Raw genomic sequence first — 71,558 nt, 5'->3', positions numbered from 1 at the left:
GCGGAGAGCCTGCTTCCTCCTCTCTCTCTTTCTGCCTGCCTCTCTGCCTACTTGTGATCTCTGTCTGTCAAATAAATAAATAAAAATCTTAAAAAAAATTTCCAGCCTAGAATACTCTACCCAACAAAGTTAATCTTCAAATATGAAAGAGAAATAAAGACTTTCCCAGACAAACAAAAGCTGAAGAAGTTTATTACTACTGTTAGGGTCCGTGATCAAAGGAACGAGACTGATACAAAGCGAAGGTCAAGCAAAACTTTATTTCGTGCCAAGCATCAATAATCAAACTGACTGCTTTAGGTAGCATAGACATTTTCACAATATTTATTCTTCCAATCCAGGAGCATGGAACATTTTTCCATTTCTTTGTGTCTTCCTCAATTTCTTTCATGAGTACTTTATAGTTTTCTGAGTATAGATTCTTAGCCTCTTTGGTTAGGTTTATTCCTAGGTATCTTATGGTTTGGGGTGCAATTGTAAATGGGATTGACTCCTTAATTTCTCTTTCTTCTGTCTTGTTGTTGGTGTAGAGAAGTGCAACTGATTTCTGTGCATTGATCTTATATCCTGACACTTTACTGAATTCCTGTACAAGTTCTAGCAGTTTTGGAGTGGAGTCTTTTGGGTTTTCCACATAGAGTATCATATCATCCGCGAAGAGTGATAATTTGACTTCTTCTTTGCCGATTTGGATGCCTTTAATTTCCTTTTGTTGTCTGATTGCTGAGGCTAGGACTTCTAGTACTATGTTGAATAACAGTGGTGATAATGGACATCCCTGCCGTGTTCCTGACCTTAGTGGAAAAGCTTTCAGTTTTTCTCCATTGAGAATGATATTTGCAGTGGGTTTTTCATAGATGGCTTTGATGATATTGAGGTATGTGCCCTCTATCCCTACACTTTGAAGGGTTTTGATCAGGAAGGGATGCTGTACTTTGTCAAATGCTTTTTCAGCATCTATTGAGAGTATCATATGGTTCTTGTTCTTTCTTTTATTGATGTGTTGTATCACATTGACTGATTTGCGGATGTTGAACCAATCTGGCAGCCCTGGGATAAATCCCACTTGGTCGTGGTGAATAATCCTTTTAATGTACTGTTGAATCCTATTGGCTAGTATTTTGGTGAGAATTTTCGCATCTGTGTTCATCAAGGATATTGGTCTATAGCTCTCTTTTTTGATGGGATCCTTGTCTGGTTTTGGGATCAAGGTGATGCTGGCCTCATAAAATGAGTTTGGGAGTTTTCCTTCCATTTCTACTTTTTGGAACAGTTTCAGGAGAATAGGTATTAGTTCTTCTTTAAATGTTTGGTAGATTTCCCCCGGGAAGCCATCTGGCCCTGGGCTTTTGTTTGTTTGGAGATTTTTAATGACTGTTTCAATCTCCTTACTGGTTATGGGTCTGTTCAGGCTTTCTATTTCTTCCTGGTTCAGTTTTGGTAGTTTATATGTTTCTAGGAATGCATCCATTTCTTCCAGATTTTCAAATTTGTTGGCGTAGTGTTGCTCATAGTATGTTCTTATAATAGTTTGTATTTCTTTGGTGTTAGTTGTGATCTCTCCTCTTTCATTCATGATTTTATTTATTTGGGTCCTTTCTCTTTTCTTTTTGATAAGTCTGGCCAAGGGTTTATCAATTTTATTAATTCTTTCAAAGAACCAGCTCCTAGTTTGGTTGATTTGTTCTATTGTTTTTTTTGGTTTCTGTTTCATTGATTTCTGCTCTGATCTTTATGATTTCTCTTCTCCTGCTGGGCTTAGGGTTTCTTTCTTGTTCTTTCTCCAGCTCCTTTAGGTGTAGGGTTAGGTTGTGTACCTGAGACCTTTCTTGTTTCTTGAGAAAAGCTTGTACCGCTATATATTTTCCTCTCAGGACTGCCTTTGTTGTGTCCCACAGATTTTGAACCGTTGTATTTTCATTATCATTTGTTTCCATGATTTTTTTCAATTCTTCTTTAATTTCCCGGTTGACCCATTCATTCTTTAGAAGGATGCTCTTTAGTCTCCATGTATTTGTGTTCTTTCCAAACTTCCTCTTGTGGTTGAGTTCTAGCTTCAGAGCATTGTGGTCTGAAAATATGCAGGGAATGATCCCAATCTTTTGATACCGGTTGAGTCCTGATTTAGGACTGAGGATGTGATCTATTCTGGAGAATGTTCCATGTGCACTAGAGAAGAATGTGTATTCTGTTGCTTTGGGATGAAATGTTCTGAATATATCTGTGATGTCCATCTCATCCAGTGTATCATTTAAGGCCTTTATTTCCCTGTTGATCTTTTGCTTGGATGATCTGTCCATTTCAGTGAGGGGAGTGTTAAAGTCCCCTACTATTATTGTATTATTGTTGATGTGTTTCTTTGATTTTGTTATTAATTGGTTTATATAGTTTGCTGCACCCACGTTGGGGGCATAGATATTTAAAATTGTTAGATCTTCTTGTTGGACAGACCCTTTGAGTATGATATAGTGTCCTTCCTCATCTCTTATTATAGTCTTTGGCTTAAAATCTAATTGATCTGATATAAGGATTGCCACTCCTGCTTTTTTCTGATGTCCATTAGCATGGTAAATTCTTTTCCACCCCCTCACTTTAAGTCTGGAGGTGTCTTCGGGTTTAAAATGAGTTTCTTGGAGGCAACATATAGATGGGTTTTGTTTTTTTATCCATTCTGATACCCTGTGTCTTTTGATTGGGGCATTTAGCCCATTAACATTCAGGGTAACTATTCAGAGATATGATTTTAGTGCCATTGTATTGCCTGTAAGGTGACTGTTACTGTATATTGTCTCTGTTCCTTTCTGATCTACCACTTGTAGGCTCTCTGTTTACTTAGAGGACCCCTTTCAGTATTTCCTGTAGAGCTGGTTTGGTGTTTGCAAATTCTTTCTGTTTTTGTTTGTCCTGGAAGCTTTTAATCTCTCCTTCTATTTTCAATGATAGCCTAGCTGGATATAGTATTCTTGGCTGCATGTTTTTCTCGTTTAGTGCTCTGAAAATATCATGCCAGCTCTTTCTGGCCTGCCAGGTCTCTGTGGATAAGTCAGCTTCCAATCTAATACTTTTACCATTGTATGTTACAGACTTCTTTTCCCGGGCTGCTTTCAGGATTTTCTCTTTGTCACTAAGGCTTGTAAATTTTACTATTAGGTGACGGGGTGTGGGCCTATTCTTATTGATTTTGAGGGGCGTTCTCTGAACCTCCTGAATTTTGATGCTCGTTCCCTTTGCCATATTGGGGAAATTCTCCCCAATAATTCTCTTCAGTATACCTTCTGCTCCCCTCTCTCTTTCTTCTTCTTCTGGAATCCCAATTATTCTAATGTTGTTTCGTCTTATGGTGTCACTTATCTCTCGAATTCTCCCCTCATGGTTCAGTAGCTGTTTGTCCCTCTTTTGCTCAGCTTCTTTATTCTCCGTCATTTGGTCTTCTATATCGCTAATTCTTTCTTCTGCCTCATTTATCCTAGCAGCAAGAGCCTCCATTTTTGATTGAACTTCATTAATAGCTTTTTTTATTTCAACTTGGTTAGATTTTAGTTCTTTTATTTCTCCAGAAAGGGCTTTTATATCTCTGGAGAGGGTTTCTCTAATATCTTCCATGCCTTTTTCAAGCCCGGCTATAACCTTGAGAATTGTCATTTTGAACTCTAGATCTGACATATTACCAATGTCTGTATTGATTAGGTCCCTAGCCTTCGGTACTGCCTCTTGTTCTTTTTTTTGTTGTGAATTTTTCCGTCTTGTCATTTTGTCCAGCTAAGTGTATATGAAGGAGCAAGTAAAATACTAAAAGGGTGGCAACAATCCCAGGAAAATATGCTTTAACCAAATCAGAAGAGATCCCAAATCGTGAGGGGGGATTTCTCCCCTCTCACGATTGGGTGAGGGATCTCCTCTGATTGGGATCTCCTTTGATTGGGATCTCCCAATCTTTTGTGATTGGGATCTCCCAATCTCTTCTGCTTGGGATCTCTTCTGACTTGGGGATAAAAAGAGGTTCAAAAAGAAAGAAAGAAAAAAAAAGAAAAAAGGATTTAAAAAAAAGAGATTGAATTAAAAATTCAATCAAGAATTTAAAAAAGAATTAAGAAAAAAAAGATTGAAGAGATTAGGATCTCTTCTGATTTGGGTATAAAAAGAGGTTCAAAAATAAAGAAAGAAAAAAAAGAAAAAAAAAGAATTAAAAAAAAGAAAATGAATAAAGAAAGTATAAAAAAGAAAAAAATATATATATATTAGATAATCTAGTTTAAAAACGTTAAAAAAGAAAAGGGTAAAAGTTATAAAAAATTTTTGCAGAAGAAGAGAAAAAAAAATGAAAAAGAAAAAAATTAAATTAACAGCAAGACTAAAAAATCACAGGCAGAAAGCCATGAGTTCCGTGGTTTGTTTTTTCCTCCTCTGGAATTCTGCTGCTCTCCTTGGTATTGAAACTGCACTCCTTGGTAGGTGAACTTGGTCTTGCCTGGATTTCTTGTTGATCTTCTGGGGGAGGGGCCTGTTGTAGTGATTCTCAAGTGTCTTTGCCCAAGGCGGAATTACACTGCCCTTACCAGGGGCCGGGCTGAGTGACCTGCTCGGCTTTGCTTTCAGGAGCTTTTGTTCCCTGAGCGCTTTCCGTAGACTTCCGGAGGACAGGAATACAAATGGCGGCCTCCTGGTCTCCGGCCCGGAGGAGCCGAGAGCCCGGGGCCCCGCTCCCCAGTGCGCCCTCAGCGAACAGCTCCCAGTAACTCGCGTCTGCCTAACCTCCGGCCGCGCTCCGAGCTCACCGAGCTTGCGACCGGTTCAAGGCAACACCGAGCTGCGAGCTTACTGTCGGCTCTGTCTCTGCAGCCGGCGTTCCCGTTCTAATATCCGCAAGCTCTGCGACACTCAGACACCCCCGATCCTTCTGTGACCCCGCGGGACCTGAGGTCAAGCCGACCCCGCGTGGGCTTCGCGCCGGTTTAGCCTCTGGAGCGATGTCCCTCAGCGGAACAGACTTTTAAAAGTCCTGATTTTGTGCTCCGTTGCTCCTGCGCTTGCCGGGAGCCGGCCCCTCCCCCTGAGTCTATCTTCCCGTCGCTTTGGATTCACTTCTCCGCCAGTCCTACCTTTCAGAAAGTGGTTGTTTTTCTGTTTCTAGAATTGCTGTTCTTCTCTTCGATCTGCTGATGGATTTGCAGGTGTTTGCAATCTCTAGATAAGCTCTCTAGCTGATCTCCTGCTAGCTAGAAGTAGCCTGCTACTTCTCCGCCATCTTGAGTCCTCCCCGACACTACATCATTCTTAAAGGGACTATCCACCAAGATGATCTAACAATTGTAAATATCTATGCCCCCAATATGGGAGCAGCCAGTTACATAAGAATATTATTAAAAAAATAAAGAGTCATATTGAAATGAATACATTAATAGTAGGAGATCTTAACACACCTCTCTCAGAAATAGACAGATCATCGGAGCAGAAAATCAATAAAGAAACACGATCATTGAATGACACATTGGACCAGATGGACCTCATAGATATATACAGAAGATTCCACCCTAAAACAACAGAATACTCATTCTTCTCAGGTGCACATGGAACCTTCTCCAGAATAGACCACATACTGGGTCACAAATCAGGACTCAACCGATACCAAAAGACTGAGATTATTCCCTGCACATTCTCAGATCACAATGCTTTGAAATTGGAGCTCAATCATAAGGAAAAGTTCAGAAGGAACTCGAACACCTGGAAGCTAAAGGCTACCTTGCTTAAGAATGCTTGGATCAACCAGGAGATCAAAGAAGAACTGAAACAATTCATGGAAACCAATAAGAATGAAGACACTTTGGTCCAAAACCTCTGGGATACAGCAAAGGCGGTCCTAAGGGGGAAATACATAGCCATCCAAGCCTCCCACAAAACAATTGAAAAATCCAGAATACACCAGCTCTCTCTACACCTTAAAGAACTGGAGGATCAACAACAAATCAAACCAACTCCACACATAGGAAGGGAAATAATCAAGATTAGAGCAGAGATCCATGAAGTAGAAACCAGAGATACAGTAGAACGTATCAGTGAAACTAGAAACTGTTTTTTTTAAAAAAATCAGTAAGATCGATAAACCATTGGCCACACTAATCCAAAAGAAAAGAGAAAAAGCCCAAATTCATAAAATTATGAATGAAAAGAGAGATCACAATGAACACCAAGGAAGTAGAAACAATCATCAGGAGTTATTATCAATAGTTATACGCCAATAAGCTAAGAAACCTAGATGAAATGGATGCATTCCTGGAAAACTATAAACTCCCATAATTGAGCCAGGAAGAAATCGACAACCTGAATAAACCAATATATAGAAACGAGATTGAAGCAGTGATCAAAAACCTCCCAAAAGGGGCGCCTGAGTGGCTCAGTGGGTTAAGCCACTGACTTCGGCTCAGGTCATGATCCCAGGGTCCTGGGATCGAGTCCCACATCGGGCTCTCTGATAAGCAGGGACCCTGATTCCCCCGCTCTCTCTCTGCCTGCCTCTCTGCCTGCTTGAGATCTCTCTGTCAAATAAATAAATAAAAATATTTAAAAAAAACAAAACAAAACAAAAAAAACCTCCCAAGAAACAAGAGCCCAGGACCTGATGGATTCCCTGGGGATTCTACCAAACTTTCGAAGAAGAAATAACACCAATTCTCCCGAAGCTGTTTCAAAAAATTGAAGCAGAAGGAAAACTTCCAGACTCCTTTTATGAAGCCAGCATTACCCTGATCCCCAAACCAGGCAAAGACCCTACCAAAAAGGAGAATTTCAGACCAATATCACTGATGAATATGGATGCTAAGATTCTCAACAAGATCCTAGCCAACAGGATCCAACAGCACATTAAAAAGATTATCCACCATGATCAGGTGGGATTCATCCCTGGGCTACAAGGATGGTTCAACATTCGCAAATCAATCAATGTGATAGAACAGATCAATAAGAGAAGAGAGAAGTACGACATGGTCCTCTCAATTGATGCAGAAAAAGCATTTGACAAAATCCAACATCTGTTCCTGATTAAAACGCTTCAAAGTATAGGGATAATATGATCTCCCTGATATGAGGAAGTGGTGATGCAACATGGGGGCTTAAATGGGTAGGAGAAGAATCCATGAAACAAGATGGGATAGGGAGGGAGACAAACCATAAGTGACTCTTAATCTCACGAAACAAACTGTGGGTTGCTGGGGGAGGGGGGTTGGGAGAAGGGGAGTAGGGTTATGGACATTGGGGAGGGTATGTGCTTTTGGGTAAATTGGAAGGGGAGATGAACCATGAGAGACTATGGACTCTGAAAAACAATCTGAGGGGTTTGAAGTGGCGGGGGGGTGGGAGGTTGGGGTACCAGGTGGTGGGTATTATAGAGGGCATGGCTTGCATGGAGCACTGGGTGTGGTGAAAAAATAATGAATACTGTTTTTCTGAAAATAAATAAATTGGAAAAAAAAAGAAAAAATAATGAATACTGTTTTTCTGAAAATAAATAAATTGGAAAAAAAAAGTATAGGGATAGAGGGAACATTCCTGAACCTCATCAAATCTGTCTATGAAAGACCCACAGCAAATATAATCCTCAATGGGAAAAAGCTTGCAGCCTTCCCATGAGATCAGGAACAAGACAAGGATGCCCACTTTCACCACTCTTGTTCAACATAGTATTAGAAGTCCTAGCAACAGCAATCAGACAACAGAGAGAAATAAAAGGTATCCAAATTGGTAATGAAGAGGTCAAACTCTCTCTCTTCGCAGATGACATGATTCTTTATATGGAAAACCCAAAAGACTCCACCCCCAAACTACTAGAACTCATACAGCAATTCAGCAACATGGCAGGATACAAAGTCAATGTGCAGAAATCAGTGGCTTTCTTATACACTAACAATGAAAATACAGAAAGGGAAATTAGAGAATCGATTCCATTTACTATAGCACCAAGAACCATAAGATACCTGGGAATAAACCTAACCAAAGAGGTAAAGGATCTGTACTCAAGGAACTACAGAACACTCATGAAAGAAATTGAAGAAGACACAAAAAGATGGAAGACCATTCCATGCTCTTGGATCGGAAGAATAAACATTGTTAAAATGTCTATACTGCCTAGAGCAATCTATACTTTTAATGCCATTCGGATCAAAATTCCACCGGCATTCTTCAAAGAGCTGGAGCAAATAATCCTAAAATTTGTATGGAATCAGAAGAGACCCCGAATCGCTAAGGAAATGTGGCAAAACAAAAATAAAGCTGGCGGCATCACCTTACCTGATTTCAAGCTTTATTACAAAGCTGTGATCACCAAGACAGCATGGTACTGGCATAAAAACAGACACATAGACCAGTGGAACAGAGTAGAGAGCCCTGATATGGACCCTCAACTCTATGGTCAATTAATCTTCGACAAAACAGGAAAAAATATACAGTGGAAAAAAGACAGTCTCTTCAATAAATGGTGCTGGGAAAACTGGGCAGCTATATGTAGAAGAATGAAACTCCACCATTTTCTTACACCGTACACAAAGATAAACTCAAAATGGATAAAAGACCTCAATGTGAGACAGGAATCCATCAGAATCCTAGAGGAGAACATAGGCAGTAACCTCTTCGATATCAGTCACAGCAACTTCTTTCAAGATACGTCTCCAAAGGCAAAGGAAACAAAAGCGAAAATAAACTTCTGGGACTTCGTCAAAATCAAAAGCTTCTGCACAGCAAAGGAAACAGTCAAAAAAACAAAGAGGCAACCCACGGAATGGGAGAAGATATTTGCAAATGACAGTAGAGACAAAAGGTTGATATCCAGGATATATAAAGAACTCCTCAAACTGAACACACACGAAACAGGCAAACATATCAAAAAATGGGCAGAAGATATGAACAGACACTTCTCCAATGAAGACATACAAATGGCTATCAGACAAATGAAAAAATGTTCGTCATCACTAGCCCTCAGGGAGGTTCAAATTAAAACTACATTGATCTGAGGGGGGGACAAGATGGCGGGGTACTAGGAAGAGGCGTCTTTTCAGCTGGTACCCCAAAGTGAGCTGATTACATACCAAAGAACTCCGATCACCCACGAAATCAGCCTGAGATCAGAATTATACACGTCTGGATCTCTACAGGGGCAGAAGACGCCAGTGAGCAGGTAAAGCGGAATGGGAACGGCGGACTGATATCGGAAGATAAACAAAAGGGGGAGGGAGCCACCAGAGGCGACCGGTGCAAAAGTAATACCCCGATACGAGCGAGAGTGCCCTGCGTCTGGGGACCAGCAGTAACTCGGAGACTGGTTGAAAGCACTCCAAAAGAGCAAAAGATCGCAGGGGCAAATTGTGGGAATCGGGGCGGCTAGGGACAGGGGCTTAACTCCCCGGTCCCAGATGGCCTCCCCGGCGCGGAGGCAGAGAGAGTGCGGCGGAGAAACCGGCTCCTGGTCCCTAAGCCGCCAGCGCGCCCCAGAGCGCGGGGGTTCCGGCACCTGTGAGGGGATGGGAGCTACACAGGTCTGCAGAACGCGCGCTAGCCCTACCACAAAGCTTGAGATGCGCGCGCACGTCCCTCCAGCTCTCCTGGGTTTCTAAGGCCCAGGGGCGCTTCTAGACCCGCGCCATTGTTTCAAAGTCTAAGCCGCGCGCCAGCGAAACTCTTCCCCAGACAGAGGCGTGCAAAAGCCCAGCCTGCGGCTTCCGGACCAGCGCCCCGTTCTCAGTGCCCCAGACGCGCGCCCGACCCACAGCCGCCTCTGAAAAGAGGTGCGTGCAAGCCGGGCACTCCCAGCCCAGGCCGGCGGCAAAATCTCAGTGTGCGATCGCTGCTTGGAACCTCTCTGGCGGTCAGGAGCTCCCAGACAGCCGCCACTGCCTTGGCGTTGGGGACGAGCAAAAGATCCTGCGCCCCCAGGGTCTGCAACTTGGAACCTGCACTGCCAGCGTCCAAGGGGGAATTTATTCAGGTTCTGCACCCAGACTGAGGCTTCTCTCTGAGACGGAGATCAGGAAGTGTTCCAGGGTGCACCTTGACTGCACCAGAGTTGATACATCCAGCTACATCTGTTCAGTCTTCTCCCACCAAAATGACTAGGAGGAGGAATGCCCAACAGAAGAAAAATACAGAGGATGGACCTTCTGCAACAGAACTAACAGCTATCAACATAGACAATATGTCGGAAAGAGAATTCAGGCTAACAATTATCCAGGCAATAGCTAGGTTGGAGAAAGCCATGGATGACCAAACAGAATTGATTAGGGCCGAACTGAAAGCGACCAGACAGGATGTTCACAATGTTAGGGCGGAGCTTAAAGCTACCAGGGAGGAGGTCCACAATGCTCTCAATGAGTTCCAATCCAATCTAAACTCTCTCAAAGCTAGGGTAACTGAGACAGAAGATAGAATTAGTGATCTGGAAGACAAACAGATAGAGAGAAAGGATCAGGAGGAAGCCTGGAACAAACAGCTTAGATCCCACGAAAGCAGAATTAGGGAAATAAATGATGCCATGAAGCGTTCCAACATCAGAATTATTGGAATTCCTGAAGGGGAGGAGAAAGAAAGAAGTCTAGAAGATATTGTGGAACAAGTCCTTCATGAAAATTTTCCGAATCTCGCGAATGAAACCAGCGTTCATGTACTAGAGGCTGAACGGTCTCCACCCAAGATTATACACTCCAATAAAACATCACAACACCTGATAGTCAAATTGAGAAATTATAATTGTAGGTATAATCTCTTGAAAGCCGCCAGGGCAAAGAGGCTCCTTACTTACAGAGGGAAGCCCATCAGAATAACGTCAGACCTGTCCACAGAGACCTGGCAAGCCAGAAGAGGCTGGCAAGATATATTCAGGGCACTAAATGAGAAGAACATGCAGCCAAGAATACTTTATCCAGCAAGACTGACATTCAAAATGGATGGAGAGATAAAGAGTTTCCAAGACCGGCAAGGCTTAAAAGACTATGCAACCACCAAGCCGACACGGCAGGAATTATTAAGGGGGCTTCTTTAAAGGAGGATAAAGCCCAAGAATAGCATTGAACAGAAATATAGAGACAGTCTACAGAAAGAAAGACGTCAAAGGTAACTCGATGTCAATAAAAACGTATCTATCAATAATCACTCTCGATGTGAATGGCATAAATGCACCCATAAAACGGCACAGGGTTGCAGACTGGATAAAACGACAGGACCCATCCATATGCTGTCTACAAGAGACCCATTTTGAACCTAAAGTTACACGCAGACTGAAAGAGAAGGGGTAGAGAAGCATCTTTCATGCCAATGGGACTCAAAAGAAGGCTGGGGTAGCGATTCTCATATCAGATAAATTAGACTTCAAACTAAAGACTGTAGTCAGAGATACGGAAGGACACTACATAATCCTTAAAGGGACTATCCACCAAGATGATCTAACAATTGTAAATATCTATGCTCCCAATATGGGAGCAGCCAATTACTTAAGAAAACTGTTAATCAAGATAAAGAGTCATATTGATATGAATACACTAATCGTAGGAGATCTTAACACGCCTCTTTCAGAATTAGACAGATCATCGAAGCAGAAAATCAATAAAGAAACACGATCATTGAATGACACATTGGACCAGATGGACCTCATCGATATATACAGAACATTCCACCCTAAAACAGCAGTATACTCATTCTTCTGAAGTGCACACGGAACCTTCTCCAGAATAGACCACATACTGGGTCACAAATCAGGACTCAGCCGATACCAAAAGACTGAGATTATTCCCTGCATATTCTCAGATCACAATGCTTTGAAACTGGAGCTCAATCACAAGGAAAAGCTCGGAAGGAAATAAAACACCTGGAAGCTAAAGACCACCTTGCTTAAGAATGCTTGGATCAACCAGGAGATCAAAGAAGAACTGAAACAATTCATGGAAACCAATGAGAATGAAGACACTTCGGTCCAAAACCTATGGGCTACAGCAAAGGCGGTCCTAAGGGGAAAATATATAGCCATCCAAGCGTCGCTCAAAAAAATTGAAAAATCCAGAACACACCAGCTGTCTCTACACCTTAAAGAACTGGAGGATCAACAACAAATCAAACCAACTCCACACATAAGAAGGGAAATCATCAAGATTAGAGCTGAGATCAACGAGGGAGAAACCAGAGATACAGTACAACGTATCAATGAAACTAGAAGCTGGTTTTTTGAAAGAATCAATAAGATCGATAAGCCACTGGCTACACTAATCCGAAAGAAAAGAGAGAAATCCCAAATTCATAAAATTATGAATGAAAAGGGAGAGATCACAACTAACGCCAAGGAAGTAGAAACAATCATCAGAAGTTATTACGAACAGTTATATGCCATTAAGCTTAGCAACCTAGATGAAATGGATGCATTCTTGGAAAAATATAAACTACCAAAATTGAACCAGGAAGAAATTGACAACCTGAATAGACGAATATCTAATAACGAGTTTGAAGCAGTGATCAAAAACCTCCCAAAAAACAAGAGCCCAGGACCTGACGGATTCCCTGGGGAATTCTACCAAACCTTCCAAGAAGAAATAACACCTATTCTCCTGAAGCTGTTTCAAAAAATTGAAGCAGAAGGAAAACTTCCAGACTCTTTCTATGAAGCCAGCATTACCCTGATCCCCAAACCAGGCAAGGACCCTACCAAAAAGGAGAATTTCAGACCAATATCACTGATGAATATGGATGCTAAGATTCTCAACAAGATCCTAGCCAACAGGATCCAACAGCACATTAAAAAGATTATCCACCATGATCAGGTGGGATTCATCCCTGGGCTACAAGGATGGTTCAACATTCGCAAATCATCAATGTGATACAACAAATTAATATGAGAAGAGAGAAGAACCACATGGTCCTCTCAATTGATGCGGAAAAAGCATTTGACAAAATCCAGCATCCGTTCCTGATTAAAACGCTTCAAAGTATAGGGATAGAGGGAACATTCCTGAATCTCATCAAATCTATCTATGAAAGACCCACAGCAAATATCATCCTCAATGGGAAAAAGCTTGCAGCCTTCCCATTGAGATCAGGAACAAGACAAGGATGCCCACTTTCACCACTCTTGTTCAACATAGTATTAGAAGTCCTAGCAACAGCAATCAGACAACAGAGAGAAATAAAAAGTATCCAAATTGGTAATGAAGAGGTCAAACTCTCTCTCTTCACAGATGACATGATTCTTTATATGGAAAACCCAAAAGTCTCCACCCCCAAACTACTAGAACTCATACAGCAATTCAGCAGCGTGGCAGGATACAAAGTCAATGTGCAGAAATCAGTGGCTTTCTTATACACTAACAATGAAAATACAGAAAGGGAAATTAGAGAATCGATTCCATTTACTATAGCACCAAGAACCATAAGATACCTGGGAATAAACCTAACTAAAGAGGTAAAGGATCTATACTTGAGGAACTATAGAACACTCATGAAAGAAATTGAAGAAGACACAAAAAGATGGAAGACCATTCCATGTTCTTGGATCGGAAGAATAAACATTGTTAAAATGTCTATACTGCCTAGAGCAATCTATACTTTTAATGCCATTCGGATCAAAATTCCACCGGCATTCTTCAAAGAGCTGGAGCAAATAATCCTAAAATTTGTATGGAATCAGAAGAGACCCCGAATCGCTAAGGAAATGTTGCTCGCTTCGGCAGCACATATACTAAAATTGAAAAACAAAAATAAAGCTGGCGGCATCACCTTACCTGATTTCAAGCTTTATTACAAAGCTGTGATCACCAAGACAGCATGGTACTGGCATAAAAACAGACACATAGACCAGTGGAACAGAGTAGAGAGCCCTGATATGGACCCTCAACTCTATGGTCAATTAATCTTCGACAAAACAGGAAAAAATATACAGTGGAAAAAAGAGAGTCTCTTCAATAAATGGTGCTGGGTAAACTGGACAGCTATATGTAGAAGAATGAAACTCGACCATTCTCTTACACCGTACACAGAGATCAACTCAAAATGGATGAAAGACCTCAACGTGAGACAGGAATCTATCAGAATCTTAGAGGAGAACATAGGCAGTAATCTCTTTGATATCAGCCACAGCAACTTCTTTCAAGATACGTCTCCAAAGGCAAAGGAAACAAAAGCGAAAATAAACTTCTGGGACTTCGTCAAAATCAAAAGCTTCTGCACAGCAAAGGAAACAGTCAAAAAAACAAAGAGGCAACCCACGGAATGGGAGAAGATATTTGCAAATGACAGTAGAGACAAAAGGTTGATATCCAGGATCTATAATGAACTCCTCAAACTCAACCCACACAAAACAGACAAACACATCAAAAAATGGGCAGAAGATATGAACAGACACTTCTCCAATCAAGAAATACAAATGGCTATCAGACACATGAAAAAATGCTCATCATCATTAGCCCTCAGGGAGATTCAATTTAAAACCACATTGAGATATCACCTTACACCAGTTAGAATGGCCAAAATTAACAAAACAGGAAACAACAAGTGTTGGAGAGGATGTGGAGAAAGGGGAACCCTCTTCCACTGTTGGTGGGAATGCAAGTTGGTGCAGCCTCTTTGGAGAACAGTGTGGAGATTCCTCAAGAAATTAAAAATAGAGCTTCCCTACGACCCTGCAATTGCACTCCTGGGTATTTACCCCAAAGACACAGATGTCGTGAAAAGAAGGGCCATCTGTACCCCAATGTTTATAGCAGCAATGGCCATGGTCGCCAAACTATGGAAAGAACCAAGATGCCCTTCAACGGATGAATGGATAAGGAAGATGTGGTCCATATACACTATGGAGTATTATGCCTCCATCAGAAAGGATGAATACCCAACTTTTGTAGCAACTTGGACGGGACTCGAAGAGATTATGCTGAGTGAAAAAAGTTAGGTGAGAGAGTCAATTATCATATGGTTTCACTTATTTGTGGAGCATAACAAATAGCATGGAGGACAAGGGGCTTTAGAGAGGAGTAGGGAATTTAGGTAAATTGGAAGGGGAGGTGAACCATGAGAGACTATGGACTCTGAAAAACAATCTGAGGGGTTTGAAGTGGCGGGGGGGTGGGAGGTTGGGGTACCAGGTGGTGGGTATTATAGAGGGCACGGCTTGCAAGGAGCACTGGGTGTGGTGAAAAAATAATGAATAATGTTTTTATGAAAATAAACAAATTTAAAAAAAAAACTAAAAAAAAAAAAAAGAAGAGACCTTAGTCATACCTCAGGAATTTTCTGGCCCCAAAACACTTAATGCAGCCTTGAAAGGGACATGGCTGAACCTGGAGCTGGAGCCAGGTCAGGATTGTCTTAGAGGAGAGCTACCCAGACTTTAGTGGGAGAAAGACCAAGCCCCCTGGGTGAGCTCTCAGATTACCCACTTTGTGGGGTTCCAAATAGGCATGTCATTTCAGGTAACACATTTTGTATTTCATATCTACTCTGTAAAAAAGTTATCCCCAAACTTAAAAGCTTAGACAACAAAACTTATTTCTATTTACCTGAGTCAAGAGTCTAGGTATGTTTTGCTGGGTTCTCCGGGGAAAAGTCGCTCTGGGTGACTCAGGTAGCACAACCCTGGGCCTGTGTCCATGCATCATCTACAATGAGTATTTTATGTTTTTGCATGCTCATTTCTGAGAGGACCTAGACATGTAAGCACTGGAGTTTCACAGCCGGTTTTTAAAGTCTGGGTATTCAAATAACTCCTGAGTGGGCCACCCAAGTTAATCTGATCTGACCATACAGCTGGCGGGCTAGTGCCCCAGCCACAATCTGTCCAGTGGGGTCAGTGGGAGTGGGCTGAAGTGTGGTCTCCCTCTCCAGTGTCCCTGCTCAGTGTCTCCCTCCACCCACACCTTCCTGGGACACTAGAGCATCTTACTCCTGAAGTGTGCCTAGTGCTTGATACCTTATGTCTTTTAATGACAACAACCCTATCTTAAAGACCAGAGACTAGACTGTGGGCTGGAGCTGAGCACAGTGCTACACTCTTGCAGTTTCAAGGGACTGACAGCCTCTCACCACCATGCACCATCCCCTGGTGCCTCTTACTCTTCCTTTAATGCATTTGAAGCATCGTTCCTGTGCGTGTGAATATGGGAATGAGGCCTAGGGTAGCCAAAGGCATTGAGGCAAATTCTGTCCCTTAAACCAGAGCATATCCTCTGAAATGAGAAATAAGGCTGGTGACTCTAACACTCAAAGCATCCTTGCCCCAGTTTTGTTTCCTCAGCTAGAGCCCAGGTGTGGGCGGACTGGGGTTTTGGTAAGAGTCACATAAGACGTGGACTTACCTTCTTCTCACAATCTGGGAGTATTTTCCTAGTCATCCTCAAAACTCACAGGAATTGCAGAGTATGAATAAGACATAATTTTTCAGCCAGTCCTGCTGAAGTCCTAGATCCACTTTACAATGCCTCCTACTTTTGTGGCCCTGAGGAACAAAGATACTCTACAATGAATACATTCTGTTTGTACAGTGTCAGCTGTCAGGGACTCAACTTTTTAACCTGTTGCCAACAAGTGATCAGTCCTGAGCGAGTCATACATATTTTTCCATCCATCTTTTTCACACGTCTACATTTGCACCTTCATTTCTCATTGTTGCCTTCATCCTCATTCACATCCACATATGCCTGGCTCCTATATGTCACCTCTATCTGCCTTCTTCTTACCCTTTCCTCTCTTCCAAAAATATGGTGCTGTCTAGTTCTAACAGGTCGTGATTTTTTTTTTCTCTGTCCCTTACACAGAACTCAGTTGCTTAATGTGGGTCTCTCTGAAAAACTGAAAGTGTCAGGAAGACAAGATGGTGGGGAAGCAGGAGGAGGTGCCTTTTCAACCTGTACCCTAAAATGAGCTGATTACCTACCAAAGAACTCTGGTCACCCATGAAATCAGCCTGAGATCAGATTTATACACGTCTGGATCTTTATACGGGCAGAAGACGCCAGTGGGCAGGTAAAGCGGAGTGGGAACATCGGACTGATAACAGAAAATAAACAAAAGGGAGAGGGAGCCACCAGAGGTGACCGATTGGAAAGCAATACCCCTAATACGAGAGTGCCCTGCATCTGGGGACCAGCATTAACTTGGAGACTGGTTGAAAGCACTCCAAAAGAGCAAAGGATCGCAGGGGTGGGGGTGGAAATTTGGGAATCAGGGCAGCTAGAGACAGGGGCTTAAGTCCAGGGACCCAGGACAGCCTCCCCTGGCGCTGAGCCAGAGAGAGTGCGGCGGAGAAACCGGGTCTTGGTCCCTGAGCTGCCAGCACGCCCGAGATTGTGTGGGGTCTGGCTCCTGTGAGGGGCTGGGAGCCACGCCAGATGGCAGAATGCCAAGCCCTGCTACAGAGCCTGAGACACGTGTGCCCCTCACCCTCCCCTGAGAGAGGTGTGCAAAGGCCCAGCCCGGGCTCTTAGACCCCCGCCATTGTTTCAGAGTCTGAAACACGCGCCCCAAACTCTCCCCTGAGAGAGGTGCATGAAGGCCCAGCCTGATGCTTTCGGACCTGCATCCCGCTCTCAGAGCCTGAGACGTGCGCAGGACTCACAGCCTCCCCTGAGGGAGGTGCACGCAAGCCAGGCACTCTTAGACCCAGAAAGACCAGGTACTCCCAGCCCGGGCCAGCAGGAAAGTCTCAGTGTGTGATCGCTGCTTGGAAGCTCTCTCTCTGGCAGTCTGGAGCTGCCCAGACAGCCACCGCTGCCATGGTTTTGGGTACAAGGAGAAGATCCTGCGTCCCCAGGGACCACGACTTGGAACCTGCTCTGCCAGTGGCCAAGGGGGAATTTATATGGGCTCTGCAACACCCACAGAAGAGCAGACTGAGGCTTCTCTCTGAGAGGGAGGTCAGGGTGCAGTTTGCTTTCTTCTAAACTTACAAAAACCATCAAAAGCGGTCAAGGCGAGAGAGGAAAAAAAAGTGAACAAACATAAAAAGCTCCAGAGAACAAAAGCCTGAAAAAACCGGTTTCCTCAGAGCCCATCCCCTTGAGGGGGGCAGAAGGACTTAACTCAGGGAACATCATTGACTGGAAAACTGAAAGTGTCAAAAAACTTAGAATTTGGGAAAATGCTGAAATAGTTGATGTTGGGAAAAGGTGTGTGTGTGTGTGTGTGTGTGTGTGTGTGTGTATGTATGTGTGAACATGGGAGGAAAGAAGCCAAAAACCTGTAAGGAGGGCACCTGGGTGGCTCAGAGGATTAAGCCTCTGCCTTTGGCTCAGGTCATGATCTCAGGGTCCTGGGATTGAATCCCACATGGCGGGGGGGGGGGGGGGGGGGGGGGAGGAATCTCTGCTCAGCAGGGAGCCTGCTTCCTCCTCTCTCTCTCTCTCTCTCTCTCTCTGCCTGCCTCTCTATCTGCTTGTGATCTCTGTCAAATAAATAAATAAAATCTTTAAAAACAAAACAAAACAAACGAACAAACAAAAAACCTGTAAGGAATGGCTGTGAAGCATATTTTCTCCTAACAAACAGTAAAGCCACTCTAGAAATGTATTCATTATTCATTATTCCCTAGGACACTTAGTCCTAGGGAATCTAAATTTCTTTGTAATGGGCCCTCAAATTAAGCAATTTTCAGACATGAAATTCTCTAGACATTTAACTTGTCTTTCCAGGACAAGAAAGACAATATAATTCAACATTAATCTTGTGTGGGAAGACAGATGTTAATGAGAGCTGAGCACATAGTGTTAATTCTAAATTTCAGGAAGTCTGATTATATTAGTTCAGTCAAAATCCCCCTCAACTCAAAATGCTCTTGGTCAGGTCCCCACCAACCATCAAACCATCTGAGAAGCAGGAAAATCAGAGTCACTTAGAGACTTAAGTATTTTATTCTGTGGCTAATATGTTGGTGAGTATGTAAGGCACATTGATTTGATGGAATGAGTGTGCTTATGTGATTAAGACCACATTTGTAAAACACACAAACAAATGAACAAAGGCCTCTGAACAAATAGTAGTCAGAGGCTTACTTTTCTCACCCAGGGTTCTCTGTCACTGCTCACTCAGCACCACAGGCTGCATTTCTATATTGCAAACATAGAGTGGGCTCTGCTCAGCTTCGGTGAGAAAGCTGCCAAATACATATCCCAGATTCAGGGAGGAACACATGAGACTCCCTTGTTTTCCAAATGTCAGCCCTGGGGATGCTACATGTAGAGTGGGCACATTTTGGGGGAAGCCATGTGTCCCAGGAAACAGCCTCACAGCTTCTGAATGGAAAAGCAGATAGTGTAAACAAATGACAGAATATAACCATGTTTTAAATGCTCCTTTTCTTGTCCTTCTTGCCAGTCTACTTGGTGCCCTTTCATGTTAACAACTTTGCCCACTAACATGGGCACAGTCACAGAAGTTATATTTTACCTTCTCTGAAATATGAGAGGAAAAGGAGGGCATGGAGAGATGGTTAATTAAGTGTACACATTTAATTCTCCCCAGCATGCCACCAAATTGCACAGAACACATCTGCCTTTTCATGATTCTTCTGGGGCAGTGTTTTGTTCAGCAGCATTTAACAATTAGACAGCACTGTCTCAGAAGGTGACAGCACTTCATTCTCAGGCTACTCCCCAGCTCCAGAGAAGACCAATTTTTTAATTAAATACAATATATTAAGTACATTAATACATTAAATTAAATGTTATATTTTACTTAAGCGTTTTATTTATGCCAAATATTATAATTTCAACATATAGTCAACATAAAACATTTTTTAATTATTGCGTTCAATTAGCCAACCATTTTTTAAAGTGAAATTTGAAAATATATCCAGAGGGTAGATTCCTAGTGCACTGGTTTCTTAAAAGGTAGACATTGCCAAATAATTCTTCAAAACAGCTACCCCAATATATTTTCCCACTGCAACATAGGAGAGCACCAATTCACATGTTATGGGGTCTCTGTGGTTCCCTAGCAATGGCCTGACCAGAAGCATACATAAAGTTAACTTTCACTAATAGTTAATTTTGTCCATGAATAACTGAACTTAGTAAATACAGCTCAGCCAGGTGTCATTTCCTCTAGGAGGCCCTTCCTGACCCATTGTTCTCCTACCTCACTTCTTACTGGACTGAGACCCATCCACCCACGCTTCCCTGCACTGTTTATTGTACTTTTCACACCAGCTGAGAAAAAGTGTTTCCTTGTCTTTTGTCTCCCCTCCTCCCTCTGTACCATGGACACTGTACAGGTTTCCCCAATATATCCCCCATGTTGGTTTCCCTTTTCTTACACACATTGGTCATATTTTGGGAAAACAGAAATATGGCTGAGTCTTCTCTAAGCTGGGATGTTCTGATCATTGAGATTCCCACACCCTATAGAAGAAACCCAAAGTGAGAAATGGGCCCACTAAAATATTCAAAGTAATTATTTCTGGTGTTTTTTTTTTCCAACACCACCAAGCAATTCTTCAATTCTCAGTGAACACTGAATGTTCCACAAATTCAGCTCAATTCTGATGTCTCTCTGGAGATAGACTGACCCCACTTTGGATGCCAATTGCAAGTCCAGGTTGTTATCTGTGCTACTGACTGGCTACAAATTGGAAGTTCCCACAATCACCTCCTTCAGTCTGATTAATTTTCTAGAACTCAGGAATAACAACTTGATCAGCCAGTCCTGCTGGAGATTATTGATTGATTTATTACAAAGAATATGAAAGTATATGATTGAAAAGCCACATGAAGAGATACATAGAGTGAGGTCAGGAATAGTCCTAAACACAGGAACTTATGTCCCTGTGGAGTTTAGGGTGTGTCACCCTCCCAGAATGTGGATGCATGCCAGTTCACAACCTAGAAGCTGTCCAAACTGGTAGTCAGGGACTTTTAAGGATCATGGTTGATTAAATCATTCACCAATGGTGATTGAATTTAATCTCCACATACCACTCCCTCACTGCAGGTCACAGGTGGGGCTGTCACTTCATTAACATAAAATCAAGCATGGTAAAAAGGGCCTTATTATGAATAATATTACACCCATTTTACCCTTATGGCTCTGAAACAATTTCTGGGATAGAGCATAAAAGGCCTGATATGATTACAAAGGATGCTCTCATCGCTTAGGAAATTCCAAAGATTTTAGGAGCTGGAAGCTAGGAACAAGTAGATGAAGGCCAAAATTTGAATTTATTACAAACCACAGTATCACACTGTCGATATTTCTTTTGTTGATTTAAAGCATCCACTGTACACATGACCGCAAATTTGAAATATTTCCTGGTAGCTGTAGAACTTCTGATCCCATGTTCTCATGGGGACATTGACCTATTTACAGAAGGTCAGCATGGAGAAAGTTCAACTTTAGGCTTTTAGGCATGACTACACTTTTTTTGGATGTGGGGTGGGGAACAAGAATGTCTAGGCTTGAAATATATCTCTGCTATTTTCTAACTGGGCAACCTTGGATTGCTCAACGTCTCTACCTAAGTTTTTCATATCTATGAAATAGGGATAAAAATACTACTTAATCTCTTTGGGAATATTAAATGAATTTATATAGTTAATATACTTTGAATAGTACCTACCACATAAGAAGCCTAATGAACACTAGCTACTCTTTGTGGGTAAAAGTCCTGGTATCTTTTTATGTGGTAGGACAGTACTGGATGTGGATCTTCAGGGCACCCCAGCAGTACTGGCAGGGACCTCAGTGTGCACTATAGTCAGAGATGGTCACTTGAGGCTCTGGGGAGACAGGACAACCAACACAAATGCCTGAGCATGGAAGGTTTGAGGAGGTGAACAGAAGGCAGGATGGCTGGAGCAAAGCACATGGGGCTGCAGGATAGGGCCCCCAGATGTTCAGTTCTTTGTCAAATTTCTTGTGCTTTTTTCAAGACTCTTTATGTGTATATAAGGAAAAACATATTTATATATGTTCATATAAAATATTTTCTTTTTATAACATAATATCCTTTTTTAAAATTTTACAATGTTATTTGGAAATTTGTTCACACCAGTGCACAGAGGTGGTTTCACTTCCCTTTTTTACACTGCATAGTATACCATCATAGCATTTGTTTAACCAGGACCCCACTGTGAACATTTATTTCCAGTCTTCTGCTGCTACAGACAGTGTTATAGTGATTAACTCAGTGTAACAGTCATTTTAGAGTTCTGTGAGTATCCACAGAAGATAAATGCCTGCAAATGAAACTTCTGCCTCAAAGAGTATATGCATTTTTAAACAGATGTTGTTAAAGTGCTTTCTATGGAGATTGTATGCATTTTAACACCCACTGGCTCTATACGAGAATGTTTCCTTATATCTTAGATGACACACCGTGTTACTAAACTTTTTGATCTTTGCTAACATAAGTAAAATCGGCTATCTCAGTATAAAATTATGATTTTCATGGTTTTTATTATACCTAAAGTAGGGCATCTTTGCACATTTTTTAGTTTTTGGCCTTTATTCTTAAGAGCTTTTTATATTTCAGAAAACTAGCCTTTTGTTTGATCTCAGTTGTAAATTTTTTCAAGTTTGTCATGAATTTTCTGACTGTGCTTTGGTGATTTTTGTGAGGTTGAAATATTCTTATGCAATAAATTTTATTTTCTTCTGAGCTTCTGCTGTCTTTCCATATTAAGCAAGCACTGGTGCAGTCTAAGAATATAAAGAAAATTTCCCATAATTTCTTCTAATGCTTCTATGGTTTATTCTTTTATATCTAAATCTCTAATACATTCAGGATTTGTCCTTCTGTAGGGTATGACGTATGGAACTTTTTTCTTTCCTAAATGACTACTTAATTATCTCAACACCATACATTGAAGAGAACATTTTTCTGCCCACTGACTTAAAATGTAACTGTTAACCAAGACTAGAACTATGTAAATTTTTTTATTCTGGAAATAATCCCTGAAAAAATGACATCTTTTCTATGTGTGTTGTAAGAATCCAGATTCACTCTTGCTCTGAACAATCATTCATGTGGTGGCCCTATGATAAAAGTAACTTTGTCCTCTATTTATAGACTAGGAAACTAACTGAACCAGAGAGACACTGAAAACTTGCTCAAGATCCAACCACTAGTAAGTGACTGAGTCCCAGCTATTAACCATGATTCTTTAAAGAAATATTAAATGATGCTGTGTTCACTGCAGTTATTCCTGGCTTCTGTAAGGTGGGGATAACAAATGATTCAGTCCATGTTTACACCAAGGACCTAGTCAGTGCTAGTTATTAACATTCATTTAATGATTTAGGACTTCTTTTGCTCAGAGTCATATATTTCTGTAACACTAAACACTGAGACCTAAATCTGGGTGTGAATATCTAACAACTATCTTCTCCGAGTCTTCTTTGCATCTACAAAATGGGCTCAGTAGCAATACTTAACTTACAAACATTGCTTTACATATTAAATGAGATAAAATGTGTCAAGAGCCCAGCCCAGCATTCTCCTTAATGCTCTACCTTGCAAGCCAAGCCTACAGGTTTTTCTGTGTTGCTAGGTAGTCACAAGGGTGCTGTTCTTCTCACTTCCAGCAGAGCAACTCTTCAGTCTGGAATGGGCACCTAAGAATTGCAAACAGTTCAGCCTCAGACCTAATTATTAAAAAATCTTACCTAAATGGGCCTACTGTACTCCACAGTTATGACTTCTGGTAGGAAATTGGGCTGAGTGGGTGCTGGCTTAAGGACAGACCCCAGAGACCAATGCTCTAATTGACATTAGTTTCTTCACCTGAGGAAGGAGATACGCTTCTTCCTTCTGCCATAGGCCACCTCTCCTCAAAGATACTACTGCTTTTCCCCTTCTGGTCTCTGGAGCCAAATGAACTTAATATTTCTGGCTATGAGATAATTTTATACTCTAAATGACAACTCAACTCTCCTCTGTTACTAGCAGCCTTGGGTCCTCCTTCGTGTCTCTTTACACTGAGGTCAGCTCTACCTTTTGTCAAAGAGTTTGGATGCCAGGTAATACTGGCTTCCTGTTCCCCATTAAGCTAAAGAATCCCTAAGTTTCTCTGCAGTTCCAGGTTTTGGCTGGTTGAACTGACTCTTGTGCAGAAACCTTACAACACTTGACTAAGTCCAATGCCAGCAAGCACTATTGTGGTCAAGGAAGGCAAGTTCCACCTTCCTTTCACCGACAAAGGGCAAATGACTTGTCTCAGAACCTATATTGAATGCAGGAGCAAAGACCTGATTATGGTCTAACATTTATCATGCATAAGCTCCTGAACTAAATCTTTATATTCTCTCTTTCACTGAATTTTCACAGTAACTGTATGAGGCATTAGGGCCCTGCTGGCCTCAGTCAGTGGTCCATGTTCATCACATACACAGGACAGCTTTCTGTGTTAGGGAGTGATGGAAGGGAATCCCCCTGAATGAACTAGACACTGTCAGGAGATCACATTAGGAGAGAGGCTCATAGAGCAGGATCAGGGTTTTGGAGCATCAAGTATAAATTTACTCTTGTCTTACTGTCCATTTGGGGTTGTCTTGTTTGAAGATCCATCTTGATGGAGGATGGTTTGTTTTCTGGCTGGGTGGCCCATTTTTCTGTCTGTCTAGCTGAAATCTGTCTGGCTCATGGACTGTCTACCTGTCTAGTAGGGGATCTGTCTAGCTGTGGTCCTTCTGGCTGGGGTCTGCGTATCTGTCTGCCAGAGGTCTTTCTGAGAGTCTTACCAAGCTGGCATTCAGTCTGTCTGGAGTTCACTTTTCCAGCTATCTACTTGGGAGATTCATCAGGCCATCTGGCTACAGACTGATCTGTTGGTCTAGGGTCCGTCCAACTGTGAAGCTAGATCTCTGTCTTACCAGCTGCAGATCTGCTGCCAAATTAGCAATCTGTGTGCATCTGCTGTCAGCTCAAGGACTGGGGGTTTTCCTGGCCAGTCTATGTGAACAGCTCAGAGTTAGTCTGGTTGGGGGTCTTCCTGTCTGACTCTGGTCTATCTGGTTGGGGATCTTTCTAAATAGGGTCTGACTTGTCAGGGGTCCATTCATCTCTCCAGATGGGGGTCCAGCTGTTCATCGGGTTTGGGTTCTGTCTGTCCAGCTTGGTGTCTAGTTGGCCAGTTGGTTTGGGGTTCATTTATCTCTGAGCATAGTGCCTCACTGTCTGGCTGGGGTCATCTGTCATGTGTCTGAATAGGGGTTCATACTCCAATGAGGCCCTGAGAGATTGAGGTCCATCTGGCGAGCAGGGATCTAGCCTGTTTGAAGGATCTCCTGATTTGTAAGGCATGCCAAGTTGATAAATGTTCTGGATGGTGGGTGGTCTGTCTGGCTTAGGATGCTTATCTACCTGAGGGTTTGTCTCCTTACCTGGCTTGTTGACTGCCTGGGGATCCACCCCGCAGTCTTCTCAGAAGGTGGTGTATCAATTTGTCTGCTAAAATGTGGGTCTTTAGAGTTGGTGAGTTAGTGGGGACTATCCACCTGTCTAGAAGTTTACCTATCTGCCTTGTTGGGAGGCTGTCTGTATAATCAAGGTTCTTTCTGTCTGGCTTGGAGTCCATCTGGCTAGTTAGAAGTTTGACTAGGTCAGTCTGCCCGCCCACTTGGGGGTGGGTCTGTCTAGCTGAGAGAATGTACAGGTCTGTTCAGCTGGGGATTTGTTTATGTCTGTCTGGGAATCTGTCAACCTAGGGGTCCATCTGGCCTGTGTCTGGCTGGCTGTCTAACTAAGATGAGTCTTTTTGATGGTTTCTCTTGCTAGAGGTGGTCTGTCAGGCTATTAGTTGATTAATCTCTCTGACTGGCAGTCCATCCATCCAGCTGTGGACTGTCCCTCTAAAGGTCGGTCTAGGTGTATGGCTATCTACTTGTCCTGTTTGGGGGTCCATCTGTCTGTGTACCCCTGTGGCGATCTTTTTACTTGTTTGAAATCAGTCTGCTGGATTGTTATATCTGGCTTGGATCTGTCTGAATGGTGGTTGGGGGGGTGGAGGAGTGTCTATCAGTGTTTTTCAGGGCCCACCCATTTCTGTGTCCAGCTGGGTGTCTGAGTGAGGAAGGATCAGATATTGAGATGAACTAGTCCATTATGGTGATGGGGCAGTCTCCAGAAACCCACCTGTCCATCCTCTTCTTCACACCTGGAAGAACCTGCCTAGTCCCCTGAGGTTGGGCCCATTCCTGATGTTTATGTTTGAATCTGTTCACTGCAATCTCACCAGCCATTATCTCCCAACTACCTCCCCCAGCCTCGAGCCTTGAATACTATAATCACGGGGCAAAACCCCTACATTTCCACCCTGAGAAACTTTTATTTTGATCCAGGACCAGCTTTCCCATTCCCAACACTTCACATAGCAAAGAATGGCCGTCAGCAGTCCAGGTGCCCACGTGGGGCAACAGGCAGGCAGGGTCCAGCACTCACACACGGGTCCACTCAGCAGGGGGGTCCCGGGGCCCCTTAGGCCTTCCAATGCGTAGGTTGAAGCCTGGAAGAAGGGCACCATGGGTTTGTGGAGAAGCTGCGGCACGGAGATGTGTGGAAGGTCATCCTCAAGCCTCCAGGCCCTGGTGGTTTACTGCAGCCACATCCACAGGACTCTGAGAGTGCGAGCCCCATGCCACCATCCCTAAACCCCCAAATCCTGGGATTCGAAGCTGCGGATGCCCAGCAATCCAGGCTTTGACTTACCTAGCCCACCACTCTGAGCTCCATCCACCACGTCCTCATAGGCGTCAGGCCCAGCAGGGCTTTGGTCAGCAGGAACTGCGGGCAGAAAACCACCCCCAAAGATTGACTCAGGCAGCCCACGGAGCTCCGGAACCCACTCGGGGCAGAACTGCATCTCCATGCTCCCGGAGCCTGAGCTGGCAGACAGGGCCAGGGCGGTGAGGGCAGCCAGAGGGGGCATAGCGGAAACCGACGCGTCCCCCTGGAGTAGCTAGCGTCGCCGGAGAAACGGACCCAGCCTTCAGCCCAAGACTAGGCCTGGCACACTTCCGGCCGCGACGGGAGTTGGAAATAGTCCCAGAAGCGTGGCCGGGAAAGCACACACGTCAGCTTAGGCCCAGATCAGGCCGGACTCAGGGGCGGGGGTCTCGAGGCCGCCAGGGCCTTCCCGACCCCAGCAAGACTGGGTCTGGAGAAGGCGCAGGAGGGTGCCGGTCGTCCGCCTCGCGCCCCTGCCCGCTCGGGACTCACCGCCGCTGGGCAGCACCCCACGCGCGTTCACTGCCTGCGCTTGCAGCAGCCGGGCGCGCGGCGTCACCTGGCTGTAGAGCGGCCCCTCCTCTGAGCCGCGCCCCCGCGCCCCGGCCCCGGTGCCCGCCGGCGCCCCGCGCTTCTGCACCACCGCATACGTGTCGGCCATGGCGAGGGCCGGGGGCCCAGGCACCGAGATGCTTCTGCGAGTGGGGAAGGCGGGGGAGGAAGTGAAAAGACTGAGCCGAGGGAGGGGGTGGGGAGTGCGCCTAGCTCGCAAACCGCGGGCTTCCTTCCCACCCAAGGCGCTAGCAGGTCCGGTCGAAGAGAGCAGGTGGGCAGGTCTCAGAGGAGAGAGGATGGGGTCTCTGGATGAGGGGAGTTCGGTTCTGTCTCTCGAGCGCCTGGCAAGTTAGGTGAGTGAAGGGAAGGGAACAGCCTGGCAGGAAAATGGGCAGGGTATTGGTGCTAGGTAAGGGGTGGTCATTTCTGTGTACATGTCTGAATAAAAGAATGAGGAAGTGGCATCTAAAGGGGGAGGGAGGGATAGCCTCAAAATGGAGAGCTAGTTTTGAGGACGATGGGGTAAAATTTGCTGCAAGGGAAGGTTGACTGTCCCCAGCACCTGACATGAGGCCTGACAAGTGGGCGGCATCAAGAAATATTTGCTTTATAGAGGGCACAGCTTGCATGGAGCACTGGGTGTGGTGAAAAAATAATGAATACTGTTTTTCTGAAAATAAATAAATTGGAAAAAAAAAGAAAAAAAAAAGAACATCAAAAAAAAAAAGAAATATTTGCTAAATTAATGACTTGGGAAGCAAAGAAAGGGCTAACATAGGGGCTAGCCTTAGAGGCAGAGGCAGTGGGATTCCTGGGACCAGTGTCATCTTGGGGCAGGTTCCTGGACTCAGTTCAAAGAAAGAGCCAGTGAATATTTGGTAAACTGAACAGCAAGGAAGGGCTGGTGTTTCAAGAACAAGGAAAGAGTTAGCCTCTGAGCATGAGAACTTGGAAAGGGAGGAATGAAGAGATGGAGCTGGGTACCTGAGGACCTGGCCAGGTGGGTGCCGTGTGGTGGGAAGCATCTGGGAAGTCTGGAAGGAGAGGGCCTCATCATAGACTGGGGCACAATTCTGGGGAAAGACAGGAGGGGAAGAGTATGAGATTTGGAGGAAACTGGCCAGACCCCTGTTTGGGAAGTCCATGGAAGTGACCATGGACTCTTGGGGTAGAGGGGTAAGCTTAAGAAGAACAGTCTGATAAGGTAGCAAGGAGGACAAAGGTGGATATCATAGTCATTCCCTGCTCCCAGAAGGAGTCCATGGTGGCCAAATACTTCTTCTCTGGGTCCTGGTCTCCGTCCGAGGCTTAGATGGTAGATACAAAGAAAGTAGGAAGGGGGCCTTGGTACCTCCTTGAAATTCTGGTAAAGAGGGCTGATGTTTTGGACTGCTGAGAAGAACATCTGAGCCACTGTGTGGTATAGGAATCTGTATTGCTCCTGGTAGGGAAGAGGAATCATCAAAAATGGAAGACAAGAGGAGGAGGGATATATTCTTGGATTGAGACTGAGGCTCTCACCTCTGTCTGCACAGCTGCAGGCCGCTGCTTTCTCATCTCCAGGACCACGTTGAAGAGGCTGAAATTAGGTGGGATCATCTGAGACAGAGAAGGTACATCTTTATTTTTCTTGATATCAAAACTTACTATAAAGTTACAATAATAAAAAGTGTATAGTACTGGTACAAAGATAGACCTACCAATCAATGGAATAAAGTTGAGAGCCCTTACATTTATAGTCAATTGACTTTCAACAAGGATAACAAGACCATTCAATGGGGAAAAGACAGACAAATAAGTGCTAATAATAATAATAATAATAAGCGTTAAAAAAAACAGACAAGTAATGGGGAGAATGTGAGTTCAAATCCTCATACATTGCTGATTGGAAGGTAAAATGATGTAGCTGTGGAAAACAGTTTGACAGTTCCTCAAAATATTAAGAGTGGAGTTATCATATGATGTACCAATTCCACTTCCAGGTATGTACCTGAGAGAACTGAAAACATGCTTCTATGCAAAAACTTGCATTTTCAAAAAAAAAAAAAACAAAAAACCCTTGCATTTTCATAAGCATTATTATTCAAAAGCAGCATTATTCATAATAACCAAAAAGTGGAAGTAACTCACATTCTATAAACTGATAAATGAATAAATAAAATGCAGTAGATCCTTTCAATGGAATACTGTTAAACAATAAAAAGGAGTCAAGTACTGACACATGCTGCAATATGCATGAAATTTTAAAAACATGCTCAGTGAAAGGACCCAGTCACAAAGACAACATATCATATGATTCAGTTTACATGAAAAGTTCAGAGTGGTCAAACCTATAGAGACCAATAATAGAGTAGGGGTTACTCTTTTTGAAGAAATGGGGAGTGACTGCCAATGGATACAATATTCTTTGTGGGTAATGAAAATGTTCTAAAATTTATTGCAGCGATGGTTACATAACTCAGAAATATACTAAAAACAACTGAATTGCACACTTTAAATGGATAAATTACACTTTTCTTAAAGATTGTGTTTATTTATTTGACAGAGAGAGATCACAAGAAGGCAGAGAGGCAGGCAGAGAAGCAGTGGGGAAGCAGGCTCCCCATTGAGCAAAGAGCCCCATGTGGGGCTTGATTCCAGGACCCTGAGATCAGGACCCGAGCTGAAGGCAGAGACTTAACCCACTGAGCCACCCAGGTGCCCCTAAATTGCATCTTGATAAAGCTGTTTAGTCCCAATAGTTTATTTTTGCTTTTGTTTCCTTTGCCTCGGGAGACATATTGAGAAGCATACTTCTATGACCAATGCAAGACAAATTACTGCCTATACTCTCTTCTAGAATTTTTATGCTTTGGGGTCTCACATTTAGGTATTTAATCCATTATGAATTTATTTTTGTGTGTGGTGTAAGAAAGTGGTCCAGTTTCCTTTCTTTCTCTCTCTCTCTCTTTTTGCACGTAGATATCCACTTTTCCCAGCACTATTTATTGAAGAGGTTCTTTTTTCCATGGCATATTTTTGCCTCTTTTGCTGCAGATTAATAGATTAATTGACCATATAATCATGGGTTTATTTCCGGGCTTTCTATCCTATTCAATTAATCTACATGTCTATTTTTGTGCCAGTATCATATTATTTTGATTACTACAGCTTTGTAGTATAACTTAAAATCTGGAATTGTGATATCTCCAACTTTATATTTCCTTTTCAAGATTGCTTTGGCTCTTCGGGGTCTTTTCTGGTTCCATCCAAATTTCAGGATTGTTCTAGTTCTGTGAAAAGTGCTGTTGCTATTTTGATAGGGATTGCATTAAATCTGTAGATTGCTTTGGATAGAATGGACATTTTAACAATATTTCTTCTTCCAATCCATGAGCATGGAGTATATTTTCATTTATTTGTGTCATCTTCAATTTTTTTCATCAGTGTTTTATAGTTTTCAGTGTATAGGTTTTTCACTTCCTTTGTTAAGTTTATTTCTACGTATTTTACTATTTTTGGTACAACTGGAAATTGTATTGTTTTCTTAATTTCTCTTTCTGCTGTTTCATTATTAGTGTATAGAAATGCAACAGATTTCTGTACACTGATTTTGTATACTGTGACCTTACTCCATTTATTGGCTTTAGTAATTTTTTAGTGTAGTCTTTAGGATTTTCTATATATAGTGTCATGCCATCCACAAAAAGTTAAAGTTTTACTTCTTGCTTATCAATTTGGATGGTATTTCCTTTTCTTATCTGAGTGCTGTGGCAAAATAAATACCACTGGATGGTATTTCCTTTTCTTATCTGATGGCTGTGGCAAAATAAAAAGCTTTTGCATACAAAGGAAACAAACAATAAAACTAAAAAAAATGACCTATTGAATGGGAGAAGATGTTTGCAAATGACATATCTGATAAAGGGTTAGTATACAAAATATATAAAAAACTGATTCAACTCAACAGCCAAACAGGAAATAATCCAATTAAAAAATGGACAAAAGACATGAGCAGACATTTCTCCAAAGAAGATATCCAAATGGCCAACAGATATATGAAAGGATGCTCACTCGACATCACTCATCATCAGGGAAATGCAAATCAAAACACAATGAGATATCACCTCACACCTATCAGAATCGCTAAAATAAAAATTTAAGAAACATCAAGTGTTGTCAAGGATGTGGAGATAAAAGAACCACTGTGCACTGTTGGGAATGTAAACTGGTACAGCCACTCTGGAAAACAATATGGTGTTTCCTCAAAAAATAAAAATGGAACTACCCTATGATCCAGTAATTGCACTACTTGGTATTTATCCAAAGAATACTCAAACACTAATTCAAAAGGATATATGGGGGGCACCTGGGTGGCTCAGTGGGTTAAAGCCTCTGTGTTCGGCTCAGGTCATAATCCCAGGGTCCTGGGATCAAGCCCCGCATTGGGCTCTCTGCTCAGCAGGGAGCCTGCTTCCCCCCCCACCTCTGCCTGTCTCTCTGCCTACTTGTGATCTCTGTCAAAAAAATAAATAAAATCTTTAAAAAAAGGATAAAAGGATATATGCACCCCTGTGTTCATTGCTGCATTATTTACAATAACCAAATTATGGAAGAAGCCCGTGTCCATCAATAGATGAATGGATAAAGAAGATGTGATTATATATATATACACACACACACACACACACACACACAAACACACACACACGGAATATACAATGAAATTTTGCCATTTGCAACAATATGGGTGGATCTAGAGGGTATAATACTAAGTGAAAAGAATCAGTTGGGGAAAGACAAATACCATATGATTCCACACATATGTGGAACTTAAGAAACAAAATAAATAAATGAGGGGAAAAAAAGAGAGAAACCAAAAAACAGACTTAACTATAGAGAATAAACAGGTGGTTACCAGAGGGAAGGTAGGGGTGGGAAATGGGTGAAATAGGTGAAGGCGATTAAGAGTACACTTATCCTAAAAAGGCAAAGGATCTGCACTAGAGGAACTACAGAACACTTATGAAAGAAACTGAAGAAGACACAAAAACATGGAAAACCATTCCATGCTCATGGGTTGGAAGAATAAACATTGTTAAAATGTCTATACTACCTAGAACAATCTGTACTTTTGATGCCATCCCAATCAAAATTCCACCAGCATTTTTCAAAGAGCTGGAACAAACAATCATAAAATTTGTATGGAACCAGAAGGGACCCCGCATTGCTAAGGAAATGTTGAAAAAGAGAAACAAAACTGGGGGTATCATGTTGCCTGATTTCAAGCTTTACTACAAAGCTGTGATCACCAAGACAGCATGGTACTGACACAAAAACAGATACATAGACCAGTGGAGCAGAGTGGAGAGCCCAGATATAGACCCTCAACTCTATGGTCAAATAATCTTTGACAAAGGAGGAAAAATTATACAGTGGAAAAAAGACAGTCTCTTTAATAAATGGTGCTGGGAAAATTGGACAGCTACACATAGAAGAATGAAAGTCAACCATTCTCTTACACCATACACAAAGATAAACTCAAAATGGGTAAAAGACCTCAATGTGAGGCAGGAATCTATCAAAATCCCAGAGGAGAACATAAGCAGTAATCTCTTTGACATAGGCCACAGCAACTTCTTTCAAGATATGTCTCCAAAAACAAAGGAAACAAAAGTAAAAATGAACTTTTGGGACTTCATCAAGATACGCTTCTGCACAGCAATGGAAACCGTCAACAAAACAAAGAGGCAACCCACGGAATGGGAGAAGATATTCGCAAAGGACACTACAGACAAAGGGCTGATATCCAAGATCTATAAAGAACTCCTCAAACTCAACACACACAAAGCAGATAATCATGTCCACAAAGCAGATAATCATGTCAACAAATGGGCTAAAGACATGAATAGACACTTCTCCAATGAAGACATACAAATGGCTAACAGACACATGAAAAAATGTTCATCATCATTAGCCATCAGGGAGATTTAAATCAAAACTACATTGAGATACCAACTTACACCAGTTAGAATGGCCAGAATTAACAAGACAGTAAACAATGTGTGTTGGAGAAGATGTGGAGAAAGGGGAACCCTCTTACACTGTTGGTGGGAATGCAAGTTGGTGCAACCACTTTGGAGAACAATGTAGAGATTCCTTAAGAAGTTAAAAATAGAGCTTCCCAAGACCCTGCAATTGCACTACTGGGTATTTACCCCAAAGATACAGATGTAGTGAAAAGAAGGGCCATCTGTACCCCAATGTTCATAGCAGCAATGGTTATAGTCACCAAACTGTGGGAAGAACCAAGATGCCCTTCAATGGATAAAGAAGATATGGTCCATATATAAAATGGAGTATTATGCCTCCATCAGAAAGGATGAATATCCAATTTTTATATCAACATGGACAGGACTGGAAGAGATTATGCTGAGTGAAATAAGTCAAGCATAGAGAGTCAATTATCATATGGTTTCACTTACTTGTGGCGCATAAGGAATAACATGGAGGACACTGGGAGATGGAGCAGAGAAGTGAGTTGAAGTGGAGACAAACCATGAGGGACTATGGACTGAGAAACAAAATGAGGCTTTTAGAGGGAAGGAGGCTTAGGGGTTGGGTGAGCCTCATGGTGGGTATTATGGAGGGCACGTATTACAGGGAGTACTGGATGTGGTGCATAAACAATGAATGCTGGAACACTGAATAGAAATAAAATGAAAAAAAAAGCACACTTATCATGATGGTCATGGAGTAATATTTAGAATTGCTGAATTACTATATTATACACTTAAACTAATATGACACTGTATGTTAACTATACTGGAATTAAAATAAAAAATTAAAAAAATAAGAAAAAGACAATCTAAAGTAAAAATAATAGTGAATTGTGGAGTATATTTCATATTTAGAATTAAAACCTATGGCAACAGTAACATAAAGCAGGGAATGGGAAATTTGAAATAAATATGCTAGTATAAAGTTCTTATGTTTCAAATGAAATGGTATAATATTATTTGAGTGTATACTGTGATAAGTTAAAGATATAACTGGTAAACTCTAAAGTCACACTATGCACATAATACACAGCGGTATAATTAATAAGTATATAATGACTCTGAAATGGATTCATAAATTCTCAATCTAGGGGCACCTGGGTGGCTCAGTCAGTTAAGCATCTGCCTTTGGCTCAGGTCATAGTCTTGGGGTCCTGGGATTGAGACCCGCGTCAGGCCCCAGCTCAGTGGGGAATCTTTTTCTCCCTCTCTTCCTGACTAGTGCTCACTCTCTCTTTCTCTCTCTCAAATAAATAAATAAAAAATAAAAATTTCTCAATCGGAAAGAAGACAGAAAAGAATAAAGGGACAAAGAACAGATGGAACAAATAGAAAACAAAGATGGTAGATTTATTTTTTTTTATTTTATTTTTTTCCAATTTATTTATTTTCAGAAAAACAGTATTCATTATTTTTTCACCACACCCAGTGCTCCATGCAAGCTGTGCCCTCTATAATACCCACCACCTGGTACCCCAACCTCCCACCCCCCCACCACTTCAAACCCCTCAGATTGTTTTTCAGAGTCCATAGTCTCTCATGGTTCATCTCCCCTTCCAATTTACCCCAAAGCACATACCCTCCCCAATGTCCATAACCCTACCCCCCTTCTCCCAACCCCCCTCCCCCCAGCAACCCACAGTTTGTTTCGTGAGATTAAGAGTCACTTATGGTTTGTCTCCCTCCCTATCCCATCTTGTTTCATGGATTCTTCTCCTACCCACTTAAGCCCCCATGTTGCATCACCACTCCCTCATATTAGGGAGATCATATGATAGTTGTCTTTCTCCGCTTGACTTATTTCGCTAAGCATGATACGCTCTAGTTCCATCCATGTTGTCGCAAATGGCAAGATTTCGTTTCTTTTGATGGCTGCATAGTATTCCATTGTGTATATATACCACATCTTCTTGATCCATTCATCTGTTGATGGACATCTAGGTTCTTTCCATAGTTTGGCTATTGTGGACATTGCTGCTATAAACATTCGGGTGCACGTGCCCCTTTGGATCACTACGTTTGTATCTTTAGGGTAAATTCCCAGTAGTGCAATTGCTGGGTCATAGGGCAGTTCTATTTTCAACATTTTGAGGAACCTCCATGCTGTTTTCCAGAGGGGTTGCACCAGCTTGCATTCCCACCAACAAAAGATGGTAGATTTAGACCCAACATTATTTATAATTATATTAACAACTAAATACTCCAATTAAAGGCAGAGATTGTCAGACCAAATAAAAAAGTAAGTCCTTACAATATGCCACCTACAAGACACTTTAAAAGAACAGAGATCAGAGTTGTACTAGGGACAGATCAGTATAAGCCTTATGGTCTATGGTGCGGACTTGGGTTGGGAAGACCAACAGTAAAGGGGTTGTGAACACTGCAGGGATGAACACCATGAATAAAAGGGAAAGATCAACAAAAAATTAAAGAGAGCAATAGTGGAGTCACTCCACTATTTCGGACCTGGGTTTAGGGAGGTGCTAGCAAGATTTCTCCTGCCTCCTTCCTGCACAAAGAAATGTATTCTAGAAGGCTGAGGACACCTACCAGCCCATTCTTCATTTCTGGACATGCCATCAGGATTACCTAGACAAGAAGGGTAGGGGGAGAGGGGAGTGATTTGGGTTAGGTAACTGGAGAAACACGGCCAAGGGAGGACTCAGAATGTTAGTTCCTCCTCACCCTCCCCTAAGGCTGACCTTGACCCCAAACTCCCAGACCAGGTGCCAGAAGTCTAACAAGGTGTGAGGCAGGGGTCCTTGTGTGGCGTTGTAGGCCTGGCTTCCGTCTGTGCCCTGGTAAAGGCTAAGTTCACCACTGAGATCTTGCTGTCACCCCCACCATGTCAGCTCCTTCCCTGACTTCCAGCCTGACCTGGATGAAGTTGCCGTTGATGTAGTCGCAATGTCCCTCCTCCTAGAGCAGGGAGAGGATCACTCGTGTCTGATCATCTGCCAGAGGGAGAGGTGAGAAAAGTGCTTTGGCCCTGACAGACTCCGGGATGAAAGCCAGCAGGGTTCCTGCACACCCAGCAGGGATCCCATCTGGGTGCAATTGGGAGCTGCTCAGGAGAAATGCAGCCACTTGCAAGGATCCGAGAGGGAGTACACTGGAGCATAGTGGGGTGGTTTGGACTGCCATGGGGTGGAGATGTGTGCAGAGCGCCACCGACTCCCTCAGGAAGCCCCCAACTTACACGGCAGCACATCTTTGCAGTGATTCTTCCTCACGTTCCCTGGCAGATGGCCAGCCTCAGTGGAATATACAGGGATGGTCTTCCATGCGGCTGAGTTGGCCTGGATGTCCTGGTGGAAGGGACCATTAGCCAACCCTGGGAAAGGAAAGAGAGAAGATAGGAGCCAAGTCAGAGTTCCGGGGCACAGAGGCACTTGTAGGGAGTGCGCAAGTGCGCAAGTGCGTGCCTCTCACATGGTTTGTGAGAGGTGAATGCAGACTCTTACATAACATGGTGCCTGGGTGGGTAATTGTAGTGAGACAGTATTAATAGCAACTCGGAGCACCTTCTCTGTGCCACGCTCTGTGCTAACGATACTGAATCACTACAAGGTCTCTATTGTGATGTTCCCATCGTGTAGGTAAGAAAGCTGAGGCACGACATGGTTGAGTAACTTGCGGAAAGTCCCAACCAGGAAGTAGAACAGTGAGAGTTGCATCTACCACCCAAACACAATCTGTGTTACATTGTATTATAAACAATAATTGTAATGTAATATGTATTTAATATAACAAACATGAAGTATGATATATATGACACTATAAAATGTATATAAATTATAATGTATAACATTACTTGTGTAACAAAATATCACTGATACTTTGTTACTGTTAGATTATTATAATTCGTGAAGTGTATTACCATCATCAGCTATTCAAAATCAGACGATAATAAATAACACCTACCAATGCCTACGATGCTGAAAGAGCATTCCTTACACATGGCTTGTATTACGGCACTGTAATGTTTAGAATTTTTATAACTAGTTACAAAGTGAGCGCTCAAGATCTGCTAGGCGCTTTTTTTTTTAATCCCACACTTGTTCCTCATGCCCGTTCAGTCATTAACCGTAGCGTTTTACCCAAGGAGAAACGGACACCAGAGGACCCAGGTAAAGTACCCTAGGTCACAGCTCCTATTAGAGTCCGGCATCCACACCACCATCCCCTCTTCTCCCCACCCGCAGTAGGGCTTCTTGGGTCCTCTTCTCCTGGCCCCTTCTTCCACATGATCACAGAGGCCAGGGCTGACCAGTGTCCAGTGCAAGTGTGCGCCTGCCTTCCCTTGGGGAGCCGGCTTCTCCAGCTCCACCCAGCAGTGGGACCGTTCTTGGAGCTGGATGAGAGGGCAGAGGGACCTGAGGGCGCGTGGGTGGCACGCCCAATCCTGCCATGGACTTCGCCCTCTGGGGCTCTGTGAGCAGAGGATGGGGACAGGGAAGAGAGCGACAGAGAGGTGCTGGGAAGAGAAAAATAGACCTAGAGGCGAGGAGACACTCTTGGACGCTGAGAAAAAGGGACGGAGGGCAAAGCGCGGCAGGGCGCACAGTACAGGTATCCAGACAGTCCGGGATCATGAGTCAGAGCGCGCGGTTTGGTCGTCCATTCTCGCCCACTCACGCTGAACTCGCCAGTCAGTACCGCCCTCTACCGGCCGCCTCGCGCCTCCAACTGCTCCAAGAGGCTCTGCACAGCGTCCAAGTTGCCGTTCGTGACGCGGTGGCTTGGCGAGCTCCACTTACGCAGCTGCGCTCCGCGCGAGTAGCTAGTAGCGAGAAAACTGGAGGCGGAGGCGGCCTGCGGAGGCCACGTCTCCGATCTTGCGACCCAATGAAAGCGCGCAGCAGGCGGCAGGTCTCTCCCCTCGGCCAATAACATTCGGAGCTCGTCCCGGTACCGCCCACAGGCTCGCTGACCAGGCAGCAGCCGGAGACCTTGGTCCTCTTCCTCTGGGTCTGAGGAGCCCAGAGCTGGTGCTTCCCTTTTTATGGGCCTCGGGCACGTTGACTGAGTCCGCAGAATCCGCTGGACGTTGTCTCCTGATTGGTCCCGGAACCCGCGCCCGGGGCCAACTTTCATCCAAGGACCCGCGTTGGGTAGATGCCCTTGCATTCTCGCCTGGCCTGTCAGGTCGTCTCCCTGAGAGAGAGACTGGGCTCTGATGGTCGCCGAGATGGAGCTGCAACTCCTCCCTCAAGGACCCTGGGTTGGGGGCATCCTTCACTGTGCGCTACGGCGGCGGGGCCCGAGGGAGGTCACGGGAGGTTATCGAGGTTGCAGCGGGGCGGTATGTGTGTGTGGGGCGGGGGGGCGGGGATGACACCCGGGCACCCCTCCTGTGAGAAAGACCGCATGGAAGCGTATGTTTCTGTGTCTCTGTTTCCTGAGGTTCCTCTTTTTGGGGCGGACTAGGAGGAACTGGGGGTACCAGGATCCTTTCTGAATTTAAAAATCTCAACCCACATAAACCTGCAGGGAAACAGAATTGAGTTCGTCAAAATGGGCTCCAGGGAGAAAGATGTTCTCAAGGCTTTCAAAAAACTTCTCCTTTTTGCTGTCTGCACACTCTCACCTTCAGAAAATGGGCAGGAAAAGGCCAGAGGACAACATGGTGATCCAGTTCCCGAGGTCACCAAGGGGAGGCTGGAGAAAGCCTAGAGGAGCCTAGGGCTCCTGCCTGTGTAGATGGGTCAGCCCACCCCTCACCCAGCAGGGCTCCAGGGGTCATGGAAGGAATTTCAGGGGGTATCACCAGAAGGGGTGTCTGTGGAGTCCAGTTTGAGGTCGTTGAGGTGTCAAAGGTTAACCAATGGGGTGAGGTGTACTTTAAATGATTGAAGGGTCAACAAGGTCATTGGTTCAGGTTGTGGATTTAATTAATTACGGATTATTAGAATGTTGAGTTAGGGATGGGCAAACTCTTTTTTTTTCAAAAGGCTTTGGATTTTGGCCTTGCTGTCTCCAGTGTCCGTACCAGCTACTCAACTCCACCATGACAGTGTGAAAATAGCTATAAGCCACCTGTAAAGAAATGAGTGGGGTTATATTCCAATAAAACTATTTGTGGACACTGAAATTTTAATTTCACGTAATTTTCATGTGTCACAAAACATTGTGTGTGTGTGTGTGTGTGTGTCCTGAGGCTGTGTGGTTTGCTGACCGAGGTTTAAGTGACAGAAGTCAAAGTGGATGATCAGTGGGGATGTTTAATTTATAGGCGGGGTCACTGTGGACTCTGTTTATTAGTTTCATCTCTAAGAGTTCAAAGATGGTAAAAAATGATCACTGAATGGACGTTTATAGTGAATTCATTGGACGTCAGTGAGAGAGGTCTTTGGATGTTCATGGGCAACTGTCATCAGATGTTAATGGCAGTCACTGGGGGTAAGTGACAGGGAAAATGGCTGAAGGGCTATTGGGATTTGGAATGGTAGTTTAAGTAATTGAGGGATCAAAAGAAGGAAGGTCATTGAGGGCTCCTTCTCAGTGCACTATAGTGTATGTCAATGAACTGAACTTTTGTGACTGGTCATGGGTTTTTTGAGACTCAGGGAGGTGGGATACAGAAGTATCAGGTAACTTTAAGAAGATATGGATGTTCAGTGCAGGAGTCGTGGACACTCTTTAGTCTCTGAGTACTCATGGATATTAATGGCAGTCATTAGGGAGTAGGGGATACCAGAGTATAGGAGGAAGAGTCACTGTGGGATCATGAAAGGTCTTTATGGACCCTGGTGTTAGTGGATGTCACTGGAGGTCAAAGGTTACTGGAAACTGGTGGTTTAGGGGAGCAAATGCAACATTGAAGGGTCATTGGGCCATCAATGTCATCTATGGTGATGACTGGGAGGCAGGAGGGCTGACCCAGAAGCTGGGGATCTTCTGATTCGTGACTAATCAGTGATTAATTAATCACTAATTAGTGATTAGTCTGTTTGTCCAGTGGGGGGATGTATCTATCTGTCTACCTGGCTTTTTGGGGTAACATTTACCTTGCTGAGAACCTGGCTTTCTCATAGGCTGGGGTCTTCTTACTGGCAGGAGGTAATCAAGCTGAGTTCTGGCTGGGTAGGTGGGGTATCTCTTAGTTGGGGTATCTATCTATGGGCGGGGGGTCTCTGTCCTTGAAGGATTTTGTCTTTTGGTTGGCTTTCTAACCAATCACTTTCTAATTGGCTGGCACCAGGGGGTGTCCATGTGTCTGACCACAGGTCTTTCTGGATGTCTGGCTAGGCATATTCCTATCTTTGTTCAAGAATCTGTCCATTTGTCTGGCTGTCTGTTTCTCTGGAGTCTGTTTGTCTCCCTGGGATTTGGTCCATCCAGAAGTCTGTCTAGCCAGGGGTGTGTGTGTCTGCCTGTTTGGGGATCTTTCTATGTGGTTCAAAATCTTTTGGCTTATGAATAGAATGACTGAGGCTGTGGCCCACCTGTCATGCTTTCAGCTGGATTGGCTGTATTTTGGGTTGTATTGTCACCCTAACTCCATGCCCGCCTCTCATTGTTTAATTTGCCTGCTCCACTGACTATCCCTCTAAGTCTCTCCGGATATCCAAATGCTCCTGGCTTGCAATCTCCTCAGCTCAGGCTGGGTGTGGGGGATGGGAAGACCCAAGGGAGTTACTCCAGTAGCCTGGCCTGTCCCACCTCTCCCTTTTCCCAGAGAATTGCATGCTATGTTCTTACAATGAAATTTGCTTCTGGTAGGCGCCCTTTTGTTCACCCTATTGGTAGCAATCCCATGAAGTGGGAGCAGTGGGCACTGTCCTTGGAGATACTAAGTAACTCAGTGCCCACATGCCACATGCCCATCTGCCTATTTGCCTGCTCGGAGTGCTCACTCAACAGAGCCAAATGAACTGGGTGCTGGAAGGTGCTTGGGTAAGTTTTCTTAATGCTGTAAGGAACCCAGGCTGAGCTGATGTTGCAAAGGAAAAAATTGTTTATAATGGAGAAACAAAGATGCCACTTTAACCCCAGGAGTTTGCTGGGAGATACTTTGAGGCTATTGATAGTACTACTGTACAGTTCTTCTCTGGCTTCTTTTTTTTTGATAGACCAAAAAAGCGCAGAAGATATTGGAAAAAAATTCTCCCTTTGCTCCTGTTAAGAACCTGCAGGCTTGATGGGCTGACCTGTTGGTCCATCCACAAGTGTGGTGCTTAGCAAACGAAAAATGACACTGTCTCCAAAGGGGCAGCTTGTGCCCGCCAGGGACTACAGCTAACTACCTTTGGGTGGGCTTTTGTTAGTCTCCTCTAACTCTCCTCAGGGCTTCTGGATTTCAGTGTTCTGAATTGAGGATCCCTCCTGGTCCCTTTCTGGGGACGGGGGGGGGAAGGCAGGCAGCTTAGAGCTGGGGGAACACAGCACAAGGAGAAATCCACCCTACTTACTGCTTCTCAGTCCCATTGCCAACCCACATGACCTCTTTGTGGAGGCTGGTTTTTACCCCTGGGAACTGCCCTGTTGTTCTGCTCCACAGAGGGAGAAGGAAAGCCCTCTTCCTCATCTTTAAAAAATGATATCCTTAAAATGTTCCTATCAGCCAGCCCCCACTTCTTCCAGGGCAGAGCCTGGGTATCTTCATCACCTAGAGTGAGCCCCAGATGATAGTCCATGCCTTTGGAGTAAATGAACTCAGTCCTGGGCTCTCTGTGCCAATAGCTTCGACTGCTGTAAACTCTAGGCAAACAAACTCTGACAGTGATGCTAGTGGCATCCTGGGGCCTCTGGTCTGGTGGCCCTGCATCCTTGGCTTGCAGCTTCCATACCCAACTTTAGCCCAGCCCACACACACTTCTGTGTGTGTGTGGAACCTTATTTGGAAAAGACCAACTTACCATGTTCTTTTAAGCTTAGTCTGGCAGAAGTCCTGCATAGCTAAGGGCTCTTCTATGGGTGCTGAATGCAGAGCCCATGGCATCACAACCAAAAAGAGGTACAGATCATCTCCACTAGCATCTGCCACTCAATTATAAAACCAGAGAGAAGTTAAGTGCACATCTATGTCTGGGCAAGTATGAATATCTCTGGAAGGATTTCTGTAATGAGACCAACAGCAAGGGCAGGGGGCATCTCATGCTGCTGCTGCTCAGTGTTCTCAAGTCCTAGCCAATGCACTATGGCAAGGAGAAAGAAAGGCAGGGGTCTGTCAAAAACACTGTGTAACTGGCACATGGCATAATCAGCTGGAAAGTTAGAAAATCTTATGAAAGACCATAAAGGGTTAAAAGAAAATTTAATAAGGTATCCAGTTGAAATATAATACATACACACACACACACAAACACATCACACATATAAATATAGAAATCATTTTCCTATATAACAGCAGAATGAATTTGAGACTATAATGCAAAAAAAACCTATTAATTTCTTAAAAATAGGCACCAAGTTCCAAACCCTTATTGAATTAATAGAGCTAAACAATGATACTAATGTCTGCTACCATCACAAAAAAAGACACCCACACATTATCATTCTCCTGGTAAAAGAACACAACACTCTACCTACCAAGTATTCCCACCAGCAAAATTCAAACCTGTACCGGATTGGGCCTTTAGATCTAAATGTTAATTCAGAGGAAACAGAAGGGCACAGAAAAATGTTAAGTGACACGACAGGGACAAGATCAGAGACATCCAGACTGTGGAAACTCTGTAAGGCAAATAAACCAGTTTCCTAATTGAATAAATTACAAAGAAAAAAAAAAAAAGAATCCTACAGGTTAAAAGAGACTTAGGATGTTCACAAATACTGCAGCATTATTCATATTAGCCCCAAAGTAGAAACAGCCCAATTTTCATAAAGTGATAAATAAATAAAATATGGTATAATGGTATATCTATACAATGGACTATTACTCACCAGTAAAAAGAAATGAAGTATAATGCATGCTACAACAGGGATAAACTTTGAAAATGCACTGCTAAGTAAAAGGCAGTCAAAAAATACCACATATTGTATGATTCCATTTGTATGAAATGTCCAGAATAGACAAGTCTATGGAACAAGAGTAGATTAGTGGTTGCAAGGGCCTGAGGGTAGAGGGATGGTTGGCGGAGAATGGTGAGTGACAGCTAATGGGTATGGAGTTCTTTTTAGGATGTACAAAAATATTCTAAAATTAGATTGTAGTGATGGTTGTGCAATCCTGTGAAAATGATAAAAAAGTTTAATTGTATATATATATTTTAATTGTATACCTTAAGGTATAGGGTGAACTGTGTGATATGTGAATTGTATCTCAATAAACCTATTTAAAAAGAGTGACAAGATACTTTTCAATCATTTGCAATGAAAGGACCTCATTTGGATCCTAGTTCAAACTAACATACTGCAATCAGGGAAAACTCAAAATTAACTGGATATTTGAAAAAATGTTTGGATTATACAATATATAAAATATATATTTGGAATAACTGGTTCTTTAGACATGACAATGGTATTGTTATTCTTGTTGAGTCCTTATCTTTTGTAGATATATACAGAAATATTAATGGATGAAATGAGGTCAAGGATTTACTTCAAAATAAACAAGTGAGTGGATATATGGAGTAGGTGGGGCTACGAAGGAAACCAGATGGTCAACATTGAGGTAGGCTCATGGACTCACTGTATGGTCCTTTCTGCTCTTGTATGTTGGAAATTTTGCACAATTAAAATATTTAAATCAATCAGGATAGAGGTGAACAATCATTTCTATAGAAGAGAGCAAACAGGTCAGAGAACCACATACATACAAATGGCCAATAGTATTTAAAAAGATGAACAACCTCCAGGTGCAACCACCATTTTGCACCTAGAGCTTGGCCAGATGAAGTCTGATTGTACTCAGTGTCTGTTACAAACAATGGTATAGATCCTTGCACGTGACCACTGTGTACCTGGTGTACAGGCTGGGCACATCCTTAGTTCTGACTACTGGATCAAAGTAGAAATTATAAAATCTCCCCACAAAGTTTTACATCTGTTAAACAAAACTCAACTCCCCACACCTTAATGAACCATATGAACCTTCTTCATCTTTGCCAATTTGATAAAAGTGGTTTCCTGCTATAAAATTTCTGGTAGTAAATACCAAAAGGCTTAGACTTGCACATCTCCTTGGATCAGAAATTCCCCTTCTAGGAGTCTACACTAGGAAAGAATAAGGGATAGTGGGCAAGATGTTCACTGCAGCCAGTTTGGTGGAACAATGCCAAAATGTACCTCATATTGTGCTTGGATTTTCACTTCTTTTCTGCACATGAAAACATACCACCACCCCTTGGCCCTAACTCTCAATGGCTTTCACCACCACTAATAGTTGGCCTGTCTCTCCTTCATTAACTTTAAAAATAAAACCAGCAGTTGGTCTACCAGCAACAAATATGTTTATTTGGGAGTAGTAGAGAACTACAGTCCAAGGCAAGCATGGTAAGGCAAAACCATAGCCAAGTACGGAGAACAAAAGAGAGGAATGCTCTTTTATGGAGGAAAGTGAGAAGCTGGGAGGGCTGTTAGAAACAAAAAGTCCATTAGAGTAAACTGGGAGTTCAAGGGATAGTTGCTTTTCATTGGCTGAGTTGTGACTGTCTCTCATTGACTGGACTGTTGCCAGAGAAGTAGAAAACCTTTCTTCTGCTGGAATACCAAACAGCTAACCCACAGCAGGGACTTACAAGGTTTCTCTTCTGTTTGGGTCTACAATTAAGGAGTTTAAGGAGTGGTAGGGCATGAGATAGCTCCCTGCTGGCTTTCCAACTTTATTGTAAAGGAGGCCCCCTTTTATTTTCACACCTCAACCTTTTTACTGAGATTTTTAACTTAAAAATATGAAAAATGCTTAAACAACAATACACTTTTGTAATTATTTTCCTTTTAATCCTCTGTGAAAAACTTAAAACATACATCAATGTAGAAAGAATATTGTAACAAACTCTCTGCATCATTTAAATGTGACAATTAGTATTTTGCTTCAGCTTTTTCTCCCTATTGAAGCATTTTCAAGCAAGTATCAGGCTGATATTCCACCCCTAAATACTTCACTATGTCTAAAAACTTAGAACACTTTCTAAAGGAACTCCAAGATTCCTTTAGAAAGTGTTCTAAGTTTTTAGATTTTTAAAGATTTATTTATTTATTTATTTGAGAGGGAGATTGAGAGAGAGTGAGCTCATGAGAAGTGAGAGGTCAGAGTGAGAAGCAGATCCCTGCTAAGCAGGGAAGGCTGATGTGGAACTCCGTCCAGGGACTCCAGGATCATGACCTGAGCGGAAGGCAGTTGCTTAACCAACTGAGCCACCCAGGTGCCCCATAATTTTTATTTTGAAATGTCGTATTTATATAAAAGTTGCAAAAACAGGGCAATCTGTGCCCTCATGCCCTTAACTTAGATTCCCCACATTAGTATTTCTGAATATTGAGAAGAATACTAGAACATGAAAATCAGTTGCAGACATGACAAAGGAAAACCTGGTCACAAAGGCCCTCTACTCTCTCTGGGCCACTGTTCTCTGGCCAGAGGAGATACTCAAATGGTAAGCACCAAAGCCCACGCTGACTTCTGTCTTCTCCTTTGTCCTTCACATTTCAAAACCATATAAGAACTGATTTCTTCCTTAAAAAGTCAAATAAAAGATGCATAAATATCCCTTTATGCCCTATACCATGCCTCAAACCCAAGGCTCCCTGTGAGTCCTCAGGATATTATCTGTGCAATACACAAGGCACTACAGTGGACATTTCCCACAACTTACTTATTTCTTGTTTTAATTACGGTTATTTTATTGGCTCACTTTCCAAACTCCCCTGCTCAAATACCCAAAGCTGTACCTAAGCTGTCTGCAGCATCACCAGCGACTCAAGAAGTAGAACTTTCAAATGCTTAGAAACTCTACCAGACTGCCATCTGAAAAGCCTTTACCCACTGGTTCTTCCACCAGCACAGTGTGAAGGGTCGTTTCTTCCAGTATCACTTGACAGTAGATATCACTCACATCCAGTGGCTAAACACAGCTGATGAGCAAAACGTGGACCCAAATATCTCCATAAATCCCTCCACTACTGGTGAGCCCAAGTGTGCTGGCTTCTCAAAGGCCTCTTTAGCAGTGGAGGCCACAATAAAGTGAATAATAAATAGTTTGCCTCTTATTTTCCACCTATCCCTAAGAGCTGGCCCCTAGCACAAAGGCCTGCTGAGACTTCTGTGCTGTTAAAAAAATAAAATGCCAGTGACTAAGGGTCTGCTCTAGGCTTGGTGGAACAGTGAATGCAGCCCCAGGCCTCATGGCGCTTACCTAGGAGGATGTTCAGAGTTAGCAGAGGAGCATTAGCCTCATGCCTACGACGTCTGCAAGAGGTACAGGGGATACAGTAAACAGGAAGGGCAGGAGGCCCACAGCTCCTGAAGGTGAGAAATGAGGACATGTAGTTGGATGAATGGTGGCTCCAAAAGGTATGTCCACAGCTTAATTCCTGGAACCCATGATCTTATTTGGGGGAAAAAAAGTCTTTGCAGATGTGATTAAGTTCAGAATCTTTAAATGAAGAGGTCATCCTTGATTTTCTTTTTTAAAGATTTTATTTATTTACTTGACAGACAGAGATCACAAGTACAAGTAGGCAGAGAGGCAGGCAGAGAGAGAGAGGAGGAAGCAGGCTCCCTGCTCAGCAGAGAGTCTGATGCGGGGCTTGATCCCAGGATCCTGAGATCATGACCTGAGCCAAAGGCAGAAGCTTTAACCCACTGAGCCACCCAGGTGCCCCCATCCTTGATTTTCTGATGTGCTATAAATCTAATGACAAGTGTCCTTATCAGACACACAGTGGAAACTTGACAGTAGAGGAAGATCATGTGAAGACAAAGACTGAAACCACAATGCAACTACATGCCAAAGAACACTAAGGATTGTCAATAGCTACCAGAAGCTGGAAGAGGCAAATAATGGAGGAGGGGTTGGGAGTGACCCGATTTCTGGCCTCCGGAATTATGAGAGAATAATTCTGCTATTTTAAGACACCCAGTCCATGGCAGTTTTGGTAGTCCAGAAAACTAATAAAAACATCATACTACTTCTACTTTGTATGTATTTTGGAATTTCTGTAACTTGCATGAAAATTTTAGTGGCATATCCTTCATTTGTGAGCTGAGGTTATGGCAAGGCGAGAGGGGTTCTGGAAGGTCCTGGATTTACATGAGTGGGGCTAGAAGTCACAGACATCCCATGAAACCTATTGCCTGTTCTCCCTCAAGACTCCTCTCACTAGGCCACTGTTGCTCCTGGAACGCTTATGAGTATGTCCACCTCAGGGTCTTTGCATGGATCATCCAGGTGATCCCTGCTGCTTCATGCCATCCTGTAGCTCTCGGGGCATCTGCAGAGGTCTCCTCCACTCTCCATCCCCCTGCCTGACTTGTTTTCTTACAGACCTGCCCAAAGTGGTGTGATGGCTTTCTTTCTTAATGTCATACTCCCCTCCACATCAACTTGGGGGCATGCTGTAGGCTCCTGACACATGTTCTGTGTAAAACCAGGGTCCTTAGGTACACATCAGTCCCAGTCTGAGATGGGCTCTCATAGGGCCTCCGACTCCCAAGTGACACCACCACCAAATCTCCCAAATCTTTCCTATGGTTAAGGAGCAAGCCAGCAGGTTGGGCCTGCCTTGTCCTAGATACAACGTCAAGAGCAGACCTGAGAATGTCCCTGAGCTGTCAGCTCCCCACGTAAGAAGACCCAGTAGAAACTGTCCCTCACATGCAGCCCGACGGTGGGTTTGTCCTGACCACACAGAAGCAAATGGGGTAGTGTGGCAAACAGACTTTATTCTGACCCCTCCCCAAGTCCTGGGTCAGGTCCACGTCCTGACCAGCAAGTGGGTTCACTCAGCACTCAGAAAGACCCTCTTGCGTGCGGTGTTGGTGTATGGGTGCCAGCGCCACTCCACATCTGCTGTGGCCTCCTGTTCCAGCGTGCCCAGGCGTATCATGTACACTGGGAGGTGTAGATGGGTACATTGTCACCCACACCGCCAGCATGCCACCACCATAAGAAGTGGAATTAAGCCCCAAACTCACACTTCAGTTCAAAGCGAGGTCCAACCTCTGTCAGCTCCACACTGCGGTGGTTGGTCTTCCTATATACGTGGTGCCTGGAGGCAAGGGGAGACAGGGTAGGGGTGAGAGAAGACAGTGAGCAGATGTGAGTCAATAACAAACAGCAGTGGAACACAAAGGTCAGGATGCCATTCTGAGGCCAGCCCATGGACCTACCGGAAGGAGATATAGTCATCTTGGTTTGCGAAGGTGATGACACGGTGGCTGTCATCCTTTGGCACGGGGAACAGGTAACGGAGTATGTCAGAGACCTGGGTCAGAGGGAAGGCGAGTGGCAAATGCCCAGCCTGGAATCCCCTGCCCCCAGCCCTCACCCCATGGACTCAGACTCACCCGCTTGCCTAGTCGGGAGGAGAAGCCATGCATGATGAGGTGAGGCTTGGCCTCGGACACGGTGCCCAGGTCAGGAATGTCATGGCGCATGACCACATTGCACAGTGTGAAGTAAGCAGTGGGGCCGAAGGGCAGGTGGCTGACAATGAGCCCCACTGGTGGGGCCAGGCGGGCTGTCAGAAACCTTATCTGCTCTCAGACAACCAACCCAGCAGACACCCTGTTCCCACCACAGTCTCACCAGGTGTGCCTCGATGCTCATGGACAACCAGCAGGTCAGTGACACCATTGGCTTTGCAGGCTCGCACCAGTGCCCCTACCTCATGCCGGCCACGGTTCATGCGTTGGGCGCCCGGGAATACCAACTTCAGCTCCTTGTATGTGAATGCATTTCAATTAGGACTAGGGCCATTAGTGCTTTAGGACCTCCCATTCGCTTCCCACTACTGGTACCTTTGCAAACATCTTGAGGCGGGAACTTGGGTCTCGGGAGGTAGTGATCATGACCTTAGGATCTTCAACCCCTGCCCATCGATATTCATCATCCACATGGTTGGTCACACCTGGTCACAGCATGAGGGGAATTGTCTTGGGAAGTAAAATGCTAACTTGAGGGTGGCTCAATCTGTCTAGAGCAGCACTGTCTGACAACACTTTTGATGATGAAAATAAGATGTTCCACACCTGCACTGAGCAGGAGGGTAGCCCTCCAGCCACACTGGTTATAAAAACAACTATGACTGAGGAACTAAATGTTTAAATTTGATTTAATTTTACTTCATTTTAACTACATTTATCACATGGGGTTAATGACTACCAAGTGCAAACCCAGATTCTGTTAAGGCCAAAGGTAACTGACTCCTTTTCCTCATAAAAAAAATTCATAATGTCTGTTTAGGTGTTAATGAAGTGCTGGGAGCTAGGGACATGGCAGTAAACAAAATGGATTTGCCTCAGCAAGAGTTCATATTCTGATAAGAGGGATAATTAACAGACAAAACAGAGTAAGTGGGATAACCCTGTATGTGCAAAATAAACGAAATTGGGAGCGCTAAGAAAGAGTTCTCCTAAAGTGCCATCTGTGCACAGTCAGGAGGGCATCTGGGAGAAAGTTTCGCAAACAGGGGCTACACAGCCTTTCTTCAAGCTGTCCGCGGAATGACATGGAAACCAGCAGGCTCAAGTGCAGAGGAAGAAGCTGGCCCAGTGCCAGGAAAGTTTACCTTCACCGCCGGCGTCATCAAACTCCAAGGAACCCTGTAAGGTCAGAGCCTCCCTGCGTAATTCGGTGGGAATCAGGCGGTTCTCTGCAGGGGGAACACAGAGTAGCTGAGTAAGACACATGCATGGGGCCCTCAGTTTATACAACACTGTGGCTTACAAAAACTGTACAGACTTGATTAAAAAGTACCCCTTTCACTCCTTTCTGTGCAGAAATGTGTACATGACTTCTTTGGCAGGGGGAAGAGAGAGACAAAACTATTTCTGTCTACGTGCCAAGCTGTTAACAATGGTTACAGGAGATTTCATTTTCTATGGCTTCTAGTTTCATGGTTTGATGGCTTTCTAAAATATTTAGTGGCAAGTATATATTGTTTTTGTACTTAGAAAAAAATTAACACTGATTTTTTTTTAGCTCTATTTTTAACTTTTTTTTTCCAATTTATTTATTTTCAGAAAAACAGTATTCATTATTTTTTCACCCCACCCAGTGCGCCATGCAAGCCGTGCCCTCTATAATACCCACCACCTGGTACCCCAACCTCCCACCCACCCCCCGCCACTTCAAACCCCTCAGATTGTTTTTCAGAGTCCATAGTCTCCCATGGTTCACCTCCCCTTCTAATTTACCCAAAAGCATATACCCTCCCCAATGTCCATAACCCTACCCCCCTTCTCCCAACTTAACACCGATTTTTAAAAGAACAAATACAGAGTGTTCTTTCTATATGAATGTGGCCCAGAAACCCTGAAAACCCTGAAACCCTCTGACAACGAAAGTGCTAAACTTTATGCTTTGGGTCAGATTTCCTCTGTAAACTAAAGCTAGACTTAGTTTAAAAAAAAAAAAAAAAAAGGGCTGGGCTGTGGGCATGCCCACTTTGGAGTACAGAGCTCAATATGAACATGCCCTTGGAACCAGCATGTTTTTCCAGTATGCCCTGGAGAAATTCTTGCACATGGAAGAGAAGGTTCATAGCAGCAATGCTGTTCCTAACTGCACCAGACTAAAAAAATAAGGTCAACACCAAGCACAGGGAAATGGGAGCCCCCACTACACTCAATAGATCTTAAAAAACATAAAGCTGGGGAAGAATACATACAACCTAATAACTACGTTTAAAACTAAAAATCAACCCATGTGATTTAAGGATACAAACAAGTATGACATAAGCACAAATAAGAGTAAGAAAATGGCTTATTTTTAAAAAGTATCCTGTAGTGTGGCTATCTGAGTTGGGGGAAAATATTCCTGAATTTCTATATATTGAGCATTTTTTATTTCTAATGTGGGCAGACAGATCACAGATATTTAACATAACGTTTAATGTAAACATATAGACTCATGCACTTTATATGTCTAAAACACAGAAATTAAAGTGAATTTAAAATAATCAGAGAGGAGGCCTGGGCGGTTCAGTTGGTTAAGCGACTGCCTTTGGCTCAGGTCATGATCCTAGAGTTCCCAGATTACGTCCGGAATTGAGATCCACATCAAGATCCACACTTGGCTCCCTGCTCAGCAGGGGGTCTGCTTCTCCCCCAGACCTCTCTTCTCTCATGCCCTCCCTCTCAAATAAATAAAATCTTAAAAAAAAATAATCATAGATAGTAAGCTGATGTACCATCCAGACAGGAAAGTTCTACTTACCCAAGAACCAAGAAAACAGGGATAAATATAACATTTTCATTCAAACAAGTTAACACTCTTCATTCGTATGACAAACAAAAAGCGGAGAAAATACTGCAGTTAGATCCCAATTCACAACTCGAATAAAAATAAATTCTCTACGGTTTCTCACTTTTTAAATGCAACGTAATCATAGTAACAACTTAAAGATATTCTTGTCATCTTGTACTGAAGGTAGCAAAAAGAAAAACAACGGGGGGAGGCGCGGGAGGACAATGTAAAAATTTAAAATTTGGGAAGAACTAAGCACACTGTAAACAAAATTAATAGGCAAACTGGAAATCTGGATACTGCAGGATATATGACAAGATATGAAATTTATAGCATCACCGAAAGAATTTAAAAAACCCAAAAGGCAAGGAAAACGGCCAGTAAATACTTGAAAGGATGCTCAGCCATACAAATACTAAGAGATGCTAATTAAACGCGTTTTATATCATTTGGTCTTTTATTCCGTTGGATTTTAAAATGCAAACCAATGGTCTCTATAACGACAGGTTCAAAGCACTGCCCCGTCCCCGAGTCGGGGCGGAGACGTACCTTCCAGGGCGCGCCGAACCTTCTCCTTCCGGTCCTGGGCAGCTCGCTGGGACTCCTCTCGGGCCTTGCGGTACAGGTACTCCCGGCGAAGGCGGGCCTCACGACGCAGCTACGGAAAAAGCGGGTTAGCTCAGCCTCCTCGCCACGCACAGCCGGGCCCGGGGGCCACCAGCCCCACCAGCCCCAAGCCCATAAATCATCCTCAGCCCTGCGCGAGCCCCCACTATAAAAAACAGGAGCTCAAACATCCCTCCTACCATTCTGAGCACGGATTCCACGTGGGTCTAGGAGAACGCCGGGCGTAGCGTCAGCAACGTCACTAACGATTCTGCCCTCAATCAAGAAGGTCGCTAGAGGCTTTGTTGCACTCTATTACAGTGGGAAGTGCCAAATGTTAAGATGGCGGAGGGTTAGGAGTTGCAAGGCGATTGGTCAATCTGGACACGCAAGCTTACTGGAACACCAATAGGCGGGCGTCAAAACGTTGTCACGTTGGTAAGGCTCGCCCTTACTAAAGATGTTAGTGCATGGCTTCATTACTTACCACTGTGCAGGATGCCCAATTTTAAGATGATGAACCGCTAGAGTAATTCGCGGTTCAAAATGATCCAGCAACTGTAAAAGCAGCACAGCGGCTGACTGGAGGCTCGCCTACCAGCTGCTGGAAGTAAAGCCTCTTCTCCCTTAAAATAGCTGCCATACAGCTATGCCTCTTCCATCACCACAGCTATCACCCTACTGTTAAAAAGCGGCCTCTTATCGCTTCTCGGCCTTTTGACTAAGATCAAGTGTAAAATGCGGCCTCTTCCCAAAGCGACTCGGAACCACCCACAGCTCTAGCCGACTGTTTCGTAGGCTCACACGTCTCGGAAAACCCAGCTAATCAATTCTGCGGCGCGGCTCTAAGCGTTTGCCTTTAGAAACGCTGGGCAACTCGGCCCACGGCTGGGAACGCCCGTTGAAGGTGAGCCTATTGGTTGTCATGCCGGCCATGGTGAGCGACGATTGGGCAACGTGTGAGGAGTCTGATTCCAGACCTCAGTACCGTGGGCCCATGGCTGCGCCGGGCTTACGCGCGCAGATGGACTCGCTCCTTCTGCAACTGCTCCGGGACCTGGAAGAACTGGAGGCGAAGCGGGCAGAACTGAACGCCCGGGTGGAGGAGGTGGGATGTGGGATCTTGCGGAGGGAGGGATGGGCGGGCATGCGGAGGTAAACTGAGTTTAACCGCTCTCTTCTTATCCCAGGGCTGGTTCTCACTCTCCAAAGCTCGCTATGCCATGGGTGCCAAGTCTGTAGGTCCTCTGCAATATGCCTCCCGCATGGAGCCTCAGGTCTGCGTCTACACCAGGTGAGGAGGCGTGTATGTTGGAACGGGTGGGCGGACAGGGTCCAGGCTGGGGCCTCCAAATGTCGATCCTGCCTTCTCGTTCTTCAGCGAGGCCCAGGACGGACTCCAGAAAGTCTGGGTGGTGAGAGCCAGCGCCCAGACTCCAGAAGAGGTGGGGCCCCGTGAGGCAGGTGAGTTCCCCTTTCTTCGCGTCAGGGCTCCCTCCCGATGTCAAAAACAAAATGTACAGGATAATTGAAGAGATTATTTTATTAAGGGTGTTGCGATGGAGAGTGGCCCAGATCGGAGGATCACAGTGTCTCAGCAGGCTGGTTTGTTTTGTTTGTTTGTTTGTTTTGTTTTGTTTTGTTTGTTTTTGCTTTAGACTTCTATAGGGAGAAATAGATAAGTTATAGGTGAAGTCCTTTACGGTTGGAATAGTTTTGCAATCGGGGGAAGTTTCAGTTGAACAAAAAATGTTTATATGTCTAACTGGTTTCAGAGGGACGAACTTCTAATCTTAGTCATTTATGAGACAAACGGGGAGTAGGAGGGTCTGTCTGGCCTTTCAGCATGTTCAGACAAAATGGGAAAAGTCAGTGTGTGGCTCTGTCACAGGTAAACAAGGGGGTCATTTGCTGATCTTATGAGAGTCATGAGAGAGTGGTCAGGGCATCTCATCTGAATCACAAACGGAAAGGTTGTTCTTTGTGGTATGTTTTCTGGAACATAAATGGTTGGAGGGATTTTACAGCCTTCAATGTTTGTCAGGATTATGAGCTTAGATCAAGTTCAACATTGTCACAGAGAAGACAAAGGACAGGTAATGAGACCCCCAACCTCCAGTCTGTCTTTCTCCAGCTTTGCGCAGGCGCAAGGGTCTCTCCAGAACCCCAGAGCCAGAGTCCTCCCCAGCCCCCCGGGACCCTCTGAACTGGTTTGGAATCCTGGTTCCGCACAGTCTGCGTCATGCCCAAGCCAGCTTCCGGGAAGGTGAGTAGACCCTCTATCTATAGGAAGAAGTAGTAGTAATGTCATGCCTGGCTGGGGTTAATCTGCAAAGGGTTTTCCAGGGTTTTTTCCATAGTAGGCTTTTGTTGCACACATGCTGTTTTTTCAAAAAAGGATTTACTGGCTGTTGGCAGTGTTCCAGGCTCATGTTAGGGGCTGGAGATACAGCAGGAAACAAAAGATATAAATACCCCTCATGGAATGTATATTTCATTGAGGGGAGAGTGAAAACATGCAAATAAATAAGTAGGCCCTATATATAATATGGGGTAGTGAGAATTGTTATGGAAAAATAAGATAGGGTATGGTGGATGGAGTGGGACAGGAGTGGGTGAGGGTAGCTATTTTATGAAGGGTGATCTGAAAAGTCCTCTCTGAAAAGATGGAAAGAACTTTGTAATTGATCTGTGCTATAGGCAGAGGGGCCAGCCAGGGCAAAAGCTTTGAGGTGAAATCATGTTTAGGTTGGCAGAGAGAGGCCAAATGGGTTAGAGTGGAGTTTATGAAGCAGGGATTACCAGGAACTGAGGTCAGAGGGACTGGGCCCAGGTTATTTGAGGTATAGGCCCTGATGAGGACTTTGGGAGTCACGGGTGGCTCTGAAGAGAGTGAGGCAGAGTTGGATCACAGAGTGATAGGAAGACTCTGGGTGCTGGGTGGGAATAGACAAGAGCAGAGGGAGGAAGCAGATGTCGGGGAGCAGCCAGGATTGAGATGTAGGTGGAAACAGTGAAGGAAAGTACAAGTGACAGGAATCTTCATGTTTTGAGAGTAGAAGCCACAAGATTTACTGACAGATCAATTTGAGAGTAAGGGAAGGAGAGGAATGAAGGATGAACCCACAGATTCCAGCAGGAACACCTGGGTGTTCTCACCTGGTGCGGGAGAGCTGCAGCCAAGGGTAAGTCAAGAGTTGAGTGAGAGTGTGTTCCTACTACTGTGTGGTGGAGACTCTTCTCAGGTGTCTGGGCACATGCATCTGAGTTTGGAAGAGACCTGGGCTGGAAAGAGATTTGGGAGCCCCCTGCATAGACACAGGGGGCTGACACAGACACAGCATTTAAGCTGAGATCAGCAGAGGGCCTCAGAGTGTGGACAGAAATGTGGGAAGAGGAAGGAGAGAAACCAGTTTTTTTTTTTTTAAAGATTTTATTTATTTATTAGAGAGAGAGAGGGTGAGAGAGCAAGCACAGGCAGACAGAATGGCAGGCAAAGGGAGAGGGAGAAGCAGGCTCCCTGCCAAGCAAGGAGCCCGATGTGGGACTCGATCCCAGGACGCTGGGATCATGACCTGAGCCGAAGGCAGCTGCTTAACCAACTGAGCCACCCAGGCGTCCCGAGAAACCACTTTTGAAGAGACTGAGAAGTAGCAGTGAGGCAGGAACAACTGCCAGAGGGTGAGAGATCCCAGAAACCAAGAGGAGAAAGTGCTTCCTGGAGGGAACTGAGCAGATGTGTGGCCAGCTCTTCTCTCAGGCAGGTAGGCTGAAGACTGGACTGGCGAGTGGCCTGGGCATGGAGGGCCCAGAAGACTGTTAAGCAGAAGCATCAGGCAAAAGCCACCTAGATGTGGATCCAGAATGTGGAACACTTTTGGGGGCAGGGTAAACAGAGGGCAAGAATAGTGAAGGACTATTATAATGAAGGAAAGAAGGAAGGAAATGAGGGCATGCGACAGTGTTATGATCTGTGAATTTTTAGTCACAGGGTAATGTAAGGGAGTAAAGGAAATCTGTTGAAGAGGTGACATTTTAGTAAAGATGTGAAGGAGGTGAGGCTGTGGGTCTAGTGAGATTCTGAAGCAGCCAGTGCAAGGCTCTTCTGGGAATGTTTCAGAAATAGTATGGAAGCTAGAAAATTCTGGAGCCTTTCCAGTCCCTGAGGATGTTCAGAGGCCCCTGAGTCATATCACATAGCGGATACCATGGTGACAATCTTGTCTCTTCCTCTAGGCCTGCAGCTGGCTGCAGACATGGCCAGCCTTCAGATCCGCATTGACTGGGGTCAAAGCCAACTCCGGGGCCTCCAGGAAAAACTCAAGCAGCTGGAACCCCAGTCTGCCTGACTTGTGACCAGAGGCTGGACAGTGAGCACAGCTGTTCTTTGGTGTGGCTACCTTATCTCAGGCCTTCTTCCTTCACAGATTGCCCCTGCCCTATTCCCACCCCAACTAATCCCTGTTCCTTAAAATTTCTCTGGTTTGCATGTTTCTAGCTTTGTTAGGTGTGAAAGCTTGAAGAGCCTCATGGATATATCAGCTGTGGTTTCTTTACAGGATAAAATACTGCACAGTTAGTGGCAGGGAAGGACAACAAATAGGTGCTTCAGTTGCACTAGGTTCTGAAAACTGATTTTGGTGTAGGAAAAAAAGACAAACATGGCTAACAAATTAAGACAGTATGATTCCATGTCAATAAAAAACGTGAACGCCTAAGTAGGTAGGTAGTCCTTGGCAGGTTTTAAGCCAGAAAGTCTAAAAGATCTGACTTAGATTTTCAAGGGAACTCAAGGAACTCTTCATTTATCTTTATAGGAGCGAGACCATGCTACTTTTAATTTTTGAAAGGCCAAATGTATTTCCTGTGATAGGATCTGTGTCTTTGCTTCATTATCCTACTGGGTTGTATTTTTAAAAGTTTGCTTGGGGAAAATTAATCCTTTGTTCATAATATGAAATGTAAATATTTTTCCCAATTTCTCTTGTAACTTTGCTTATGTTTTTTTTTTTAAAACTTCATTTTAAAATAAAATGCGTTAACCTGCACAAAATATTGAATAGTTTAATGAATAACTAAGGTGAAAGCTATAGTAACCATCACCCAGCTCTTGTATTTTCTTTTACTTAGTTTTCTTAATTGATTTAAGAGTTAACTTTGTCAGGGGTGCCTTGTTGGCTCAGTGGGTTAAAGCCTCTGCCTTCCACTCAGGTCATGATTCCAGTGTCTCGGGATCGAGCCCCGGCATTGGGCTCTCTGCTCTGCCGGGAGCTTGCTTCCTCCTCTCTCTGCCTGCCTCTCTGCCTATTTGTGAAAGAGTTGACTTTATCAGTCAGCTGTTTTATCATTTCTGGATTTGGGGTTGTAAATGATATGATAAAAGAATTCTCCAGTATTTTCCTAAAGAACTTATGTGGTTTCAGTTGAGGTATGGGGTGAATCCTACATCCAGCTTGTTTTTTTCTACCATAGGTCTACATTACTGTATGTGGAACCACTGAGTTGAGATGCTCCCCCCCTTTTTTTTCTTTCACATAATCCCAATGTATACCCATACCGTATTTTGGAGCTTCCATTGTTTCATTGATTTTACTGTCAGTTAATATACAGGTACCACACTGTTCTTTAACATATACTTTAATGGCAATAGGTCATATCTGTGGTTGGATGGGGTGGGGGGGAAGGAATTGGGTTTTTTTCGTTTTGTTTTTGCCATATTGAGGTTGAGTTGTCAGTGAAAAGCCTAATGGAAGACCTCAAAAGTAAACTAGAGAAAAAAAGTACATCCCTTCCCACATAGGTTGAATTTCAGAACAAAATCCCGCTACAAAGTGTCAACCAGTGAGATTTTGAAGCAAAAGTTAAAAACACAATATAGGGGCACCTGGGTGGCTCAGTGGGTTAAAGCCTCTCCCTTCAGCTCAGGTCATGATCCCAGAGTCCCAGGTTCTAGCTCCGCATCCGGCTCTCTGCTTAGCGGGAAGCATGCTTCCCTTCCTCTCTCTGCCTAGTTGTGATCTCTGTCAAATAAAAATTAAAAATATATATATACATATTTGTTTTTCACATAAAAGATATTCACGTGGAATTCCGTCCCCAATGGGGTCCTTTGTTTTAATGTCAGCTGATGTCAAAGGTCAAGCAATAGCCTTCATTTTACAGTTTGAAGTTGAGCTTTGGGTATGTCCGCGTGCCCAGCGCCCACAGCAATACAGACAGAAAACCACCAGCGATTGGCAGTCTGTCCCGGCAGGCTCTAGACCTTTGGGAGATTTCCGGGAATAGGAGTTCCCGCCCCCTCGAGAGGCCCGGATGTAGCCCGTGCCAGTTTGGGGGAAGGGGATCCTTCAAGCCGGGACTCGCGCAGCCGCAGTCAGAATTTCTGGAGGCAGGGCGAGCCCGGCGGGTATGAAACTGTCAAATGAGGAGGCAGACGGACGGCTGAAGTAAGTCATGTCTACAGAAAGGAGAAACCTTTTCTTTGGTGTTTCCCATATGGTCTAGCGGTTAGGATTCCTGGTTTTCACCCAGGCGGCCCGGGTTCGACTCCCGGTATGGGAAAGTGATTGGCTTAATTTTGTGGCGGCCAGAATTTTGTATTTTCCTCTTAGGTCACATTGGGCGTTTCTTTCCATTTAAGCCTGAGAAATTGGGGGCCCGGGGAGCTCTGGGACCTATCATTATGTGTTTTGAACGAAGTGTTAATTGTCACCACATCATTAACTATTTTTTCTATGGGTAATATATTAACTATATAAGATACCATATACATTATAGGTGCAAATACCATTATATTTATATATTGAGTAATATTTAAAATACTCAAAATTTATTGTTAATCTTCATGGAGGGCGACCACCGCCTAGTCTTTCCACACACCTCTGGGTAGTGGAACCCTCCGGGAGGAAGGAAGAAATGAGTGGAGTCAAGACACTTGCAACTTTTGCTCCAGAGCCAGTCCAGAGGCTGGGCTGCAACAAGCGGGGCAGTCTCTGGAGGGGCATAGGATGAAGTGCCTGAATGGACAGGAGAGGGCCAGTTGGAAGAAGTCTCCGGCAATTTAATTTTCTCTGGTCTTGCGGCTGCTTTGTTTGCCTTCTAGTCCAGTGGTTAGGGTTCTTAAGCAAACCGCTTTGCCTTCTACCCATTATGGAAATTACTTAAATTTTTTAAAGAATCTCTCTCCCCCCAAAACTTGCATACTTCCAGTCAAAAGGAGAGCCAAACGTACACACATGAGTCACTAAGTGCCTTTGTCAGTTTCCCACCCCCTTCGTCTGGTCTGGTTCACTTACTCAACCAAGGGAGGTTATGGGCAGGGCTGAGGTCCTGCCTTCAGAAGTGGACCTCTACACTTATTTACTCACTCATACATTTTGGGGGGGTTATTTCTGTGATCCTATTAATTTAAAATAGGTTAAAATAGGATACAGTGGAGCTGGGAAGTCATCACTAGTTCTCACAAGAAAACTGTCTAAAATTTAACAACTCTTCTTAGGTCCACCAGAAAATTGAAGTCATAGACAAACCATAAGTGACTCTTAATCTCACAAAACAAACTGAGGTTTGCTGGGGGAAGGAGGGTTGGGAGAAGGGGGGTGGGGTTATGGACATTGGGGAGGGGATGTGCTTTGGTGAGTGCTGTGAAGTGTGTAAACCTGGGGATTCACAGACCTGTACCCCTGGGGATAAAAATATATGTTTATAAAAAACTAAAAATTAAAAACTAAAAAAAAAAAAAAAGAAAATTGAAGTCATGGGGCAAATTGCTGCCTTGAAAATTGGGGAGAAGAATGAATACAGAGAATCATAGTATACCAGGCTCGGAAGCTGCTGCTGGAGCCAGTAACTGTTAAGAAAACTTAAAGGCTAATTGATCCTGATGAGAGAAAAACTCTCTAAAGGCCTGATATATAAGGGAAGCTTATTTTCTTTTATTTTGACATGTTTAATATTTATTGTTCTTTTGCAGAAAAAGAATCTAGGTAGTTGCTACCATGATGGCTTAATTCAGACAAAAATAACTAAGAGACATCAATTGATTACCATAGCAGTTTTAATGGCAACTCACTAAATTATTAACAGAACCATTTTCTAGAAAGTACTGATCTAGTCACATAAACCCAAAATAGGTGATATATGAGAACAGTATAAACGTTTTGTATATGCACTTTTAGTTCTTCATGGTTTGGAATAAAGCAAATATAACTTGGCTCTGATGTAGACAATTATTGATATAATTTTCAAGTTTTTCGATGTGGGGAAGTCACTGTCATTGTGGCTTTCCTCAACATGGAGCCCATAACACTCCCTGGGCAGGTTCAGACTCAACTCACACATTACAAACAGATTAGAAATAGCCAGTCAGAGAAACGCCAGTTTTCCTCAAATAAAAACTGAAAAAAAAAAACCCCAAAAACAAAAACAAAAAAACACCAAAGCTTTTGGCAGTTAGAACAGTTTCCAACTCCATTTGGGATCTAGGCATGGATCCAATGGCCATCAGCCTCAGAGTCAGAGCCCTCAGGAAAACTGGAAGTAATTCTTCAGAGATAGGAAAGTCAAAAGGTTTTCTACCTGAGCTGCACCATGGTCATCACAACCTCACCTCTGCTCTTGACTCCTCACCCAGGACAGAGAGAAATAGGCAGATTCACCAGAGGACTGGGGCATTCTCATTTATAAACTAAGGAAATGAGACTCCAACCAGACCATATACAGATTTTGTGAAAGAATAAAGCCCTTGAGTATGACATTGGTTAAAGGCAAAAGAAGAGAAGATTTCCATCTGCAGTAACATCTTTGTTTAATTTTTCTCAAGGGGAAGCCATTTTAGATGTCTAAGTTAGCATGACTGTATAAACTTTTTTTCTAAATCAAAAGCCTGATTAATGGCCTACCAAGCCATAAAGGAAAACCATCTTATCCTTGAGGTGTCAATGAATACTCCTACTTCTTGCATTTCTTAACATGAAAACTTGTGATTCCTGCATATATGTTAATCTGTAATCTTTTGACCTTTTACAAGATGTAAAAAAAACCTTTGACCTGTTATTTCCTGTGAAGAGTGTGTATCCCAGACAGGTGTCCTAACCTGGGATGGAATAAAACTTTTTCTTTTAGAGTGTCTACAAGTTTTATTCATTTTGTATTGACAACCCTCACATTTTTGTGGGTTCTACCTCCAGAGGAACCCTACTAGGTTCTTAGGGTCAAGACTGGAGAAGAATCTCCTTTGCTTCTGGCAAGAGGAGGGAAAAGTACCACTTTGAAATATGCCAGAGCACCCATTTCTCCTTAACAAAGGTTTATTCTCAGAGAAACTATTTTACTAGACCCCACCCAACCTGAGGGAAGAGAAATACCCAGCCCTCTCTACCCTTCCTGTGTCACATAAAGGGAGAAAAAAAAGCAGGGAAGAGCTTTTGAAGATTATAGACTCAGGGCAGAAGTTCAGTAAGAGACTTCCCCTCCTCCCAAATATTATCACCACATCCGTAAGGTTCTTATTACGATATATATAATATATAAAACAGCTGAAAGACTGCAGGGCTCAGAATCTATGTAAGAAATCTGATGGGAAACCCAAACACAGCAGAGAAGACAAATAAGAACACTGGAGGAAATTTTAGTCTTTGATACCTATAGCCATAGCAGACAATAAACACAGAGTGATTCTTAGGAGGATAAATATAAAATCTCACACTAAAACCCTGCATAGCTTAGTTCCTTTTACCTGATACATCATGTCTACCTTTTTTTTTTAAGATTTTATTTATTCAACAAAAAAGGGAGAGAGCAAGCACAAGCAGGGGGAGCAGTAGAGGGAGATGGAGAAGCAGTCTTCCTACTGAGCAGGGAGCCTGATACAGGGCTCAATCCCAGGACCCTGGAATCATGACCTGAGTCAAAGGCAGATGGTTTCCTAGGATCATGACCTGAGCCAAAGGCAAATGCTTAACCAACTGAGCCACCCAGATACTCATCGTGTCTACCTTTCAATAAAAACTTAAAAGTTGGAGGGTAAAGAGTGTCTATAGTTGAGAATCTCTATCAGCTCATGTCCTATTTGCAGGGTTTTGGAAATCCCACAGCCTCCCTTCATTTTCTTCTATCTCTGTTCCTTGGAGTTCAGGTTGCCAATAGTTTTCCTGGTATAACATTCTCAGAAACCTTGTCAACCTTCTGTGCAGTTCATGGGGTTTCAGTTCTCAGACAAGAGCATCTTCTATTGATCTATCCTGAATAACCCCATATCCATTCTTGTTTCTGCTGGGATGGCCAGTTGGATACATGAGTTGGGACCAACCTCTTTAGTGAAAGATTGTCCAGCCACACCCTTGGCCCCTTTTTTCAGAGCACACTTCCCAACAGTGAATTTCTTAATATTTGAATCCTTTGTAATCTGGATAACTTGAGAACCACCCAAATCATCAAGAGTTGGCTCCTTTTTGCTTAATTGTCCTTTTCTTAATTTACTTTTCCTTTTGCTTTTTACTGTAAGCATCAAGGATAGTCAGTGCCTACAACACTTTGCTTAGAAATCCCTTCAGCTAAATATCTAAGCTCAATGCTTCTAAGTTCTGAGGCCAGAAGTCTAAAATCAAGCTGTTGCTAGAGCCATACATCCTCTGAAGTCTCTGGGAAAAACTCCCTTGCCGCCTCCTAGCTTCTGGTGGCTCCTGGAAATCCTTGGCATTCCTTACGTTGTAGATGCATTGTTCAATTTCTGCCTCCCATATTCATATGGCCTTCTTCCATGTGTCCTCTTCTCTTCCTATAAGGACAATTAGATATGGGCCTTACACAACAGTGTTTGAATATGGGCCTATTCTAATTCAGTATGACATCATCTTAACTTAATTGCATCTTCAAAGATCCTATTTCCAAATAAGATCATACACTGAGGGTGTCTGGGTGGCTCAGTTGGTTAAAGCGACTGCCTTTGGCTCAAGTCATGATCCCAGAGTCCCAGAATCGAGTCCCGCATCAGGCTCCCTGCTCAGCAAGGTATCTGTTTCTCCCTCTGATCTTCTCCCCTCTCGTGCACTCTCTCACTGTCTCTCTCTCAAATAAATAAATAAATAAACTCTTTTTTTCCCAATTTATTTTCAGAAAAACATTATTCATTATTTTTTCACCACACCCAGTGCTCCATGCAAGCCTTGCCCTCTATAATACCCACCACCTGGTACCCCAACCTCCCACCCCCCCACCACTTCAAACCCCTCAGATTGTTTTCCAGAGTCCATAGTCTCTCATGGTTCACCTCCCCTTCCAATTTACCCAAATTCCCTACTCCTCTCTAACGCCCCTTGTCCTCCCTGATATTTGTTATGCTCCACAAATAAGTGAAACCATATGATAATTAACTTTCTCTGCTTGACTTTTTTCACTCAGCATAATCTCTTCCAGTCCCATCCATGTAGCTACAAAAGGTGGGTATTTGTCCTTTCTGATGGAGGCATAATACTCCATAGTGTATATGGACCACATCTTCCTTATCCATTCATCCGTTGAAGGGCATCTTGGTTCTTTCCATAGTTTGGCGACCGTGGCCATTGCTGCTATAAACATTGGGGTGCAGATGGCCCTTCTTTTCACGACATCTGTGTCTTTGGGGTAAATACCCAGGAGTGCAATTGCAGGGTCATAGGGAAGCTCTATTTTTAATTTCTTGAGGAATCTCCACACTGTTCTTGTCTCTCTCTCAAATAAATAAATAAATAAACTCTTAAAAAAAAAAGATCAAAAAAAAAAAGATCATACACTGAGGTTGCAGGTGGACATGAATTTGGGGGAAGACACTATTTTTACCCCACTACTGAGCAAATATTAGAACAAATTATAAGACCGGTGGATTCTTTTAATATAGTTGTTATAAATGCTATCTTGACTCAATTTTGAGGCTCTGGCTAGAGGCTAGTCAATTCCCTTTTTTGAGTAGCTAATTAAATCCACACCCAACCACTTTCTTTATCAGGCTATCACACTATGTGTTGCTATATATCTGTCCTAATCACTCCAGGGCTAAATACCAGATGACGGGGGGGGGGGCAGCCCCTGTGCTCCTGAGCCTGCTGAAGTGATTCAAACTAGCCAATCCTAACCCTGGTTACCCTGCCTAATCCATCATTCCCAAGGAAATCATGAAATCTTTGGTGTACAGGTTCCTCTTCACTCTCTGCCCCTTGACCTCACGTTTGGTCATTCTTTGTCCCCCAGTGCCACCTTCTTGTCCCACATGATGTGTACTCCTCTTGAGAACTTTTAATTATCTATTCAGAGGCAGTTGTCTCCTGACCTTACCACACCTAAATAATAATAATAGTAGTAGTAATAGTAGTAGTAATAATAGTAGTAGTAATAATAATAATAATAAAAACCTGATAAGGCCAAAACAATTGAACCAGCAAAGCCAGATGATTTGGCTCCAGACCAAATGACATTTCACTAGATTTTTCTGACTTACAGCTTCTTCCAGACAGTAGTGGCTACTTGCACAGGCATGCCACTGGCTGGCATGTTGGTGCTGTGGGCCATAGCTGCTTTTTGTTGCCTCTACCAGATGTTGCTGTGAATCTACTCCACAAACTGTGAAATTTGTGAACAGTCCTCCCTTATGTCCTCTCTGAGTCAAGTGTCCAGGGCAGAGCACCTGGGGGCAACTCAAATTAATTGATTACTTCTGATTGTTAAAAGTTTCCTCTGAAGGAAGTGAGATATGATCCCATCCAAGTGGCAAGGGGATGGGTCTGAGTAGCCTACTGGTCAGCAAGTGGTAGGGCCAATGAAGTCATTATATCCTATTACAGAGTAATTTTATTTGGCCTATTCTACACTACGTAGGAGACTTCTCTCTCTCAAGCCATTCATAGGGTCATTGTGGGGGTATCTTAGTGACCATGGCACCCACAGGTCTTGTGATAAAGGAAATGATTGTTATGGTATTGTTTGTCTAACTGCCTAACTCAGAAGGGTAGGAGGGCCATATGGATGGAAACTAGTAGCACAAAGCTTAATGAAAAGAGAAAACTTGGGGGACACTATTCTTAGCCTAAGACCCCTGAGGAAGTCACGACATTGTTTCAGGAGTGTAAAACTCTGGGCAACACCCATGGGCCTTTCGGAGTACTGCTGCTCACCAGCACACCAAGGGCCTTATGCTCAAAACCTGGATCCTCAAAGTACTGATAAGGCCACTGTTCTCATGGAAGTGGATGTGGACACCTCAGAGGTCAACTGAGACATCAAGGAGAGGGAGGCCACGGCCTACAGATGGGACCATTTGGGACCACTAAGTCCTTTGGTAAATACTCAAAGGTCAAAATAGTTTGAGACAGATAGGAGACTAAAACAAAAACTAAAAATTTTACCTGCCTAGACATATAAGTCATTTTTAAAGAGTTTACCAAAAAGACAATGAAAAAGAATTAGTACTTCAAACCAAGAGCTAACTGTACTATCCCAAGAAGAGGCTGTTATATAGCTCTCTAAGTACAAGTCTTAATCTTTGGGAGGTGTATTTGGATGGCTTGGATGGCTTGGATGGCTTGGAAGGAGAAAGTGCCACCTATTAGGGGCTCCTACCTTTCCCCTGCTTTTGCTGTAACCACTTAGAAGGTAAACACATAGTATTATTAGCCAGAAACAGAAACTAGAAATTGTGGATTCTGTCAGCTCAAGACTAAGACAAACAAATATGCAGTGTGGAAAATAAAAAATAAATACAGTGTATATATTTAATTTGACTCTACTGTAAGTGGAAAATTTCCTAAAAGAATTCATATAACAAAAATCAAAAGGGGCACTGATTGGCTTTTGTCCCTCAACAATATAGGTTCTAAATTAACTTTAACATCTGCTTAAAATGCAGCAACTGACAAAGCTTCATGATCTTAATCAACGCTTGGGCTCAAATTACAGTGATACCTGGGGTTCCACTAAGTATAAACATTGTACCCCCTATAGTCTATTTTATAGTTAGTGACTTTTCTAAGAAAAGTTAGTGACTTTTCTAAGAAAAGAAGAAAAATAAGTATGCCTTATTTTAACTATAGCCTTCCAATAAATTTCCCATAACCACAGTACTTATTGCTCTAAAATATCCTAGATTGGACACAGATCCTCTAACACAATGAGGAGTCAATTAAAATTAAATTAAGTTTTTTGGCCTAAATGCACCCATAAAACGGCACAGGGTTGCAGATTGGCTAAAACGACAGGACCCATCCATATCTTGTCTACAAGAGACCCATTTTGAACCTAAAGATACACGCAGACTGAAAGTGAAGGGATGGAGCAGCATCTTTCATGCCAATGGGCCTCAAAAGAAGGCTGGGGTAGCAATTCTCATATCAGATATTGGACTTCAAACTAAAGACTGTAGTAAGAGATACAGAAGGACACTACATAATCCTTACAGGGACTATCCACCAAGATGATCTAACAATTGTAAATATCTATGCTCCCAATATGGGAGAAGCCAATTGCTTAAGAAAACTGTTAATCAAGACAAAGAGGCATATTTATATGAATACACTAATTGTAGGAGATCTTAACATGCCTCTTTCAGAATTAGACAGATCATCGAAGCAGAAAATCAATAAAGAAACAAGAGCATTGAATGACACATTGGACCAGATGGACCTCATAGATATATACAGAACATTCCACCCTAAAACAACAGAATACTCATTCTTCTCAAGTGCACATGGAACCTTCTCCAGAATAGACCACATACTGGGTCACAAAGCAGGACTCAACTGATACCAAAAGACAGAGATGATTCCCTGCATATTCTCAGATCACAATGCTTTGAAACTGGAGCTCAATCACAAGGAAAAGTTCCGAAGGAACTCAAACACCTGGAAACTAAAGACCACCTTGCTTAAGAATGCTTGGATCAACCAGAAGATCAAAGAAGAACTGAAACAATTCATGGAAACCAATAGAATGAAGACACTTCGGTCCAAAACCGATGGGATACAGCAAAGGTGGTCCTAAGGGGGAAATACATAGCCATCCAAGCCTCCCTCAAAAAAATTGAAAAATCTAGAACACATCAGCTGTCTCTACACCTTAAAGAACTGGAGAATCAACAACAAATCAAACCAAATCCACACATAAGAAGGGAAATCATCAAGATTAGAGCTGAGATCAATGAGGTAGAAACCAGAGATACAGTAGAATGTATCAATACTCTAGAAGCTGGTTTTTTGAAAGAATCAATACGATCGATAAGCCACTGGCCACACTAATCCAAAAGAAAAGAGAGAAAGCCCAAATTCATAAATTATGAATGAAAAGGGAGAGATCACAACTAACACCAAGGAAGTAGAAACAATCATCATAAGTTATTATCAACAGTTATATGCCAATAAGCTTAGCAACTTAGATTAAATGGATGCATTCCTGGAAAAAAAAAAAAACGACCAACATTGAGCCAGGAAGAAATCGACAACCTGAATAGACCAATATCTAATAACGAGATTGAATCAGTGATCAAAAACCTCCCAAAAAACAGCCCAGGACCTGATGGATTCCCTGGGGAATTCTACCAAACCTTCCAAGAAGAAATAACACCTATTCTCCTGAAGCTGTTTCAAAAAATTGAAGCAGAAGGAAAACTTCCAGACTCTTTCTATGAAGCCAGCATTATGCTGATCTCCAAACCAGGCAAGGACCCTACCAAAAAGGAGAATTTCAGACCAATATCACTGATGAATATGGATGCTAAGATTCTCAACAAGATCCTAGCCAACAGGATCCAACAGCACATTAAAAAGATTATCCACCATGATCAGGTGGGATTCATCCCTGGGCTACAAGGATGGTTCAACATTCGCAAATCAATCAATGTGATACAACAAATTAATATGAGAAGAGAGAAGAACCACATGGTCCTCTCAATTGATGCAGAAAAAGCATTTGACAAAATCCAGCATCCGTTCCTGATTAAAACACTTCAGAATATAGGGATAGAGGGAACATTCCTGAACCTCATCAAATCTATCTATGAAAGACCCACAGCAAATATCATCCTCAATGGGAAAAAGCTTGCAGCCTTCCCATGGAGATCAGGAACACGACAAGGATGCCCACTTTCACCACTCTTGTTCAAAATAGTATTAGAAGTCCTAGCAACAGCAATCAGACAACAGAGAGAAATAAAAGGTATCCAAATTGGTAATGAAGAAGTCAAACTCTCTGTCTTCGCAGATGACATGATTCTTTACATGGAAACCCCAAAAGACTCCACCCCCAAACTACTAGAACTCATACAGCAATTCAGCAGCGTGGCAGGATACAAAGTCAATGTGCAGAAATCAGTGGCTTTCTTATACACTAACAAGGAAAATACAGAAAGGGAAATTAGAGAATCGATTCCATTTACTATAGCACCAAGAACCATAAGATACCTGGGAATAAACCTAACTAAAGAGGTAAAGGATCTATACTTGAGGAACTATAGAACACTCATGAAAGAAATTGAAGAAGACACAAAAAGATGGAAGACCATTCCATGCTCTTGGATCGGAAGAATAAACATTGTCAAAATGTCTATACTGCCTAGAGCAATCTATACTTTTAATGCCATTCCGATCAAAATTCCATCGGCATTCTTCAAAGAGCTGGAGCAAATAATCCTAAAATTTGTATGGAATCAGAAGAGACCCCGAATCGCTAAGGAAATGTGGCAAAACAAAAATAAAGCTGGCGGCATCACCTTACCTGATTTCAAGCTTTATTACAAAGCTGTGATCACCAAGACAGCATGGTACTGGCATAAAAACAGACACATAGACCAGTGGAACAGAGTAGAGAGCCCAGATATCGACCCTCTACTCTATGGTCAATTAATCTTCGACAAAACAGGAAAAAATATACAGTGGAAAAAAGACAGTCTCTTCCATAAATGGTGCTGGGAAAACTGGACAGCTATATGTAGAAGAATGAAACTCGACCATTCTCTTACACCGTACACAAAGATCAACTCAAAATGGATAAAAGACCTCAACGTGAGACAGGAATCCATCAGAATCTTAGAGGAGATCATAGGCAGAAATCTCTTTGATATCAGCCACAGCAACTTCTTTCAAGATCTGTCTCCAAAGGCAAAGAAAACAAAAGCGAAAATAAACCTTTGGGACTTCATCTAAATCAAAAGCTTCTGCACAGCAAAGGAAACAGTCAAAAAATCAAAGAGGCCACCCACGGAATGGGAGAAGATATTTGCAAATGACAGTACAGACAAAAGGTTGATATGCAGGATCTATAATGAACTCCTCAAACTCAACCCACACGAAACAGGCAAACACATCAAAAAATGGGCAGAAGATATGAACAGACACTTCTCCAATCAAGACATACAAATGGCTATCAGACACATGAAAAAATGCTCATCATCATTAGCCCTCAGGGAGATTCAAATTAAAACCACATTGAGATATCACCTTACACCAGTTAGAATGGCCATAATTAACAAAACAGGAAACAACATGTGTTGGAAAGGATGTGGAGAAAGGGGAACCCTCTTCCACTGTTGGTGTGAATGCAAGTTGGTGCAGCCTCTTTGGAGAACAGTGTGGAGATTCCTCAAGAAATTAAAAATAGAGCTTCCCTATGACCCTGCAATTGCACTCCTGGGTATTTACCCCAAAGACACAGATGTCGTGAAAAGAAGGGCCATCTGCACCCCAATGTTTATAGCAGCAATGGCCACGGTCGCCAAACTATGGAAAGAACCAAGATGCCCTTCAACGGATGAATGGATAAAGAAGATGTGGTCCATATACACTATGGAGTATTATGCCTCCATCAGAAAGGATGAATACCCAACTTCTGTAGCAACATATACAGGACTGGAAGAGATTATGCTGAGTGAAATAAATCAAGCAGAGAGAGTCAGTTATCATATGGTTTCACTTATTTGTGGAGCATAACCAATAGCATGGAGGACAAGGGGCATTAGAGAGGAGTAGGGAATTTGGGTAAATTGGAAGGGGAGGTGAACCATGAGAGACTATGGACTCTGAAAAACAATCTGAGGGTTTTGACGTGGCGGGGGAGTGGGAGGTTGGGGTACCAGGTGGTGTTTATTATAGAGGGCACGGCTTGCATGGAGCACTGGGTGTGGTGAAAAAAAAATGAATAATGTTGAGGAGTCAAGATGGCGGAGAAGTAGCAGGCTGAGACTACCTCAGCTAGCAGATCAGCTAGAGAGCTTATCTAAAGATTGCAAACACCTGCAAATCCATCGGCAGATCGAAGAGAAGAAGAACAGCAATTCTAGAAACAGAAAAACAACCACTTTCTGAAAGGTAGGACTGGCGGAGAAGTGAATCCAAAGCGACGGGAAGATAGACCCCGGGGGGAGGGGCCAGCTCCCGGCAAGCGGCAGAGCAACGGAGCACAAAATCAGGACTTTTAAAAGTCTGTTCCGCTGAGGGACATCGCTCCATAGGCTAAACCGGGGCGAAGCCCACACGGGGTCGGAGTGACCTCAGGTCCTGCGGGGTCACAGAAGGATCGGGGGTGTCCGAGTGTCGCAGAGCTTGCGGATATTGGAATGGGAAAGCCGGCTGAAGAGACAGAGCCGACAGTAAGCTCGCAGCTTGGAGTTGCCTTGAACTGGTCGCAAGCTCGGTGAGTTCGGAGCGCGGCCGGAGGTTGGGCAGACGCGAGTTACTGGGAGCTGTTCGCTGAGGGCGCACAGGGGAGCGGGGCCCCGGGCTCTCGGCTCCTCCGGGACGGAGACCAGGAGGCCGCCATTTGTATTCCCGTCCTCCGGAAGTTTACGGAAAGCGCTCAGGGAACAAAAGCTCCTGAAAGCAAAGCCGAGCAGATCACTCAGCCCGGCCCCTGGTAAGGGCGGTGTAATTCCGCCTGGGGCAAAGACACTTGAGAATCACTACACCAGGCCCCTCCCCCAGAAGATAAACAAGAAATCCAGGCAAGACCAAGTTCACCTACCAAGGAGTGCAGTTTCAATACCAAGGAGAGAGCAGCAGAATTCCAGAGGAGGAGAAAACAAACCACGGAACTCATGGCTTTCTGCCTGTGATTTTTCAGTCTTGCAGTTAATTTAATTTTTTAATTTTTAATTTTTTTTCTCTTCTTCTGCTAAAATTTTTTATAACTTTTACACTTTTCTCTTTTAACGTTTTTTAACTAGATTATCTAATATATATATTTTTCTTTTTTATACTTTTGTTTATTCATTTTCTTTTTTTAATTCTTTTTTTTTCTTTTTTTTCTTTCTTTCTTTTTGAACCTTTTTTATCCCCAAATCAGAAGAGATCCTAATCTCTTCAATCTTTTTTTTTAATTCTTTTT

General features: G+C 43.4%; 3 protein-coding genes and 1 non-coding gene across 5 annotated transcripts; 2 read left to right on the top strand and 2 right to left on the bottom strand.

The window, feature by feature from the left end:
• Positions 1–26,247: 26,247 nt before the first annotated feature.
• PTPN18 (protein tyrosine phosphatase non-receptor type 18) lies at positions 26,248–38,388 on the bottom strand. The gene is given in 12 exon segments (XM_044250282.1): positions 26,248–26,444; positions 26,648–26,722; positions 27,158–27,360; positions 28,205–28,293; positions 28,572–28,661; positions 28,742–28,866; positions 29,351–29,406; positions 35,747–35,847; positions 35,961–36,056; positions 36,136–36,212; positions 36,458–36,566; positions 37,897–38,388. Coding segments are annotated over 12 exon segments (1,581 nt in total). The 3' UTR covers positions 26,248–26,376.
• A 9,680-nt stretch (positions 38,389–48,068) lies between these two features.
• On the bottom strand, positions 48,069–53,106 carry IMP4 (IMP U3 small nucleolar ribonucleoprotein 4). Of its 2 annotated transcripts, none has more exons than XM_044249360.1 (10): positions 52,708–53,106; positions 52,421–52,617; positions 52,164–52,272; positions 49,936–50,019; positions 49,166–49,275; positions 48,954–49,086; positions 48,713–48,867; positions 48,536–48,591; positions 48,341–48,414; positions 48,069–48,257 (listed from the first exon to the last, which is right to left on the bottom strand). In XM_044249360.1, the coding sequence occupies exons 2-10, from the start codon at positions 52,421–52,423 to the stop codon at positions 48,145–48,147; spliced, it is 837 nt and encodes a 278-aa protein (XP_044105295.1). In that variant the 5' UTR covers positions 52,424–52,617; positions 52,708–53,106; the 3' UTR covers positions 48,069–48,144. The 2 variants fall into 2 exon arrangements, with proteins under 2 accessions (XP_044105295.1, XP_044105294.1); XM_044249359.1 differs by having other exon boundaries at positions 48,536–48,630; positions 52,708–53,103.
• Positions 53,107–53,149: 43 nt separating this feature from the next.
• CCDC115 (coiled-coil domain containing 115) lies at positions 53,150–56,812 on the top strand. Its single transcript, XM_044249361.1, has 5 exons — positions 53,150–53,328; positions 53,411–53,514; positions 53,602–53,684; positions 54,355–54,486; positions 56,457–56,812. The coding sequence occupies exons 1-5, from the start codon at positions 53,155–53,157 to the stop codon at positions 56,567–56,569; spliced, it is 606 nt and encodes a 201-aa protein (XP_044105296.1). The 5' UTR covers positions 53,150–53,154; the 3' UTR covers positions 56,570–56,812.
• A 1,897-nt stretch (positions 56,813–58,709) lies between these two features.
• On the top strand, positions 58,710–58,781 carry TRNAE-UUC. Its single transcript has one exon. It is a non-coding gene; the product is annotated as a tRNA-Glu (tRNA).
• The last annotated feature ends 12,777 nt before the right edge of the window (positions 58,782–71,558 follow it).

The sequence above is a fragment of the Neovison vison genome, chromosome 5, assembly GCF_020171115.1.
Source record: "Neovison vison isolate M4711 chromosome 5, ASM_NN_V1, whole genome shotgun sequence".
NCBI lineage: Eukaryota > Metazoa > Chordata > Mammalia > Carnivora > Mustelidae > Neogale > Neogale vison.
Note: the sequence above shows the minus strand (reverse complement) of the source record. Positions and strands in the feature narration are given on the sequence as shown.

Bases quoted from the DNA above. Each gene is read 5' to 3' on its own strand.
- IMP4 (XM_044249359.1), bottom strand. The intron at 48,868-48,953 runs GTGAGACTGTGG...TGGCCCCACCAG, and splicing joins TGAGCATCGAGGCACACCTG to TGGGGCTCATTGTCAGCCAC. The intron at 48,258-48,340 runs GTGAGTTTGGGG...TACACCTCCCAG, and splicing joins ACCTCGCTTTGAACTGAAGT to TGTACATGATACGCCTGGGC.
- CCDC115 (XM_044249361.1), top strand. From the start codon at position 53,155: ATGGTGAGCGACGATTGGGCAACGTGTGAGGAGTCTGATTCCAGACCT. The intron at 53,515-53,601 runs GTGAGGAGGCGT...CTCGTTCTTCAG, and splicing joins CAGGTCTGCGTCTACACCAG to CGAGGCCCAGGACGGACTCC. The intron at 53,685-54,354 runs GTGAGTTCCCCT...GTCTTTCTCCAG, and splicing joins GGTGGGGCCCCGTGAGGCAG to CTTTGCGCAGGCGCAAGGGT.